A 69,034-nucleotide genomic window follows, 5' to 3' on the forward strand; every position below is an offset into this window, starting at 1 on the left:
GCAAACAGGACAGACAGGTGTCCCCTAGTGCAGAACTTGGCTCGATTCACCCCAGAAAGTTATAGATTTGAGAGGTGTGTTTCCTTCTACCTGTTTTTTATTTTCTATTCAGATGCTGGGCACTGTTCACCCCCACTGGAAGCCGCAGTCCCTGCCTCAAAAGACTGATTGACTTTTATTGCCTTTAACATCCGAGACTGTAATTTAAAGACATAAGAGGAAATAATGGAATATTTTGCAGGCAACTGCCTATACACACTTTGAATTGTTCTAGTATTTTATTGTTGGAGAGGTTTGAATGTCCTCTGAGAAGGTAAGACTTTCAGTCACAAAAGTCGTCCAACAAAACCATATCTGACACAACTCCCAGGTCACGTTAAATCTCTGGAGAACATTCGGGAGATCCCCTTGCGAATCTCCTTTGTCTTCATGCTGTAAACAATTGGGTTTAACACAGGAGGGATAAAGAGATAGGCATAGGACATAAGAATTTGCACAAGACGAGGGGCATTTCCTCCAAACCTGTGCATAACAGAGACTGCAATTATTGGGATATAAAAGAGTAAGATGGCACAGATGTGCGAGACGCAGGTGTTTAGGGCCGTGAGGTGCTGTTCATGGGATGCAGTATTAAAAACAGTCCTTAGAATCTTAACATAAGATAGGATGATGAACACTGAGTCTAAGCAGTAAGTGATGAGAATGGTAAATAATCCGTAGATGTTATTGACTGTTGTGTTCGCACACGCCAGTCTCATGATGTCTGGGTGCAAGCAGTAGGCGTGGGAGAGGACATTGCCTTTGCAGATTGGCAGCCGTTTAATCAGAAAGGGGAAAGGGAGGAGCATGCTGGTACTTCTAATCACAAGGGCCAGCCCGATCCTCACAATCCTGGGGTTGGTCAAGATGGCTGCATAGCGCAGCGGGTCACAGATGGCAACAAAGCGATCGAACGACATGGCCAGTAAAATCCCCGACTCCGTGAAGGAAAAGGAGTGAATGAAAAACATCTGGGCCAGGCAGGCATCGAACGCGACGTCTGTAACTTCGAAGCAGAAGATGCTGAGCACCGTGGGCAGGGTCGACAGAGACATACCAACATCGTTGACTGACAACATGCAAAGCAACAAATACATGGGCTGGTGGAGACGCCGGTCTGCCCAGATAATGCAGAGAACAGTGCAATTCCCTACAATGGCAGTGATGTAGACCACACAGAAAGGGATCGAGATCCAGTGGCGAACAGCTTCCAGGCCTGGGAACCCGGTCAGTTGGAATGTGGCAGGATGGAAGCTGGTGCTATTGAAATTCACCATGATGAGCAGTTGCTGTCCTGGTCAGCTCCAACCCCCTGTGTAAATGCAAAATGAACCTGAGAGTTACCTGGAGACCAGGTGACTGGGAAGGGACCTGCAGTTCAGCATTGACTTGCAGAATCCCAATGCATAAGGGCCCTGTCCTGCAAGCCTGGGGCTGCTCTCCCCAGTGAAATCAATGAGGAGTTGTTCTGAATCAAGCCTGAAGAGCCAGGTTCCAAGAATTCATTTCCAGCCCTAGCTCATTAGAAGGAACTAAGAGTTTCTGCTCCCACAGTTCCACTGTGCACAGCTCAAGAACGTTCCTCAGGGAGGAGGTTGATGAATTGGCCCCCCCGCTAGTCACATTCAGAGTAGAAGTAAGGTGCACATTGTTAACAGCAAGGGAAATAAACCCTTTGCAAGGGCAGCTGTGAATTCCCCAGCACTGGCAGCTGAGACAGCTCTAGTTCACACAGGAATGAATTCATGGCAGGCCTCTGGCCTGTGCGATGCAGTTGATCAGAGTGGTCCCTTCTGGGCTTAAATCTATGAAGCTCTGCCAGCCTGGAATGATGCACCTCGCTCCTCTCCACCACCTGCCACTCTCCTGCCGCCCTCTCCCATACAGCAGCGGGAAGGCTGGAGACCCACCTGCCGGCTCTGACTCTGGCACAGTGCAAAGTGTGGCAAGCCCCATGACCCCTCAGTGCGTCTGAGCCCTGCCTCCCAGCTGGGTGGTGGGTCTTCCCGCCTCGGACAGGGATGCCGCTAAAAGCAGAATCAGGCCCCGTGTTTAACTGTGCTCTGCATTATGCCATATGATCTCCAGCCCTCTTAGACTCTTTGAAGGCAGGAAAAGGACAGATTTATTCTTGCTTATTAATGTTAATATGATTCTGCAGCCACAGGTGCACATCAGCGCTTTACAAATGATTAAAGGAACAGGCCCCAGCCATGAGAACTCACAGGTTGCAGGCTGGCCTCCGTCCTCCCCTACACAGTGGCTGTGCAATGCTGTGGAGTTCAGTAGGGCTGGACAGCCTGTAAACCTGGGCAGGATTTGTCCCTAAGGCTACATCTGTGCTGCAAGCACGGGGGGTGATTCTCCTGCTCATGGACCCCAGCCCGTGCTAGCTTTTATCGAGGTGGAATGTGGGGGGGAGGCACAGGCAGGGCTGAGCTGTGCCGAGGAAAAACTGACCTGCAACCGTGTGTATGTGTCTGGCTGTGAGACTGTGTGTGTGTGCATGTCAGTGTGAGTGTGTCTGTGTCTGAGTGTGTGACTGTCTATCTATGTGTTTTGTGAATGTACCTGTGTGTGTCTGTGTCTGTCTGCCTCTCTGGTGATTGTATGTGTGTCTTTGTGTGTGTGTGTGTGTATGTGTGTGTGTGTGAGAGAGAGAGAGAGAGAGAGAGAAATGTGTGTGTCTGTGTTTGAGTATATGTGTGTGTGTGTCTGTGTGTGTGTCAATGTGTCTGTGTGTGTGTCTTTGTGGTGAGTGTATGTGTCTTTCTATGTGTGTATATGTGAGAAAAAGAGACATCGTGTGTGCGTGTGTCTCTGTGTGAGTGTATGTGTGTGTCTGTGTCCCTGTGAGTGTCTGTCTCTGCGTGTGAGTGTATGTGTGTGTGTGCGTGTATGTCTGTGTGTCTGGGTGTGAGATGGTTTGTGTGCCTGTCTGAGTGTGTCTGAGTGTGAGTGCGTGTGTCCATGTAAGTGTGTGTATCTCTGTATGTTTCTATCTGTCTGTCTGTGTGTTTGTGTGAACGTGTCTGTCTGTCTCTGTGGTGAGTGTATGTCTGTCTTTCTATGTGTGTGTATTATGAGAGAGAGCTATTGCATGTGAGTGTGTCTGTGTGTGAGTGTATGTCTCTGTGTGTTTCTGTCTGTCTGTGCATGTGAGCGTGTGTGTGTGTGTTTCTGTGTCAAATATGCTGAAAAGTTCTTTCTCGTTAAGGATTGAGGAAACCAAGTCAGGCCAGAAGGCAGAGGTGCCAGGCTGGGGTTTAGGAAGGGATGAGTGAGAAGAGCTTGATGAGGTTTAACATTCCTGCAATGTTCAGGTGCATCACAGACCCACCCAGCTCCTGCATGTCCCTCCAGGAGGCAGAGGAACATTGGCCAGAGGCAATGGGGCAAATCCCTCCTCTTATGATAGAGCCTTGGGGCAATTAACTCTCACGCAGAGCTGAGGACATCTCAGGCTTTAAACTCCTCTAAAAAATCCACCCTGCCCCTTCCTCCGCTGCCTGCTGTTCTGTCTCAACGCGCCAAGGGGCTTTGCTGACTGTGCTGGCTTTGATCCCATCTGTCCAGGAGGAAAATCATCCAGAGCCAACTAACAAGTAAGGGTAGAATTCAAAGCAGAGATAGATTAGGGTCTAAGTTATCTCTGTAAATGGTTGAAATTCAATTTTTAAAATGCTGAATATAAACTTTTTTAAAGCTTATTTAACTCATATCTCGCCCGTAAAAACTCACTAGATGTGTCATGGTAATCAACCCCTTTCCCCTCACATGCAGTGACTCACCAGGTGGACATGACGAAAATTCTTCGACCATGGAGGGAAAAGCCTTGAGACCGCAGACGCTCCTAGGTATAGCCCCGAGACTGCAGCCGGGAGATATTTCCGTACTTGCAGCAGCTCTGGGTCACACAGTCCACTGGAAACTAAGCGGAGCTGATGTCTTAACATGGGTCTATCAGGAAGGAGCGTAGTGGTAGCAGGAGCCTGTGACTTTGCTGCTTGTATCATTCTACATGGAGAACGCCATAAATAAGAAAATAGATCCGTCGGCACTTGAAGACTACAGATTTAGACAGATTTAGCCGTTAGAGGCCGCCTGGACTCCTCGTGGTTTTTGTGGCTACAGCAACATGGCCCACCTCGGATAGTACAATAAAACAGCACATTGAGTCGACCAATTCGATCTAGCCCAGATCCGATTGTGACAGTGGCCAGGGCCCCAAGCGCGTCAGCAGGGTTCTCTATACATTAACCTGCGTACCCTGGTCGTTGCTATAGAAGTGAGTAAATGAACTACTTCCAATTCAACTCCCACACCATCATGATTGTTTAGACCATCGATCACATCCCCCCCGCTTACGTGTCTTTTCAGGTCTGAAAAGTCCCATCTTTTAGTCTCTCTTCATACGAACTGTGCAGGCCCTCATTCATTTTTGTTGCCCTGTCTATGGGCAGATCTTAATATCTCTTTTTTGAGATGAGGCAACCTGAACTGCAGCAATATTCAAGGTGTGGACTATGGTGCGTGTTATAGTAGAGAGGCAACTATGGATATTTGTCGTCTGACATTTATCCCTTTCAATGATTCCCACATTCTGTTGCTTTGGACTGCTGCTACTGCAGGGTGTGTTCCAGAACTATCCACAAATGACTCCAAGCTATCTCTTGTCTATGTAATCAGCTAATTTAGACCCCATCATTTTATATGTAGGTTGAATAAATTTTCCATGTGCATTACTTGCATTTATCAACACTGAATTTCATCTCCATTGCCCAGTCACTCAGTGTTGAGAGATCCTTTGTAATCTTCACAGTAAGCTTTGCGCTTAACATCTTGAGTAATTTGTACATCCACAAACTTGCCATATCATTGTAGTTTCCCTCTTCTTCATATCACTTATGAATCATAAACAGTAGTTGTCCCAACATAGACCCCTGAGGACTCCACTTTTAACCTCTCTCCTTCTGAAAATTGACCATTTTTCCTACCTTTTATTTCTGTTTTCTTAACCATACAATCCATGAGAGACCATCCTTCTTGGACCTTGCTTTTATCCCATGACAGTTACTTTGCTTAAGAGCTTTTGATGAAGGACCTTGTCACAGGCTTTTCGAAAGGCCATAGGCCAATATATCCATGATTACCCTGCCCACATTGTGTGATGCCCGCAAAGATTCTAGTAGATTGGGAGCATGATTCCTTACAAAAGAGCCATGGTTACACACTCCTCAACAAATCATGTTCATGCTATGTGTTTGAGAATTTGTTCTTACATGGTCAACCAATTTCCAGTACTGAAGTAGCCTTAACACCTGTAATCCCAGAATCGCTTCTGAAGCCTCTTGAAAATTTGGCATCACACTACGCCTCCCAGTCATTGGTACAGAAGCTGAAAATGTGATAGGTTACAGACTACAGTAGCCCATTTGACTGTTGTTACGGATCTCGGGTCCCAGCTGCACCCCTCTTCGCGACCACATGACTTTTCCAGCCAGTAAAACAGAAGTTATTGGACAACAGGAACAACAGTTACAGCAGAGCTTGCAGGCACAGTCAGGACCCCCCACGATCCTTCTGGGGTCAGGTGCTCGATCCCAGTCAGGATCCCTAATTCCGCCCACAGCCCAAACCCAACCTGTCCGCCTTTCCTCCTCCGGCCGAATCCTTTGTCCTCTTCCCTCCGCCCAGTGCCCCCCCTCCTCCTGCGGTCGGGTCTCAGCTGAGCACTGCCATCACCAAAGTCCTCCCCGCTTTCCGTCCACACAGACAAGTCCCTACTCATCACAACCTGTGACCCAACTATCTCTAGAGAGACACAGTACCTCAGATCACACCATAACTACGTGGCTGGCTACCCACATGAACCATTGGATACTCAGGTGAGAGCAAAGGGCAGGGGATCCACGGTGCCTAGAGACAAACAATGCAGATGACACAATGGCCTTGCGGATCATGGGTCACAGAGGCGGAAATACAAGTCTGGCTACTGGATGAAGAAGTCACGAATAACAGCCAACATGCACGCACACACACACAACAAGGACACAAGGCAGGTGGAACGGGATTGACCCGGAGTGCCTTGGATTGTGCAGAGGGAATCGGAGAGGCCATAAGCAGCTTAGCACCTGCATGTGTGTGAGCGCCTGTGGATACTGACCTGGCACTGTGGAGGGTGTGCCCCTCTATAGCCTTCCAAAGCCACCTTGAGAACAAGTGTGAGATTTGGCGTCTAGATGCACGCATCTGAGAATGGTCCCTCACCCTAGCACCTGAGCTCTGGTGCATGGGATTAGAAACATCCAGCTCTGCACCCTTTGCGTGCACAGCTCCAAAACTCATTGAAGATGAGGTTGGACCATCGGCTCACCCCTGCGGCACTCCTGATGGTCTCTCAGGGATATCTCGCTTTCCAGCCCGGATGCCCTCTCGCTGGTGATCCACTACCGCTGGCCCGTGCCCTCCGGACTCAGTGCCCTGTTCTGGAGTGCTGCCCCTGGCAGTACCCCATCCGAACATGGTTATCCTCTCCCTGGGGAACCCCCAACCCACTATCCCCACCTCGCCTCAGTTTTGGCTACTGCCCAGTCTCCATCTAGCCCCTGTTCATTGGGGCAGACTGTGGTATCAGCCACTCATCACCGGCAAAGGAGTCTGGACTGGCTGCCTTTACCCCCCCTCAGGCTGCCCCCCTGCAACCCCAATACATAGGTGGGCCTAGAACTAGGCCTTGCAGCCTGGGGAGTTGCTGACCTATTGCTTCCCAGCTCCTAAGGCCTTTCCCCAGCCCTGCCTCACTCTAGGTCCCCTGGATGAGTTCCCCAGCAGCAGGCCTGTCTCCATCTCCAGTCAGAGAGAGATGACTGGGCTTCTGGCTCCCAGCCTCTTACAGGGGCCAGCTCGGCCTGATTGGAGCATGGCCATAGCTGAGCCTGCTTTCCCCAATCAACCCAGGCTTCTTGCCCCAACCACAGCCCTCTCCTGGGCTGTTTTAAGCCCTTCAGAGCAGGAGCAGGGGACCACCCTGCTACAGAGGGTTTAAAGTCTTCTTGTTTATTTATCGTTCCTGATCCCCCCATACACTCCGTGCCCAAGTCCTGGACAGTGAGAGACACAGACACACAGTAATAGGCAGACCTTGCCCTAACACACAAAAATGAGGGGAGGTGAAAGCGAGACAGACTAGGGAAGAGATGCACCCAAGGTCACAAAGCCAGTCACTGGTAGGGCTGTGATCTAGAACCCAGATCTTCGGGCTCCCAGTCCAGTGCCTTGCATCTGCCGCAAAACAGCCTCCCAAAACGATCACTTTCCCCAGGTCTCCATAGGCACCACTAGCTCACAGGTTAAACCTTTCTATCTCCATCCGATGACAAGGTAGCGAGGGACTAGCATAGAGGGTTGCTGCCAATGCACCCCGCACAGGTCTGAGGCTCTCACCGTCATTGAGCCAGGCTGGACAGGTTTACTGGTTAGTTCTTCCAGCCCTTCCTTGGATCTGCACCAGAGCAGTGTCCGGAGGGGCTCTCAGTCCTCGTCACCGGCTTATCAGCGCTCCAGCATACTATCACTGCCTCCGACCAGGGAGCACTAGATTGAAAACCATCAAACCCACAGAGAGGGCCCTGAATGTGTTAACACCAGGCGGGGAGATTACACCAAAGGGCAGCATCTTTCAACTTAAATACCTGTGGGGGCTAAAAGAGGACAGCCTAGGTCATTGGGCAGAGTGCTGCACACCGGATATTCATTTATTTGTGTAATACATGGTCCTGATGTCTTTAATGTTAACAGCCCGGCCCATGTTAGATTGAAAGTCCTGGAGAAGCACCTATGCACTCCGGTACTGCCAGGGGAAAGAACATGTAAGGATCTGCTGCTGGAACTGCTACTGTGGTCTTGTCATATTGTTACTGTATTTGCATTGCTTTTATTTATGACATTTGCAATATCCCCCAGCTCCAAATGTGAAAGAGTCTAGAACAATCATACGTTGTCAATTCAAGCTTAACATCACCTGCATCATACTAAGAATTGTGCATAATGAACGAATAAAGTAGAGAACAAACATCCTCCCGAAAGGCCACAATTCACCTACTTAATCTCACTCTTTGTGGCATCTCTTTTTTCATGGTCAGCCAATCACCCGATACAGAAATCATGGCCTAACGTTTCAAATGAGATATGAAATTTTTGTTCCTTCAGTTTTTAGGTGCCCAATCAGAGATGTCTTCAAAGTGTTAATTTTCAGAGAACAAGTGCCGAACCCTGTTTGAAAATCAGGCCTTTTGCCATGTCTCCAGTTGGGTACCACATGACTGAAGACCCCCAAATCACTAGCCACTTCTGAAACTTTAAGTCACCCATCCATCCATCCATCCACTTACAAACGAAAAAGATAGACATCAGAAACCAACTCACACTCAGGTTGGGTTAGTTACCTAGAGAACATTTTGAGGATGCTCTTTCGAATCGCCTTGGTTTTTATACAGTAAACGATGGGGTTTATTACAGGGGGCACAAAGAGGTAAGCACTGGACATCAGAATGTGGACCAGTGGTGGGACGTTCTCGCCATACCTGTGTATGACAGAGACTGTGATAATTGGAATGTAGAATATTAAGACAGCGCAGACATGGGAGACGCAGGTGTTCAGGGCCTTGAGACGCTGCCCACCAGAGGCGATACTGAAGATGGTTGTCATAATCAGAATGTAGGAGATGACAATAATCAGCAAGTCTATTCCGAAGACAAAGAGAACAGCACATAAGCCGTAGATGTTATTGACTGTGATGTCCGCACACGCCAGCCTCATCACGTCAGGGTGCAGACAGTAGGCGTGTGACAGGGCTTCAGTGCGGCAGAAAGGCAAGCATTTAATAAGAATGGGTAATGGTAAAATCACACTGAAGCTTCTAATCACAATGGCCAGCCCGATTCTCACAATCCTGGGGTTGGTCAAGATGGCTGCATAGCGCAGCGGGTTGCAGATGGCGATAAAGCGATCGAACGACATGGCCAGTAAAATCCCCGACCCCATGTTGGAAAAGAAGTGAATGAAAAACATCTGGGTCAGGCAGGCATCGAATGCGACGTCTGTGACATGGAAGCAGAAGATGCTGAGCACCGTGGGCAGGGTTGACAGCATGACACCCAGGTCATTGATGGACAACATGCAAAGGAACAAATACATGGGCTGGTGGAGATGCCGGTCTGCCCAGATAATGCAGAGAACAGTGCAATTCCCTACAATGGCAGTGATATAAAACACGCAGAAAGGGATCGAGACCCAGTGATTAGCAGCTTCCAGGCCCGGGAACCCAGCCAGCTGGAACGTTGCGGGCTGGAAGTTAGTGCTATTGAAATCCGTCATGATGAGCAGTCTCTGTCCTGGTCAGCTCTAAACCCCTGTGAAAATGCAAAATGAACCTGTGAGTCGCCTTGTGATCAAAAAAGAGGAAAGGTCAGCGCAGGGCCACTGGATCACAAATCCTTAGTCAAACTAACAGCTCTTACCTCTTCTCAGTTGTGCCCAGGTGCCACCATGATACATCTAATAATACTGGGGTGATAATTGTTACTTCCAGGGACAGCTTCACCTAAAGGACAGGTTGCAGTTCTCAGCACTGTGTCAAATGTGATTTATTGAGAAGTATTGCATGTGGCATCATACGTTCCCATAGCGGTTATCACCTACGGGCCTCTGAGGCACACCTGACACGACATGTTCGTTATATGTATGCAGCCCTGCTGTAGCCATGGCGATCCCAGGACAGTGGGGAGACAAGGCGAGGGAGTAGGGACAGTCCTGATTTTTGAGTCTTTTTCTGTTCCTTATGCAGCACCTGAGACCTGACTTCATCCCTCACCATGCCAGTTCCTCTCCTGGCCTTCAGTAACCTCCCTTCATCATGAGAGCAACAATCCCAGGCCTTGCTAGGCACAAGGGAGGGCAGAGTCACTGGGCACTCAGTCCAGCAATGTGCTCCCCTCCAGTGGGGCTACTCCTGTGCTTCATTGCTCTGCTGGCTTGGGGCCTGCGTGCTCAGCACCAGGCAGGATGGAGCCCTGGCTGAGCAGCAGGAATCCCGGCAGGGCAATTCCCACCCCCAAACTGTGCACAACCGAAGATTTTTTCAAGTGACATTTGAGATGAAAAATTTGCAGGCAACCAGGTAAAATACCAGGTACCTGCACTGTGTGAGTCCATTTTCATACCCACCTATTGCACCTCCAGCAAGTGAAACAAGATAGTACATATCCCATGTGTGCACCAGGGCATGTGCATCCCACACACATGGTACATCCCTTCCCATATGTGCCTTGCTGCACGTCTCCAGCTTCCTGCTGGGCACATGGATAAAGGCAGTTTTCCAGCCTGAAATTCCTGGTTAGATTGCAGCCTTGCCTGAAATAAGTTTGGGCCACTGCAGATTCCACATGCAGGGGGCCAGGTTCACTCAGTGCTCAGACTCCAGGGTGCCAAAGGGTTGCACAAGGGCCAGGAGAACAAGGACTCATTTTAAGCCCCCTCTATCCTATTTTCTTTGCTGTTCAGGACAATAAACTGTAAGACGATTCCAGCTGTGAACGCTCCTGCTCTGACTCCCTGCATCACAGACACCCCCATGATCTCTCACGTAACTAACATGCTTGGAGGAATGTCTGAAGCTGCAACAACGTCAGATGCATCTTGGGAGCAGAATGTTTTTTGAAAGCTCACCTGCCCCACAGACTTGCCTGGCAATGACATTTTTGCTGAGTACAACCAGCTGCCCCCCTAGCCCTTCGCCTAGTACCCCGTCTAATCAGCCTACTCACCAGCAACGCACAGGGCCGCAGGAGTGGGAAGACCTTCTCTTTACCCCAGAGGCATAAAGCTGCACTGGTCGATGGCGTGTGCCTGCTAGGCTTGCAGCACGAGGATAATTATAATGTACCACTAATGAAAGCCATTTGGGGACCGTTCCATTAGTGGGGAATGTCTACAAGTATTTAAAGACGAGAATAAAATGTGGGAGAAGTTAAAGATTAACCCAGGAGCGTGTGGAACTTACTCTCGGGCCAGCCTTACCCAACGTGACTCACAAGGAGACAGCAGAGCTGTGGGTTTAGTGCTCATGCCGGGGGTGTGGATGTCCGCTCAAGCCCCTGGCGCTCACAGACATTCTTGCTTCTTGGAAAGAGCTGGGAACCTGGCCATGAATGTATCAACTGCCATGAATAAAGATTCAATTAAACATCTTTGAGTTTGATTACAGGGTCCTCTTTACTCTGCCTGCCAGGAGGTCCACGCCATCATCATCAGGTGTGGCTGCAGCTTCATGGACATACCCCAGCTAGATTCAACCTGGTTAGTGCTGGGTCTGGAAGCAGTGACACTACAGTAATGTGCACCTCTGTGCAGGCAAGCCCTGAGCGTCAGGGCTACCTGACTATTACCCAGTGTGCCAGGCACCGAGTCAGAGAGTCTCAGCCCAGTCTGACCTCCCATCCAACACGGCCCACAAGCCCCAGCCAGCCCCGCACGCTCAACTCAACCACAGAAACGAGACCAAAGTGTTCCAGCCTTCAGGAGACTGGGCCCCAGACAGTGCACAGCAAAACCAATGGCAGGGAACTGATCAAGTGAGAGATACCCTGTCAAGATTCCTCCCCCACTCTAAACTTTAGGGTACAGATATGGAGACCTGCATGGACACTTCTAAGCTTAATTACTAGCTTAGATCTGGTAATACTGCCACCATCCAGAAATTTCAGTGTCTGGAACACTTCCTGTTGCCCCAAAACCTTCCCCTCCCTGGGCAGCCTTGAGAGGCTTTTTCACCAAGTTCCTGGTGAGCACCGATCCAACCCCTTGGATCTTAACACAAGGAGAATTTAACCATCCCTCCCTCCTTTCCCTCACCAATTCCTGGTGAGTCCAGATCCAATCCCCTTGGATCTTAAAACAAGGAAAAATCAATCAGATTCTTAAAAAGAAAGTTTTTAATTAAAGAAAGTGTAAAGATCAGCTCTGTGGATGGAATCTTTACAGGCTATCAGATTATATAGCCAGAGAACCTCCTCTGCCTTAGGTCAACGTTCGCACAGAGGGTAAAATTCCTCTCAGCCAAAAAGACATTTACAGTTGAGAACAAATAGACTACCGCTTCTGGTGTTATTACAGTTTAGATGAGGACTTGGTGCAGAAAGTTTGGGAGGCTGGCACTTAGCGTTGGTCCCTCTTCTTAGTCCCAGAGCAAACAACTCCCAACCAAAGAGAAATAAAGATTCAGCCCACAGATTTTGAAAGTATCTTGTCCCCTTATTGGTCCTCTGGTCAGGTGTCAGCCAGGTTTACAGAGCTTCTTAACCCTTTACAGGTAAAAGAGGCATTAACCCTTAACGATCTGTTTATGACATACCCAGATAACCCTGGCAAGTGACCCGACCTGTACAGGAGCTGGCCAGGGCTCCACCCTCTCTGGGGCGGAGGGGAGCCACACCGGCTCACTGCAGACTGCTGAGGTTTGGGGAATTAGTCTGGCCACAGGAGTCTTCCCTGGCGGCCCTTGTGGAGGCAGACATGAGTACAGTCATGTCAGGGACCTCGGTCAGGGCGGGGCAGCAATGACTCAGGCCCTCGGGCAGGGGCTGAGCTGTCACCGTAGACCCAAACCTCCAAAAGGCCTGGGAGAGAGGGAGACTGACACCCGCAAGTTGGGTGGCAGGGGGGAACGCAGGCCCTCCCACCCCACTGCTTCCCAGCCTGGTAGCAGCAGTAGATGTCCCGCTGCTGTGTCAGTGGGGATCCTGACCGCAACATACTGACATGGGCTCTGGCAGTGCTGCAGCCACAGTGGGGTCGGCTGCCCCCGGGCTACTTCCAGACTCCCCCTCATGTGATACCTGAGTCTGGACAATGTCTTCTGGGGGATCCAGAAGCAGGGGTTCCTCCAGGCAGCTCCTCCGGGTAGTGGGCATGGGACAGGTTCGGCGGCTCCCCCGGGTGGCGGGCACGGGGCAGGTCTGGCAGCTCCTCCAGTTGGTGGGTGCTGGGCGGTCCGGCATCTTATTTGGGTAGTGTGCGCGGGGCAAGTCGGCGGCTCCTCCAGGTGGCGGGCACAGGAAGTGAGCCCCATGGTTGCTGAGCTCTGTCCCCTATCACCACAAAATAGCTAGATTAAAGCTAGCCCGAGCTTCCATCTCACCCTGTGACTGCAATATAGACAAACCCAAAGGCAGAACACTGTCCAGTCACTGGAAATTGAAGCTAGTCAATTTCAAGGTGGAAGTAAGATCTGCTGCAGTTCTAGTTACTGGCTGTGACAGTGTCACATTCGTAGCAGAGAACAACAACATCCACTAGTGCAGGAATCACAAGATCCAGTCCTATAACATGTGCTATGCGAGAGGTCAAAGTGGCTGATCACACTGCTCCCTTTGGCCTTAGAATCAACGAGGTTGTGGTACAAAATGAGAAACCTGGATGAAATTTTTCCTGAATCCTTCTGGATCCGGGTCCTAACAGATACAACACAAGATGCACTATTAGTTGGTGTCTGCTAGCCCCCCAAATCCCACTACATACAGGATGGCCTTATGCACCTATCTACAATGTTTAGGAAAAAAAGCTACTTGATCATAGGGGACTTTCATCTGGGTGACATATCCGGGATGTCTCGTCCTGGCAGTGCTAAAACATCCTTGGGATTTCTAAATATTATAAATGAAAGGTTCCTAACTCAAAAAGTGTTGCATCCAACATGGGAGAATTCTATATTAGACCATGTCCTAGCCAATAAAGAGGAACTGATCAACAGAACTGAAAATGAATGGTAGCTTAGGTACATGTGCTCATGACTTGATCACATTTATGATATGAAAACAGAACAAAGCCCAGCCCCATAATAAATATATATATATACACACTTGGTGCTTTAAAAGGGCCAGTTTCAAAAAGGTGAAAACAATTATCAGCCAAATCAGCTAGAAGGAAGAATTGAATTAGAGAAATGTGAATGATCATTGGGAATCACTTAAGAACACCAAATTAGCCACAATCGCACAAGTGAGAAAGAAGGCTATATATGTTTAAAAAAAAACAAAAAAAACCCTAGATTTAGAAGAGAAGTGAAGGCAGCAATATAGATATACATATATAACAATCCAGAAGCTAGGAATTATAGAAATTTGATAAAGGAAGCCAAAGGACACAAAGCAAAAGTGTTCAATAAATATTTTTGTTCAGTATTTAGGAAACAACATATGATGTAGTCATATCATATAGTGATGCTAACACTCTTTCCATTCTACTAGTATCTCAGGAGGATGCTAGAAGCAGCTACTAAAGTTGGATATTTTTAAATCAGCAGGTCTGGATAACTTTCTCCCAAGAGTTTTAAAAGAGCTGGTTGAGGAGCCCACTGGCCTAAGTTCTTTGTTCCCAGATATATATATTTACATGTAGCCATATGAGCATACATATTTCTTGCTTTGCGCAGTTTTTCAAGTGACCCAGAACTGTCTACAGCAGTGACCTGTCCTCTTCATTAATTACCACTCCCCCAATTTTTTATGTGATCTGCAAATTTTGTGTGTACTTGCAAGATTGGAGCTTAGATTCTCGATGAGCACTTGTCATAACAAATTGATTAATCATCTGTGTTCACCACCTCAACTCACTTTATAAGCTGGGAGATATGTAATCAATAAAACTGATCTGTTTACATTTATGTTTCTTCTGGGTATATTTAATTTAATTGTGTCATTGAAATTCCTTCTTCCTGACTGGATAGACAAAAGCTTTATGATCTATAAAGTCAAATCCTCAGGTGGCATAAACTGGCATGGCCCAAATGATCTAACTTGACATTAATAATGATTAAATATGAATGGTCACCAATAATATCCGCACCCATCCAGAAGATGCACAATATAAGGAATCTCAAGTGCATATTCAATCTTCTGCCTTGGCCTATAGATCATATTTGCTATAGCATATGGAACCTTCCCACGTCTGCTGAATCTGTGAACCGTAAACAAGCCAATCACTGGAGATGGATCCAGCCAATGGTTGGAACTGAAGCTAGACAAATTCAGACAAGAAATAAGGTCCCAGCCGCTGGAGCAACTTATTGAGAGACGTGGAGAATTCTCCAGCACTTGGAATCTTTACTCTCAGACTGGGATTCTTCGTAAGCATGGGCTATACTTCACAGAGGAGTTAGGGACTTGACACAGGAACTACAAGGAGAGATTCCAAGTCTTGCGCTACATAGGAGGGGGGCTAGATGTTCTGGGAATTGATGAACCATCGGAAAAAACACAGTTAACACCGGGAACTAGTGAAGCAGCGGTTCCCAAACTGGGGTTCGTGAACCCCTGGGGGTTCATGAAATTTTACAGGGGGTTCTCGGGAAAAAAATCCCTAATGGAGGACAAAGCTGTCCCTAGAGACCCTGGGCAGCATGGAGCCAGCAGCCTAGAGCTCCTGGACTTCCAAGAGCTAAGCAGATCAAAGCAAGCATCTCTGTCACACTGAGGAGATTTAAACTTCAAGATTCCTTATAAGAAATAGAAAGGGAGGGGGATATTTTGTCTGTTTTTTAAATTAAATTGGCGGCTAATATTGTTTTTTAAATTATTATGAAGAACAAGTTTAAGCTTTGTTATAATGTGCACTGTTTGCCTGGACTGTTCAAGCCCTGAATGCTTGTGTATGAGAAACTCTTTGAGTTGGCTTCTTAAAACCCTTCTGCTGTTTCACATCTGATTCTCCTTGCTGAAACCTAGGAACCTTGTCTTATAACAGGCTTATTCAAAGTGATACAAGCTACGAAAGAGAGATCTTGGAAGAGTGTTGCCGTTTTCATAATGTAATTAAAATACTGTCATAATTAATAATTAATAATAAATAGTGGGTAATAAGCATGTCATAAAAACAAATTTTATATTTCTAAGATCACTGTTTTTATAATTTACACTCAGGTAAAGGAGAAAATCCCTGGAAATATTCATTTTTAGGAGGAAATTTGCGAGACTTGACATTTTAGTGAAAGTAGTTCACAGGTTGTTAAGGTTTGGGAAATACAGAAGTAAAGGAAACAAAAATGGGGTAAAAGTTCCTATGTAATCTCGATTCCTCAGCTGCTTTCGGATTAGCAGGTAGCCAAAACACTGAGCTTCAGGATCGGGCCCTGAAAGAGCTGTACCGATATGAATGACTCCTCCCCAGGGAATTGTCTCTGCTGCATTCCGGAAGCATACCGGCTCCCTGGCAGAGAGCTTAGCTTCCCCCTGAGAAGCAAAAGCCAGGTCCAGTTGTACCCAGCCCCCAGCCAGAGCAGAGCAGTTTATACTGTGAAATCTCCCAGGACGTCTCTGGGCAATGAGATGAATGAGGTAAGCAGGCTCAGACAAGTCGCACGCAGGAGGAAAATTCTCATCCTGCTTGCAACTGGCCAAACACAGAAGTGGGAGAGTCCCTGGTCCATGCCCTGCAGCCCAGGGATCGAAAACAAGTGACAGCCTGTCATGCTCTGGCTTTGTACAGGTCTGTGTGAGACAAACATTGGCCTCCAGTGGCTGGGCCCATGCAAAGGATAAGGGACCTGATACTACAGGTGAGTGAGATCTTTTGCTTTGGAGGCTGAAAAGCCAAATTCTGCAGGTTTCCAGAATTCCTTCAGCGTTTTCACGGCCAGAAGGGCCAGGTGTCACCATCTAAATCTGATCGCCTGTGCGACCCTGGTGTCCATGTGCTGCACACAGGTTTGCTACAGGCCCGGGGAGTTCAGGGCTTCAGTGTGAGCCACAGAGCAGATCGGACACGGACAGTGGCAATGCAAGCACCTCCGCTACCCGTCACCCACACTCGATGCCTGCATTTCTTATCCCTTTCCTGGCCACGTAGGTGACGTTCCAGCCTTTGGCCCCTCTGCGGGGCTACATGGTAACAGCACTGTTGTGTGACCAGAGCTTTCCACGAGCGGGACTGAGCCCTCTGCTCCCGGTGCCATGGCTTTCAATGTCCAGTGACTGCTTGCACCACAGCCATTCTACTGCCAAGCAAGGCTCTGCTAACCCCAGTGTTTGCCAGCAGCCGTGAGAGGCCCTGACCCCAGTGGAAGTGGGGGGAAAGAGAGGGGGCAGGATGGGCAAGTGCATGGCTCCACGAGCCAGTTCACCCTGATGGTGTCCCAGGCCTCTGTTTGCCAGAGGCTGGGAACAGGCAAGAGGGGATGAATCGCTTGATGATTCCCTGCTCTGTTCATTCCCTCTGGGGTATCTGGCACTAGGCACTGTCGGCAGGCAGGATATTGGGCTAGATGAACCATTGGTCTGAACCAGTCTGGCCGTTCTTATGTTCTCACTCTCATGCAGGGACAGGAAGGACCCAGCAGCCAGCTACGGGGCTGCAGGAAAGGCTGCAGAATGGCCTCGGAGGGAAGGACTCCATCCCCTCAATTTCTGAGCATGGTGCAACATCTGTGTCCCCCCGAGCTGAGCTCAGCATTTGTTTGCAGATGGAGCCCTGATTGGTTCATGGCCTCCTTGAGGGGCAGTGTTTTCTGGGCTGGAGAGGTCCCAAGGCGAAAAGAGCTGGGAAGCGGTTTGGGGGCCCTCCTCCTTCTGGGCAGAACAGGCTGAGGAGGCAACCTGGACTGGAGAGACCACCCCACACTTGCTGCTGAGCCAATGGGTAATGCTGCCCCATAAGGAGGAGCTCAGAGAACACCTCGTAGCTGAGAGGCAGCATGGTACAATGGACCAGGACCTCAGCTGCAAGTCAGGAGACTTCAGTGCTATTCCTGGTTATGCCAATGACAGCCTGTGTGACCTTGGTGAAGTCCTCTATCTCTCTGTGCCTCAGTTTCCCTCCATGTTTCTTTTCCATGCAATAAGCTCTTGGGAGGCAGAGACATTTTCTCCCTATGCCTGGGGCCACACCGCAGCAGGGAGGGGGCTTCCCTGCATCCAGAGCCAGCCATGCACCAGCTCCACTCCAGCCAACACACAGAAAATGGCGGCTTGGGTCAGTACAGCCCCACCTGACCTCCTGGGTGCATACACGGGTGGCCAGCCTGCATTGCTGCCTGTGCCGCTGCGGCCGTGCTGCTCTTTTTAACCCCTTTGGCTTGTGCAGAAATAGTATGTGTCTGTCCAGCCTCCCAGACATTGCCCGTGTGGGTGTTCACAAGGGGGTCCTGCTCTTTGTTGAAGCTTCCAGAGCTAAGAACTAAGGCCGAGGGGAGGAAAGGGCACATTGTTACTGACTAAAGGAGGGAGGCAAAGATCCTGGGGAGACCTTGCCGGGCAGAACCCATCTCAACAGACAGACGGCTGCCGCGGGTGGGGTGTGTGTGTGTGTGTTTGTACATGGTAGGTGCAATCTAAGTGTGACACACGGAGGAGTGCATCCAAGAGACAAATCTCTATTGCCTTGCCTTGGTCACATCCTGGTCCGGCCACCTGGCACGGTCAATGTCTATTGACTCCAGCGCCTGCTGCAGCTCCCCAGCCCCCTTTATGAGTTAAATCAAATACTAATGCTGCATAACAAGAAGCCTAAGCAGCAACCGCAGAGTAGCACAGTCAGGTCCTAGCCACACCACCAGTGACAGCAGGGCACCGGCGGGTCCTAGCCGCACCACCAGCGACAGCAGGGCACCGGCGGGTCCTAGCCCTCACCACCAGCGACAGCAGGGCACCGGCAGGTCCTAGCCCTCACCACCAGCGACAGCAGGGCACCGGCGGGTCCTAGCCGCACCACCAGCGACAGCAGGGCAGGGAGGAGGGGAAACAAACCGACCCCTTTGCATTGCTCGGAGGGCTGTCACTGGACATCCGGCAGCCCAGGGCCACTTCCCTTTCCCCACACAGTGCCTTCCGCAGGGGCTTGTCCAGCCGCTACAGCGGATCCGTGCCCCGGGGGCTGGGTTTGCTGCACAGGGGGCTTCCCATGCTCAGTGACTCAGCACTCTCAGTGAGGTCCTGGATGCCATCCAGGACAGGGCCAGGGGCCTTTGCCTCCTCAGGGCACGTGTGACAGCTGGACTCCTTCCAGGGTGCCCAGGGCGACCGAGAGCTCTCTGAGTCCAGCCCAGCTCCCCCATGTCACCCTGTCCCCCAGCAGGATCCGTACACGCTGGCATCAGGACAGGAGCAGGCAGAGCCGGAGGGGGCAGAGGGGAGGGCAGAGGGCAGGAGCTGTGGCCCCAAGACCAGGAGGAAAACAGGTGAAACCAAGCATGGCAGAAGCAAAGGAGCTTTGGGGTGGTTACCAGAACCCCTGGCATGCGTGTGAGGTAAATACTGATCGCAAAAGTACCTGTGTTAATGCAGCTGCCTTATCCCACCATCTTGCCTGTATTTACCCCTCCTCCTCCAAGAAACCCTTCATTGGCACCAAGCAGTTTTCCTGCCCCGATGGGCACAGTCACGGTGCCTGCACGACCCAGAGTGTGTGCACTCTATGGATACAGCGTCCCCAGCCACCCCGAAATAGAGGGGATGCTACCCCGTCTGGTTCCCTGCTCCCCGAGGCCATGCTGAGCTGCAGTGCCCCACACACCAGCCCTCACTCGCTGCACAACATAAAGGGTGCGAGGAAACCACATGGACAGCTGGCTTCCAAATCCCCATATTTATTGACTATGTCCGAATACAGCAGCCCAGCTATCTCTGGGCCCCACTGCCCCAGCAGGGTTCTGCTGGCTTTTGACATGGAAAACACTAGAGGGCACAGCAACTATTGAAAGGGATGTTACCCAGGTCCCATCCACTCCAGCCACAATCAACCTCTCCAGGAGAAATCCCGCCCTGTGCAGGGACCCGGCATATGTGATTGTCATGCACTGTTCGCTGTGGTGTCCCCCGTCACTGAGGAAAGGAGTTTTCTTTGGCCTTTGTTTTCTACCCTCTTCTAGCACACAAAGAGGTTACTAACCCTGGCAGGGGAGCACAGTAAAACAGGGTGATCTTCCAAACATAGACCAGAAGACACATTCGTAGCAGGGAATGTGATTCACTATTGGAACAAACTGCCAGGGAAAGTGGTGGATTTGCCATCTCTTGCTGTTTACAGATCAAGACTGGATCCTTTCTCAAAACGATTAATGAAACTCAGGTTATTGGGCTTAACACAGGGGTAAATGTAAGGGCCTGTGATAGCCAGAAGGTTACCCTTAGATCTTTCCTTCATCTTAAATCCATGAATATTCCCATCACCTTGAACTCAGCATTTCTGTCTGTGATCCTAACGGCCTGACCCACTGAAACCCAACACTTCAACAGGCTTCAGACCAGGGCCCAGGTATTAGCAGCTCTGAGCAGACAGCTGAGAATTCTAGGAGAGTGTTCAGGGGCTGCGCCTTTGAGGATTGAATGTTTTCAGCACCCTGGCCCTGATCAGCTGTGTTTTCACCCTGTAAATGATGGGGTTCGGTGTGGGTGGAACCAGCATGTACAGGTTGGCGAGAAGAATGTGGATGTGGAGTGGGACATTGTGCCCAAAGCAATGGCTTAAGAAGGAGAAAAAGGCTGGTGTGTAGAATATCAGCATGAGACAGAGGTGGGAGCTGCAGGTGCGGAGATCCTTGAGCCGGGCGTCCTTGGAGGGGAGCCGGAAGGCGGCCCTGAGGATCAGAGCGTAGGACACAGTGATAAAGATAACATCTAACCCTACGGCTAAGAAAGTGACGATCGAACCATACACAGTAGTGACTGTGATGTCGGCACAGGCCAGCCGGGCTATGCCCATGTGCTCGCAGTAGGTGTGATGGACGATGTGGTGGCCACAGTATGGCAACCTTTTAAGAAACCAGAGAAGTGGGAGGCCTACACACAAGCTCCTGAGAGTGCTTGCTACCCCTATTCTCCCTGCCACGGCCTGTGTTACTACAGCTGTGTATCTCAGGGGGTGACAGACGGCAACATACCGATCAGACGCCATGGCCAGCAGGATGGCCGACTCCAGAGCGAAAACAGCCTGGACAAAGAACATCTGAGTGAGACAGGCAGTAAAGGAGATTTCCCTGGCCTTGAACCAGAGCAGGAGCAACATTTTAGGAACTGTAGTGGAACTGAGAATGAGATCAGAGATAGCCAACATGGAGAGGAAAAGGTTCAGGGGCTGCTGCAGGCTTCGCTCCAGCAATGTCCCTACTAGCTCTGGTGTTCCCGCACAGAGCAATGAGGTACATGGAGCACAAGGGGATTGAGATCCAGAAGTGAGCAGCTTCCAGTCCTGGGATGCCCAGCAGGATGAAGACGTCTGAGCTGGCATCAGTGCCGTTGATAGTTGATCCAACGGGCATCCTGAATCCTAGGCCACTTCTGAAAATTTTGCTTCCTGCAAGATCAAGATGAGGAGAAATTTTGCAGTTAGCTGGTAGCTGAAGACAATTTTATTGCCAAGGTACCTCTCTGGTCTCCTGCTATCTGTGCTCTTTCTGTTTGCTTATGGCTTTATCTTCCCCACCCCTCTGCGAGGCCAGTCAGTATCACCATCCCCATTTCATGATGTACTAGAGATTAACACCCTAACTAAACTCCCAGAGACCAGTGACTTTGTACCTGAGTGCACTTCCACTGAGTTCAATGGGAATTGAGAAAGTTACTTAGATGGGTGATTTCAGGGGCAGGGCCTTAATTCATAAAGGAAGATTAAAAACATAAAATTCCCCTCCCGTTATTTGGTGTTAAACCCCTGTCATGACCTCAATCTATCTATCTAAGCTATAGCAAAGCCCTGCCTGTTCTGTTGGTTAGATTCATATTTCTATATTTCCAGTCTTCCACCTCCTGCGTATAGCTCCTTCTATCTAAGGATCTCAAAGCACTTTACCAAACAGTAGCAAAATGTCTAGTTAAGTCTCTGGTGAACACTCGATCTGAGTATCTCCTGCTCTGAGCCGAGTAATAGTAAATACCTGCGCTTGGTTTAAGTAAGCGGTGCTTTCCGGCAGGTCACGGGCTGCTGTATTTTCCTCTGACAAGTGCAGCAAAATGCAGACACAGCCCAGGCACCATTCAGGCTCTGTAGCTGTTGGAGATCAGGGAGGATTTATACATTCTCCTTTAAGTCCATTGGGCTTGAGATTGGTCCCCTGAGTCTTGCCCTAAGAGCAACAACAAGGCAAATTAACCTTCTCGCTCCTAGCTCCCTCTCCCCTTTGACTGTCCTGTTCTCAGGCATGGTATCTACCTATGCATGCAAATACCAGGGGCCTCTTCCGATTTAGGTTCCAGTGCTGAGCGTGTGCCGGGCCTGGACATGGCAGCCCTCCTGGACTGAGAAGGGGATGGCCTGGGCCCCTGAAGGGATAAAACGTTAACAAAGCCCCTGTTTACTATTTCATCATTCAACAGTTCAGCACATCAGAGTGTAACAGCCACCATTACAAATCTTCGAAGCCTTCTGTTAAGGACAGACAGGCACCAAGGAAATCAGTTAAAGCCCTTGAAATATAAAGTATTAAGAAAAGTTCTGAGTGTAGCAACAGTCCTTGTCCCATTTGCAGTCCCAGATCTGGGGAAGGGATTTGAAACTGAGTCTCCCGTTCGCCAGGTGAGAGCCCTGACCGCTGGGGGTCACTTTCTAAAGGTCTCACTTTTGTTCTGCACCAGAATGAAACCACATTTCAAACCCCTGACCTATTTTGCCATTGGAATTGTTGATTTCCGGACAGTCCTGCTAATGTCATGGGCATCTCTCTCTCTGGCCCCGTCTCTGATAGGACGTCTCTCAGGATGAGCACGATACGGTTGTGGTCTCAGGAGACCAGTGTGGTGGTAGCAGCTGCAATGGGAAAGTTTGTCTCTTCCAGTTGATGCATCCCCCTGACTCTAACTCGCTGCCCCCTGACCAAAGCCCAAGAAGGGGCAGCCCCCTCCCCCCACTGACAGTCCCCAATCACCTGTCGCTGATTTCAGCCCAGAACATTACCTCCTCATTCTAGACTCTTGCCACTCGTTGTCGTGCCAGCCCAGGACTTTACCAGCAGCCTTGATGACTCCTTGTGCCCAAGTCCTTTAACTTCAACCCTCCGGCTTGGACCTGTTTATTTCTCCCCAGACCATGGTCTGGCAGAGGCTGAGCTGGACTTTTTGCCAGCTTAGAGAGCAGCTTTCCACAGGAGAGCGCCGGCCCCTGAATATCTGCAAAGCAATAACCTGTCAGCCCCACATGGTACCTCAGCAGTAGGAGGGACAGGAATCTGCCTTGCACTTCCCATCAGGCATCGTGGTGGCTGTAGTAGGGTGACCAGATGTCCCGATTTTATAGGTACAGTCTCGATTTTTGGTCTTTTTCTTATATAGGTTCCTATTACCCCCCATCCTCTGTCCCGATTTTTCACGTTTGCGGTCTGGTCACCCTAGGCTGTGGGCACCTGAAGGTCTGGCCACACCCACAGTCCAGCTGCCCGAAACCCCACTCCGAAGGCAACTGGCTATGATGCTGGTCCATCTTACCCTTGGGTGCTGATGTGCCTGAAACCAGCAGCCCGATGATCCTGTGTCGGGGGCCCCGGGACACGGCTGCGTGTCTAGCCACTCTCATACACTCATCGATTTTAAAGGCAGAAGGCTTGGGGTCTCTTACAGGAGCAGGTGGGGGAGGTTCTGTGGCCTGTGAGGTACAGGAGGTCAGACTAGATGATCTGACAATGGATTGAGAAGCAGGAAGCATGAACTGGGACCCCAGTACAGGATAGTCAAGTTCCCAGTTATCCGCATACGTCTTATGGTGGGAGTCTGGAGCCAGCTGCCTTCGGAGTGAGCCCCCGTTGTGTGGCTGAGGAAACCAGAGGGAGCCTTTTAGTGTAAGATGAAGGGAGACCGAAAGACACACCTGAGGATCAGAGACACACTTGAGGATCAGAGCTGAGCACCTGAACCCTCCAGGCACTGCACAGTCACCTGCCCAGGTGCTTGCAGAGAGCTGGGTCCCCACACAGTTAGTGAGCATTCTGCCACTGACTTCCATGGAACCAGGACTCTGGTTCTGCACTTCATTCAGACCTTAGTCGAGGTCTGAGCCAGAGTCAGGGACAAGGCTCTCAGTGACTTCGATGGCTTTGGGTCAACGTCTATCTCCCCCTACTACCGTCGTAGCGGGAAGCACTGAAGTAAAGCATCTCAAAGCCCTTCACAAACAGGGCTGGATTGAACCTCTCAAGTCGCAGCACCTTTGTGAGGTGGGCACTGTCTCTGTTCTGAGGAGCAGCGCACCATGACAGGAGGCAGTAACAGCCCAGTTACAAAAGTGTGCTTAACTGCAAAGAGTCAGGGGGCTGCCTGCTGAGCAGGAGGCTGACGGTCTGGTTATGGGGCTGCTGGAGTGACGCAGGATGCCTGGGTTCAATTCCTAGCTCTGCCACAGACCTCCGCGCAAGTCATTTCATCTGTTCATGCCTCAGTTTCCCTTCCGTACAGTGGGAATAATAGTCACTCTAAACCCTTTTGGTCAGAGACTGTCTCTGCAAAGCCTACACAATGGGGCCTTGATCTGAGCTGGAGCCTTTAGGGGCTACTAGAATCATATAGCTGCTGACATACCAACAGCCAGGACCCAGTGGCAGTCGGGTGTCTGTGGACGATTCACGGATGATGTTAGGCTGTGCTCACCCTGACGTCTCCCTCCCCCCCGCACCCCTAATTCTACTTTGAATTTGCCTGGCTTTTTCTTCCAGCTGCCAGCTCTCCTGATATGCTGATCCTGCCATGTGCTGCACTACAAGACAGCTCCAGGACGACTACCCAGAAGACAAACGTGAATAAAATGTCATTTTAAAAACATGTTCACTTCATGAAAGAAGCATAAACCAGGACATCGTGCATGATAAAATTGCAGAGGGACTTTTATAAACAAACCATTTAAAAATGCAAAGATCCTTCTTGATTTCATTGCATGGAACAACCTACTGCAGACGTACTGCAGATTTATAAGCCATCTCGCTGACCAATATTGTCTCATGGTTTCTTTGTACTCCCCCATCTGTCTGTATCCATCTGTTGTCTCTCATCCTATGCTTACCCTGTCAGTTTTTCAGGGCAGAGACCAGCTTTCCGTTCTGGGTTTGTGCAGCTCCTAGCACTGTGAGGGCCTGGCACAGGGATGGGGCTCTCAGGCACTATGGCAAGACGAAATAGAAAGAATGATAATTTTTCAACATGGTTTAATCATCCCCAACAAACAAGCTAGCGGCGAATAACTGAGGCATAAGGCACCAGAAAAAAGCAGGGAGCTGCATGAAATGGAAGCTTTTGCTGGGCCCCAAACACAAGCTGAGAAAGTCAAATGCCTTAACCAGCTACGCTTTCTTAATACAAACTGAACAACTCAGCAGCCCCCAGGATGGATCCAGCCCAGGGCGTGGGGCTTGACTTGCCTTCCCTGACACTCCTTATCTTGCATAACAGCCCTGGCAATCTCTACAGCCCAGCAGGGGCTCTGGCCTGGCTATCACTGGGAACCAAAGGCCAGCTGGGGGGGACTGAGCCTGGGGAGGGACCCCTGGAGGACAAAAGACACAGTATGCAGGCTGAAAAGCAAACAGCCTGGCAGGCAATACAGCAAATGGGACAGAATTATGATGACTGTAAGCCCTGATTTTGGAAAATACTTAAGCTCAGGTTTAAACCCAGTTCTTTTCAGGAAACACAGGAGCACTCGGCTTATATGGGATGCTAAAGTTATGCACATACTGGTCTCTCTCACCAACAGAAGTTGGTCCAGTGAAAGATATCCCCTCCCCCACCTTGTGTCGCTAATGTCCTGGGACCCACACGGCTACAGCAACACAGCACGGACCTGCGCCCATCCCTCGGCAGGGTTGCTTTCTTGCCATGAGGCTGCTATTCATTATTATTATTATTTATTATTAATTTCCAAAGTGGGGGTCCTTTGTGCCTAACTCCCAGACATAGGCACCCGAGTCCTATTTTGAAGTGCCACTGTGGTTCCCAAAGTGCCTGTCTGGCTGCCGTCTGTCCCAGCTGGTGCCCAAAGTAGCTCAGGGTTTGCATGGCAAGTTCCTTGGTGCCCATGTATCTGCCTCAGTACAGGCCTGCTGCTGCCTCCCTCTGGGTGCCCAGGCACCTAACTCCCGGCACAATCCGTGAACGGGGAAGAGCTGACATGCCTCTGCCTAAGTCGATCCGGTAGGTGTGCCCTGAGGCCGCCAGGGAGATGGGGAGGCACCTTCCAGGGCTGGTGCAACAATTTAGGCGAACTAGGTGGTTGCCTAGGGCACCAAGATTTGGGGGTGCCAAAAAGCGGTGCCCTCCCAAAATTTTTTAAATTGTTGAGCAGCCACTGCTGCTGGAGAGGTAGTCTGAGCTGCCGGCGGCAGCAGCTGCCTGCAGCCGGCAGCCCAGGGTGCCCCCGGGGTCAGCGCCCTGCCGCCACAGCCCAGAAATTCGGGCTGCCCACGGCGCGCTGACCCAGGGGAATCCCTGGGCTGCAGGCAGAGGCTCAGAGTCCCTCCCCCTCCCAGAGCAGGGGCTCCAGCCTCTGCAATTTTTCTGGTTGCCAGCTGGGCAGAGCTGCGCAGCTCTGCTTAGGGTACGTGGCAGGGGCCCTGCGACAGTGGCACAAAACCAGGGCTTCGCTTCTGGAGGAAAGCGGCAGCTGCCCCCTGGCTCAGCCTCCACGTCAGCCCCAGCGAGGGGCACGGAGAAGAAAAGAGCCTCAGCGGTGGTCTGGTGGAGCGGAGGAAGAAAGAGGACCCCGATGCTCATGCGTTGGGCAAGGTAAGCAAGTGCCTCCCCGCAGGTCGGCCTCAGGTGCTGTGCTCCTGCCCCCTTGGTCCTTGCTGGTTCCTGCTCCTGCTCCCCTTGTGCCTGGATGGCTGGAGAGAATTGCGCAGCCTGCAGAGCTGAGCTGCCCCAGTGCCCCCAGGCATCCCCCTGACCCATCCCCCCACAGCCCTGACCCCCAGCTCCGAGCCCAGTCCCTCAGGAAACCCCTGACCCCAAGCAGCCCTTGACCCCCAGATCCAGCCCAGTGCGTCTGAGCTGGATACCCCTGACCCCCATCCCCACAGCCCCCCCTGACCCAGGTACCTGAGCCCCCACCCCATCCTCAGGCCCTGAGCTCCGAGCAGTCCCTCTGAGCTGGAAACCCCCTGACCCCATCCCCCCCACAGCCCTGACCCCCAGCTCCGAGCCCAGTCCCTCTGAGCTGGAAACCCTCGACCCCATCCCCCTACAGGCCCTGACCCCAGCTCCGAAGCCCAGTCCCTCTGAGCTGGAAACCCCTCATCCCATCCCCCCCACAGCCCTGACCCCCAGCTCTCGAGCCCAGTCCCTCTGAGCTGGAACCCCGTGACCCCATCCTCCCCACAGCCATAGCCCTGACCCCCTGCTGACAGATAGTGTCCCTAACACAGTTATTGCTCTTCGCATCCTCTTGTCTCTCCCAGTTTCTGTGGCCAGTGGTGAGCGAAGCTTCTCGAAGCTCAAATTGATAAAAACATACACGTGAACATCAATGTTGCAACAAAGATTTGTTGGGCTATCTACCTAGTCACTAGAACATGACATTGCTCACAGCATTGACTTGGAGGAACTTGTTTCTAAATTTGCTAAACTTAAAGCGTGGAAACATAAATTCTAAATTATAACATGTTACTCTGTGACCGTGTATTGTGTATAATGTATGTGATTTTGGGGGAGGGGGGGCGCAAGATGGAAGTTTCGCCCAGGGCGCAAAATATCCTTGCACCGGCCCTGGCACCTTCCCCTATAACCGTTAGCCCAGTGGGTCCAGCACTCAGTCAGCTTTCAGGAGACCCCTCCCTCAAGTTTTATCCTCCCTATTCCTGACGGAGAGAAAGGATTTTACTGGGGATCTGCCACCTCTCAGGTGAATGCCCCAGCCACCGGGAGGTGGCATCATTCTAACTCGGTCTCTGGTCCAATTAATATTCAGTTATTGAATTCAAGCAGAACAGTTTCAAGAGGAGAGCCTGTGGGTGCCGACATCAGATCCCCCATAGCTCTGTGGTCTGGGCACGCACATGATAGGTGGCGGACCTCGGTCAGGGATCAGAAGCCCGCTGGGTTAGGCACTGTACTCACATGAAATAGGAAGACAACACATAAGTTGACTGGCCCTTTAAGAGGTAATGGGTCCAGTCCCACTTGGGCCTTCTTCAACTCACCTCCCCAGGTGGCAAAAGTGATTGCTGCCCCAGGACTGGTAGCTCATGTGCCCAAGTCAATCCCCAGCCTAGGGATCCAAGAGACGCCCCCTGACAGCCCGAGGAGGATCCGGTCTGTGGGGAGGGCAAGGGGACCCTGAGGGGATCATGTTTAACCTAGTGAGCCATGGTGTCTGTGCCCCCGTGGCAAGTGTTACACTCCCGAGGTCTGTTCGTCTCAAAGCTATTACAACGTGATGGCCGCTATGGGACAAGGCACACCTCCATGTTGGCAGGATTTGCAGAAGGTGACAAAGAAGTGAGCAGGCCCGGAGTCCTGTCCACTTTCTGCCACCTCGTGGTGGTCTCTCCAGTGCAGGACTGACCCACACGAGCAGCGGAATCACTGTGGGTAGGAGAGGCAGGAGGGCTGGCTCCAGCACACCCCATGCAACGTTCTGCCTTTTCCTTGAACAGGGCATGTTCAGTCCAGCCCCAAATTAAAGCCCAGATCTATTCCACAGAGACAGATTGTGATCTCAGCTACTCTGGTGCCAATCCAGACACCGTTATAGTCAATGACAAACGTCCAGAGCTTCAAGCCAGTTTTTTCCTGTTACACACTAGACCAGCAGAAAGCCCCATGCGACCCTGTCGCCCCAATGGGGTTCCATATGCCTGCATGATAAATGCACCATCCCTGGGAGGAGCTATCTTCACTGCCTTCTAGAAAGGTCTTAATTGGCTCCAGGTGCCTTGATTAACCTGGAGCAACTGCCATTTAGTTACCATGGTCCTAGGGATTTGTTTAGCCTGGGGCTAACATACCTGTTTCTCAGTAAAAGCAGCAGAGAATCCTGTGGCACCTTATAGACTAACAGATGTTTTGGAGCATGAGCTTTCGTGGGTGAATACCCACTTCGTCAGACGCAGGTAGTGGAAATTTCCAGGGGCAGTATATATAGCACAGCAAGCAGAGATATCAGTTAGTTCACATCAGGAGGATAGGCCCTGTTCTAAAATGTGCTGTACTGCAGCCACTGGCCTTGCCCCATCAAGCTCCTATGTATTTGTTCACGCAGGAAGAAATCGTTTATATCACTATGGGTACCACAGTCGTCAGAACCATCATGCCAGTGTTCAGAGAAGGTAGAAACAGGGATTGAAGGACCTCAGGAGGTCTAGTCCAACCCGCAGCTCAAAGCAGGACCAATCCAACTAAATTCATCCCAGCCAGGGCTTGTCAAGCCTGACCATTAAAAACCCTAAGAAAAAGATTCCACCACCGTCCCTGTAAACCCATCCAGTGCTGTCACCATCCCACTACGTGAAATAGTGTTCTAATATCCAACCTAAAACCTCCCTCACACTGGCATCTTGAAGACCATTGCCCTTGTCTCATCTGGTACCCACTGAGAACAGCCGAGCTCCTCCCCTTGAGCCCCAACTCAGTAATTGAAGGCTCCTATCAAATCCCACCCTGCCAAATCGTCTCTTCCTGCAGACTAAATAACCCCAGTCCCCACCTCCTTCCTTTACAGTTGTAAACACAGTAGACAAGAACCATAGCTCCTACCTGAAACAAGGCCCAAATGACTGGGGCAGAAAATAACAAGGATCATCCGATATGCCAGAAATAATGGTTTCCTAATACACAGAGCAAATGGGATCTCACACTAACGTCTGGGTCAGTGCCAGCCTCCAGGCCACAGCTGCCAGCGCGTGCTTGGGGGCATGCCAATGGGGCAGCTCTGGCTGGTTGCTGGAGGGGCGGCAGGTGGGCTCCGAGGAGCTGCGCATAGGCATCTTGTGAGGGTCCACTGTCCCACGGATTCGTAAAGAACCTGCATCACAGCTTCCTGCGGAGGTCTGCTGTCCCAGCTCCGGTGGGAGAACCTCCCCACAGACACGCCTGCACAGCTTCACCAGAGCCCAGACCAAATTGGACCCTCTCACAAGAGCCTGCAGCGAGGTCCATCGAGCCGCGAGACCGTGAGTGCAAGAGCACCCCCAAGGGCATGCCGCCGTGCTTGGGGTGGCGAAATTGCTAGAGCCAGCCCTGGTTCTGGTGGCTAATTAACTGCAAGAGCCTTCCTCTCTCACCAGGGCTGAGTAATTGGCTATTGAGTGGGGAGCGAAGTATAATTAGTTTGCTCATTTTGATGTATCATTGTGACCAAAGCAGGTGAGCAGATTTTGTGCACTGGCTGGGACCTTTATGCGACACTTCTACAAGGCTGGATCCAGGGGAAACTTGGTGGTTTTGGTTTGAGCTTATTTAACATCTAAACTTGAAGCAAGATACAGGAGGCGAGAATCAGCCTGGGCTGAAACCAAGAAAACATGGCTGGAAGCAGCAGAGTGTCACACAGTATAAATAGGGACCCCTCTGCATCTGACTGATGGAGCCTCCTGCCTTCCCCGTCTCCCACAGCACTAGGGCTGCACCTTGGAATAAGAGAACTGACCTCCCGGTCCCACCTGAGTGACATCCATGCTCTTGCTGGATCCTGCCAAAAGCTGTTCCACTGACCTGGCTCCTCAGCTGTGCACAAATCTCTGTGCTGCAGCTAGCCCCAAGTGCAAGGATGCAACCAGCAAGGTCCCCTGTTCTTCACTTTTCACAGCTGAGGCTTTTCAGGGAAGGGAAAATGCACCAGAGTCTTTCTGTTCTGTTTGTACAGCACCGAGCACAGGATGGGCCTGGTCCATGGCCCAGGCACTACAGCAAAGGTGAGCAAAGTTTTTGGCCCGAGGGCCAAATTTGGATGTGGAAATTGTATGGCGGGCCATGGATGCTCATGAAATTGGGGGTTGGGGTGTGGGCTCTGGGTGTGGCCAGAAATGAGGAGTTTAGGGTGTGGGAAGGAGATCTCGGCTGGGGAAGGCTGTTGGGATGTGAGGAAGGGAGGGGATGAGGGCTCCAGCTGGAGGTGTGGTCTCTGGGGCGGGGCTGGGGATGAGGGGCTTGGAGTGCAGGAGGGTGCTCCAGGCTTGGACTGAGGAATTCGGAGGGTTGGAGGGGGATCAGGGCTAGGGCAGGGGGTTGGGGTATGGGATGGGGTCAGGGGTGCAGACTCCAGGTGGTGCTTACCTCAAGCAGCTCCCAGAAGAAGCGGGATGTCCTCACTCCAGCTCCTACGCAGAGGCATGGCCAGGAAGCTCTGCACACTGCCCTGTCCACAGGCGCCGCCCCTGCAGCTATCATTGGAGCCAGAGAGGGGACATGCCGCTGCTTCCAGGAGCCATGCAGAGCAGGGCAAGCCCCGGACCCCACTCCCCAGTTGGAGCGCCAGAGCGGGCCAAGCCTTGGACCCCACTCCCTGGCAGGAGCTCGAGAGCCAGATTAAATTGTCTGGTGGGCTGGATGTGGCCCCATTTTGTTTGTACTAATTCAGTCTTTCTGTCTCCCTGTTATACCTTTTCCCATCAACAATTGTTATTATGGGTCACTGTGACGCCTTGTGAACTGCCACGTATGGTGTATGGCTGAGCTCACATTTCCCACCTGGCCTGTGGGAGACTCAGGGTCTGGTCCTCCAGCGTTAGCGACTGTTTCATTACTGATACACCGTGGAACAGCGTCACTGGGAGAGAGACTGAGTGAGCCCCTTGCAGATTATCCCAGAGCCCAGTAGTTGGGAGACCCCAGAAGCGGAAACTGAACCTGGGTCTCCTGCATCTATGTGGGTCCTCTAATCAGTGAGCACTGGCAGCATCTCTGTACAGATTTCGAATGGGACCCAGTCCGGTAGGTGGCCTCTGAGCCAACAAACTGGATTGAGCCCTGCGGGTGAGCTAGGCAGAGGAGCACCCATCTGCCCCTGCTTGTTGGAGTGCACTGGGGTATAAGTGGGAGAGGAAGGTGGCCAGCTGCTTGAGGGGGGAGGGGAATTTCCGTGTCCAGAGACAGAAACAGAGGCTCCTAGGGAACGTTCATGGCATAAATGTAGGCATGGAGGGATTTTAGGAGCCTATACGGTTCAGTGGCAGCTGAGCGGGTGTTTGTGGATCCCAGTGGGGCCTAAAACTGGGACCAAGGTGCCTGAATGTGGGATTTAGGCGTGTGCGTATCTCTGAGGATCTGGCCTATAACTCATTGTCTTGGCTCAGTGTGCGAATATGATATGAACAGAGAATGAAAGATTGTCTTGTCTTGTCTTGTCTTTCTTTCTCCATCTGTGCTATGGCATTTATTTCTTTGAATTCCTTCCTCACTCTCTTTTCGGACTCAAAGGAGCATCGGCGTTTCCTGACACCTGGGAAACAGTGAGGTTGCCTTAACCACTAGCTGGCAGAAAAGACAGCGGGTAACTGCCCTGGGTTAACCTCAACATGACCCAGCTCGCTTCTGAAAAGAGCAGAGTCAGACCTGACCAGGACCGCAGTGGGAGCGGATGAAAGGAGCCCTCCTGGCTTTGGGGAAGGGAATTCAAACTGGAAGCTGCTGGCTGCCTGATCCCAAATGCTGGGGCAGTTAAGCTTCGTCTTTTGGAGCTAATGCCGTGCAGGAGGCAGCTGGGGAGCATGAACGGTGACTTAAGGGTGTTCTAGTTTTGGTGCATGTCGTCTGCCAGCTCAGGGGCCAGCAGATAAAACAGCTCTTCCATCTTTGAGAGGGAGAGGGAAAGCGGCTCTTGTTATTTCCCTTTCCTTTCTGGCAGCCAGAGCCAACACTTGGGGTGTCCCTGTGCTGCTCTCACTGACAGGAAGTGACCCTCTTTGAGGGTAGGGAGCTGGTGGGATCTGACTCCGTCGCAGTGCACACACTGACATGCATTCTGTCTGAGACACGTCAGCCCTGGGTCTCAGCCCCTGCCTTACCCCAGTGCGAGGCTGACATGACCCCATGGATACTGGCATAAAACTGGGCTAAGAGAGAGGACAATTGGGCCTGCATATTTACAAAGCCTATGGGTCTGATTGTCTGCAAAGAGTCACTTCATTAACTGGTTTAAAAAAATCCAACAAATGTTTAATAATTAAACAAGCAATACGTTGTGCCAGGAAGCCATGGGCAAGAAATCACATCGATGGTAAGGGTGAGACCCACAGATGAGCTGGGAGTTTCAAATGCCTTAACAGTGCCTGGTGTGGTTTGTTAACACAAACTAAACAAGCAGTCGTCCCCTTTCTTGGCTAAGGAGCAGGGCCATGGGCTTGACTTGCCTTTCCCTCTGCTCCTTATCGGGAGCAACAGCCCTGCCAATCTCTGCAGCCCACACAGGGTTTCCGGGCTCTGCTATGGCTCTGTGAGCCACCCCAGAGCTGCGGGCGGGGGGGGGAGGGGGAAGAAAAGGGGGCTCCTGGGAGTATTATGCCTGCACAAAGGAGGAGGAGAGTGTGTGGAGGCAGCAATTGCTACACCTGCTCTGAAACTGCCTGCTGGTGAGGAGCAGCACGACAATAGCACCTTGCCCTATGCTGCATAATCCTACAAGTGCCTGGAAACTGAAGTCAGTAGCTGAGGGAAATAGCACTTCATATTTTAAGCAACAGCTCTGGCTTTTAATCAGTCACATGAAGCATAAAAATCAAGGGAGTGTATAAGAATGTATACTTGCTACCATACAGGGGAAGTTCTCTTAGATCTGTCTCTCTCTCTCTCTCTCTCTCCCTCCCCCATACACCCTATCTATCTATCTAACTATCTATCTCCTTCCCCATTTCTCTATCTATCTTAAGATAGATCATAAGATATATTGGAATTGGAAAAGGTTAAAAAAGGGCAACAAAAATGATGAGGGCTATGGAACAGCTTCCATATGAGGAAAGATTAATAAGACTGGGACTTTTCAGCTTGGAAAAGAGATGACTAAGGGGGATATGATACAGGTCTATACAATCATGACTGGTGTGGAGAAAGTAAATAAGGAAGTGTTATTTACTCCTTCTCATAAGACTGGAACTAAGGCTCACTCAATGAAATTAACAGGCAGCAAGTTTAAAACAAACAAACAAAAAAACCAAAAAGGAAGTATTTCTTCACACAACGCACAGTCAAGCTGTAGCACTCTTTGCCAGAAGAAGTTGTGAAGGCCAAGACACAGGGTTCAAAATGAACTAGATTAGTTCATGGAGGCTAGGTCCATCAATGGTTTTTAGCCAGGTTGGGTAGGATGGTGTCTCTAGCCTCTGTTTGCCAGAAGCTGGGACTGGGTGACAGGGGATGGATCACCTGATGATTACCTGTTCTGTTCATTCCTCCTGGGGCACCTGGCATTGACCACTGTCGGATGACAGGATGGTGGGCTAGATGGACCTGTGGTTTGATCCAGTATGGCTGATCTTATGTTCTTATGTTCATTCTATCTATCTATCTATCTATCACCCAGTCTCACTATTCTGTGAAGACTTAGGACACATCCTAGAATAACACCTAAGCCAGTGGCTATGCCCAGATCAGGGCTTTTTTTGACACAAGATCCTTTGGATCCCTTCCTTAATCTGTTTGGTTTTCATGCTGTAGATGACAGGGTTGAGCACCGGGGGTACAAAAAGGTAGATGTTGGCCATGAGAACGTGGATGATGGGGGCGGCATTTTCCCCAAACCTGCGAATGATCAGCAAGCCAACCATGGGGATGTAGAAGATCAGGACGGCACAGATGTGGGAGACGCAGGTGTTCCGGACCTTCATGCGCTCTTACTTGGACTTGACGCTTAAGACCCTCTGATTGATCATAACATAAGACAGGGTAATCAGCAGCAGATCTAGTACCACTATGAGCAGGATTAGAGTTAAGCCACCGATACTATTGAAGGTGGTATCTGAGCAGGCCAGTTGTACTATATCCTGATGCAAGCAATAGGAATAGGAGAGCACATGAGACCTGCAGAATGGCAGAAGTGTAAGAAAACAGATTAACGGGGCCAGCACCAACCTACATCTACAGACAATTGCCAGTCCTATTTTAGCAATCCTGGGGCTGGTCAAGATGGAGGTGTATCTCAGAGAGTTGCAAATGGCCACGTAGCGGTCAAAGGCCATGGCCAGGAGCACCGAGGACTCCATGAAGGAAAATGAGTGGATGCAGATCATCTGGAGGAGGCAGGCGCTGATGCTGATTTCTCGGGAGTTGAACCAAAGCACAAGCAGCACCGTTGGCAGCATGGGCAGAGTCACACCCAGGTCCGTGGAGGCCAGCATAGAAAGGAAATAGTACATGGGCTCCGCTTTTGTAACAAACAGCATGGTGCCGTTTCCCAAAATTGCAGTAGCATACATGAAAGATAAAGGAGCAGCAAACCAGTGGTGTACATGCTCCAGTCTCGGTACGCCTGTCAGAAGGAACACTGAGGTTGGTACCATCTGCTGCTGACATGCTGTGCTATGGACTCTGTCCCATTTGGGTTCAAATCTCCCTTGCCTGAAATAGTAATGGAGAAATATACAATTAAAGCTACAGTTAGATGCAACAGAGCAGGATAAAGAATCAGAGACTTTTTCTTTTGCTGGGGAAAACAGATCGTTTTGCAATCAAGGCATTGGCAGGAACACAAGAGATCTGGATTCAGTTCCCATCTCTTCCACAGGTTTCCTGTATGAATGTGAGCAAATCACTTAATCTGTCTGTGCCCCAGTTTCCCATGCGAAAGTGGAGCTAATAATCCCGATTTACTTCACAGAGGTGGGCAAGCAAACATCCATTAGTACCGGGAGCTGATCAGATTCACCATATACATTCCTATATAGACTGTGGGAAATTAAAATGTCTGGTGTGAACATGTACCAACCTTCTGTTTCCTCCGTGAGCCTCTAAGCTCTGTTTTTCCACAGAGAGAGAGAGATTTGCCTGGTTTAATTGCAGTTGTTATTAAAAAGCCAACATTTACCAACCATTACCATACAAGGAGTTAATTATTGTGCCAGGACCAGCACTCAAGGCATGCTGGATCACTCCAGAGTGCTGTTCCAACACTTCTGGGGAGAGCCAGAACAACCACTTGCAATACATCCAGGACATGTGTTCTCGAGCTTCTCACACTCTGCAGTCACCCTTTGGTCTGGACGTATAAGAATGGCAAAGTGGCATTGTTTGTCCTCAGGGCATGTGACTGCATTGGCTTACTTGGGATGGAGAAGGAATTAATCAATTTACTCCTGCACCACTTCTGAAAAAACTCCACTCGGCTGTGCCCCGATCCAAGCTTAGGCAGCTTGATGTCCAGGGCATGCTGAGCAGCTCCCACTGACTTCTCAATAGCAGCAACTCTGAAGATCAGGCTACTTATTTCAGTGCCAAAATATGGATTTCGCTGTCTTGATGTTTGGTACCCAGGCTGGAAAATCCTGTGAGATGCTCAGCTCCCCTACCTGTCAATGCCCTTCTGTGCCTCAAGGAGGTCACTGGTTCTGATCTCAGTGAATATGTGTGAAACTGAGACAGAGACTAGGTTAGTTTTCAGATGTCCACTAAGAAACACAGACACGAATACACTGCCACAGCCCAGTGGTCTAGCTCATCCCTGATCCTGTGCCAGTGCTGATTATTCCAGTGCTGGAACACTGGAAGGGGGATGGAGGAGATAGTACACGTCTCTCCCCTCGTGCTCACTTCTTCCTGACAGTCGTGAGATGCATAAGCAGTGCATCCCAGCCCAGCTAAAGTGTGTAATTGCATAGTGCTGCACCACAAGAGAGGAGCAGTATTTCTTCCTGGACTTCACCAGAAACCAGCATATGCCCAGATGCATGAAGATCGAGAACCCTTAGTCACAATAATTTCATCCTTGTTTGTTTGTGCTTTGCAGCGTAACCTGCTAGAATCAGAATGAACCTAGAAATTGTCAGACTAGGTCAGACCTGTGTGTGACGTTATTAATATAAACTGGAACCATATAGAACATGGGTTGCAACCAAGGTCCTGTAGTGGCACCAAATCCTGCCATGTAAGGGGATCATAAGGATAGTCTAAGACCAGAGTTATGGGTTACGGTTATAGATTATGCTGTTCTGTATGTCTGTATCATTTTTGTATTGAAGTATGAATATTGGCTCTGTACTGTCTGTATTTTAATTGGTGCTGCAGTTCTGCGTGAACACCCCAGACTAGTTGGTGTCAGCTCAGTTAGCCGGCTTGATGGCCCATTAAGACCATCACCTACACAATTGACCCATTGAGAGAAGCGATACGCCCTGTGACTCAGCGGAGTATGCAGAAACTGGCCCATGTGACTGCGAACTCCATTTTGCTGTAACTTTCCACAGTAGGAACAAAGGAGTGTTCTTACACTGGGAAAGGCATATAAGGCGAAGGCCTATCTCCATTTGGTCTTCAATCCTGCTTCTATCTCTGGAGGGACTTTGCTACAAACTGAAGCTCTGCAACAAGGACCTGATGACTCATCCCAGGGGGAGTTCTCCAGAGCCTGATTGAACCTGCAGTTTATTCATCACTGCTACAAGCCTGAACTAAGAACTTTGCCATTACTGATAATAATTGGTTCCATTTAACCATTCTACTCACACCTCTATCTTTCCTTTTATGAATAAACCTTTAGATTTAGATTCTAAAAGGATTTGGCAAAGTATGATTGTGGGTAAGATCTGATGTGTATATTGACCTGGGTCCTGGGGCTTGGTCCTTTGGGATCGAAGATCCTTTTTTTTACTGGGTGTTGTTTTCATAACCATTCATCCCCAGGAACGGGTGCACTGGTGTGATACTGGAGACTGGAGTGTCTAAGGAAATTGCTTGAGTGACTTGTGGTTAGCCAGTGGGGATGACACCGAAGTCATTTTTGTCTGGCTGGTTTGGTGCTTAGAGGTTGGATTAAACCCCAGCCTTGGTGTGACTGCCCTGTTTAAGCAATTGGTCCCTGATTTGGCATCTCAGTTGGGTCCCGCCAGAACCACATCGTCACAACCGGTTCCATCAGTCCCCTTCTCTGACATGGCCAACAGCTGATACTCCAAAGGACAAGTGCAACAAATGCTCAACAGATTGGAGATAAGATTTTTTCCCTCCCTGCCCTTGAAGGTCCAGCTAATCCCTAATAGTAAGATACTGATTGAAGACCTGAACCACGAGGTTTTACATTCCTTACCAAAATAAATTTCTGGTTCTAGATATTCTTGTTTTGTTGTCCATAGAGCTATCCATTCCCTCGTCATGGATCTCCACTCATTGTTGATTGATAGCGATCTTTTACTTCTTGAGACAATAGTGAATTTCAAAGTCAAACTTTGCTGGGTCTAGGTCGGAACTTGAGTCTCACACTGGGGTTTTACAATTGATTCAGGCTCGAAGAGGTCTGCTATCTTTTGTCCTTGCCTCACAACAACGTCTCTACTTGTTCATTAGCATTAGTACAGTCACCTTTTCCTGGGCTTCAGCAGGTAAGGTTATGACTCCACTGGGGCCAAGCACTCCTTCGCGGAGCTCTCCTTCAACCAGCTGCTCTAATATTATTAATGCTCTTTACTGCTTTTAGCCTGGTACTCAATGACAAGACCGCTTCTTGCTCCATCCTTGCAGGCACTACTAGGAGGTTGTACCACATGTACTTCAGTGCCCCAATTGGTAGCTCAGATGTCTCCTTTTAGCGCTCTCATTTCCTATAGGCTTCAGCACAAAGTGTATGGATCTCAGGGTGCTCAGGTACTGGTCCCCAGCCCGTCGTCTGCAGTAACTGCGCAGCACCTTGAAGAGAGTGGAGTTGGTCCGTAGCAGCAACAGATACATCAGAGGTCCCTTTAGGGTCAGGGCATATTAAAGCAGCGTGTCTACCTCTGCTTACTCCAGCAACCTCCTCTGGGAATTCCAGGTGCACCGTGACATACCCTTGAAAGGGGTAATCATCATGCTGAGGCCACACAGACCAATGCAGTCAAGTGCTGTATAGAGGGCCTAAGCATACTGTTGAAGAAGACTGAATATAATAGTCACTTGAAGATCCAGTGTCCAGCACGGCTTTACACTCCGTCCGTTCGATCCTCACCATGACCTCTGCTCGAGGCCCTATCAGTCCTGCAGGGATCCCAGCTGGATGGTCTCTTCTGGGGAATCTTCAATCCTGTATGCCTAGGTGTCTCTGTCCCTGGACTTCTGGTGCAGCTACTGGGTCTCTCCCAACTGATCCTCAGCTTTTCATCACAAGGAGGGTTCTCTCCTTATGGCAGTTAGCAGCACTGTGCCCAGCCTGACAACCCGTAGCAAAGAATGTTCTTTCCCCCTTCTCCGAATGGGACGGTGGCTCTAGAATACTGACTTCTCCTTGTCACAGTCTGAGGCTCCTTGTTCCTGGAAGTCTTAGCTCGGTCAATGTGCTTTGCAGCTTAGCTATCCGTTCATCATCAGGACCTGCATTTGGTGGGCAAGTTCCCGTGGTGCTCACCATCAGTACACTGGCCAATTGGCAGTGGCGTTGTCTGGCTAGTTCCAATTTTTGGGCTTCTCAACACTCGCTGCCACCTGCCTTTCTTCCTGTTTCCTGACGTCCTTTATCAGACTGGGAGTAACTTGGGGGATGTCCTGCCGTTCTCTTAGTTGGAGATGAAGTAGGATGTCGGGTTCTGTTTAGTGATACGAGTCCTTCTTACAACTTGAGCCAGTGTGGTCTGATCCATCTGCTCAGCAGTCACTGCTCCCCTTGCTCCCTCTAACACTCTCTGAAGTAGTCTCTCAGTCTCTGTGTATGGCTGAAATTTTCTCACCCTTGCTGTTCGGAATTAAGGATTTACAGTAACTGTCTTCGGGCTTCTAAGCTCCAAAGGTTTATCAAGGGCCTCAAGACAGTCCTTCCACTGACCCCAGGGTCATGAGCTTCAGGGTGCGAATTATGTCTAATGCTGGTCACTAAGGTTGTCTATTAGACATCGCCACTTTTCACATGGGTAGGCCACTCCTGCAGCATTTCAGTAGTATGCTCCAACCAGGGTCAAACTCCTCTTCCAGCAAATAACTTAACTTACACAACAAGAGTTTGACGTAGCATAGGCAACACAATCTTTTCCAATATAGGCCCAGTGCTTTTGCCAATCATTGCTGAGGCGCTGCCCTGAGCTAGAGGCTGCAGGATGGGCCCAACACACTGACATATAGCCATTATACAACAGTAATTCCTCAAATATAAACACATTATTCCAATACGTGGAACACTCAACAGTGCTTGCAAGAGATACTGACCAGGATCCGAACGAGCCCCCAAATGTAATCTTCTGCCCTGATTGTAGCAAAAGGCGGTCAGTATCCAGGAATTCCATTTCAATAACACGCGCATAACGGCTCAAGCCCCACCCTGGACACTTACATCAACCCCCCGGGCGCTCTAGGAGGCAATACTTCCCCTTTCACAAGCATGGAGTCTGAGTGTAGCAAAATCCTCTTAGTAAAGAGGGAAACAATAACGCATCCCATTGAGAAACACAACAAACAGGATTATACACAAACCATAGGCAAAACCACCTCCAAGTATGTTTGGCAATGTCCTTTCCCCTTAGGTTTTAAGCCCAATCACCCAAAGTCCAACACCGAAAGTCTCTGGTCAGTGCCACCTAGAATTCAAAAGTTTATCTGCAGTGTTTACCCCCCCCGAGCCGGATGAAATGCGGGGAGTCACACAAGGTATTAAGGGGCACCTTACGTGGGCAGGCAAGCTCTGCCTCCATGAAGTCCTGCTGCGCCTGCACATGACCAGCTCCACTACACGAGCTGTGCGCTCCTCCGCTGTCCCTGGAAACCCTTCATCCTCACTGTTCCATGGGCTGCTCCAACATGCTGCAAATTCCTCGCTTGCCAGCCGCTTAGCAATAGGTCTTCAGCTCCCACAGTTAACACAGCACTCGTGATTTCAGCTCTTAGAAGGGAGCCTGGTGCTGGTGCACATTGGCCCACATGAACTAGCTCAGTAATCTCTAGATGACTCCTAATGGAACCAAAATAAGCTCGCTCTTTAACAGTGGGAGAGAGGCTTGCAAGTGGTGTCCAGACCTGAAAGGGGCCATACCATATAAACACACACCAATCCCAACCTCTCTCCTTCACTGAGTATGGAACGCATGTCCTTGTTAGCAAGTGTCACTTAAGTTATATTGATCATTCTGTAATGAAGCAGCTCTCTTCTCGTTCAAACACGAGTGACAACACTTTATTATCCTGCCCAATAACAAGAAATTGGGGATCCCAGAGCTGTCAAAATAACAACCCAGGTGTCATTGGGTTATGCTGGGCGTGCCCATGCAAATACCTAGATTCCACTTTCTGAAATTCTTTCCGCACTCCCATAATTCACCACGATGTCAGGGTAGAGCTCATCCTGACTCGCTTAAGATAGATAGATAGATAGATAGATATGAGGAGTGTATGGAGTAGATAGATAGGCAGATAGATATAGATAGATAGATAGATAGGTGGAATAGAAGTAGAGGGCATATGGAGATAGATAGATAGATAAGTAGATGTAGATAGAAGAGTAGGATATGAGAGATCGTAGATAGATAGGAGGGGTTTATGGGGATAATAGATGGAGGGGTGTATGGGGATAGATAGATAAGTAGTAGAGGGGGCAATGGAGATAGATAGATGAGATAGATAGAGAGAGGGGCATAATGGAGATAGATAGATAGATAGAGGGCATATGGGGATAGATAGATAGATAGATAGGATGGGTGTATGGAGATAGTAGTGCTAGATTGATAGATAGAGGGGGCGTATGGAGATAGATAGAGTGAGTGAGTGTCAGAGATGGTGTACAGAGTGTTACAGTGTGTACAGAGTGTACGAGATAGATAGATAGATAGGATAGATAGATATGGTGAGGTAGGTAGTCTAACCCAAACCTCCTCATTACAAACTTCAGACAATGACATTTTTATAATTAAAACTTTGAAGGTGGTGGAACGGAACTGAAACATGTTGCCTGCTAGAAGCTTGTCCCCAAGTGCCAAAGAGAAGAATCAAACCGATAAAACACCTTGTACCTGCCTGTGCGTTCCTACGTGCAGGGCAGACAGTCAGTGTTAAAATGCCTGCTCAAATTCCCAGCCCCAGTCACCGAGTCACATGGGAATCTATGCTGGGGTGATGTTGCGAATGGCAAAACCAGCTGTAAGGTCCGGGGAATTACATTGGCTTGTGAGCATTAATTATAAGAGCTGAGAGAAAGAGGCTTCCTGGCACAGCCTTACTGAGCCCAGTGACTTGGGCTAGACTAAAGCATTTCAGTCCCTCACTGTAGTGTGCCCCAAACCAAGAACAGGATGGACCAAGGAACCCCCCAATGCCCAAGAACCCCTATAATGGCAGCAAATTGGTTGGGCAAGATATACTCAGATGATCCCAGCAGGTGACCCCGCTCTCCAGGCCCTGGCAGGGCCTCCTAGAGGATTCTGGGGCCCCCGCTTCGGCGGCAGGGAGTCCTTCCGCTCCAACACACACAGACAAATTACCGCCGAAGCGAGACCCGCTGCCGAAGTGCAGCCTGGTCTTCAGCGGTAATTCGGCGGCAGGAGGTTCCCGATGTTCCCGCAGCGGGTCTTAGGGGCCATTAAGCGGCGGTCCTGGAAAGGAAGGAACCCCCGCCGTCGAATTATCGCTGAAGACCGGGCTGCACTTCGGTGGCGGGTCCCACTTTGGCAGTAATTTGGTGGCAGGGGGTCCTTCAACCCTGGAGCAGAAGGTCCCCCTGCCGCCGAAGACCCGGAGCGGAAGAAGCTCTGGGGACCCAGGCCCAATGAGAGTTTTCTGGGGCCTCCGGAGCGAGTGAAGGACCCCGCTCCAGGGGCCCCAAAAAACTCTCCTGGGGGCCCCTGCAGGGCCCGAGGCCTGGGGCAAATTGCCCCACTTGCCCCTCCTCCCCCCATCGGCAACCCTGGGCCCTGGGAAAGGTCTTTCCCCAAGGTCCCTGCCAAAATGACCTAGGTACAAATTCCTTCTTTGTCCCTCCCTGTCCCCACTCAGCCTCCCTCGAGAGGAGGGAGCCGGTTTGCCTTTCCCGAAGAGGGATCAGGGCAGAAGTGGGTGACAGAGGCTCTTAGGATGGCATGCTTGAGGGAGACAGACCAGGGGGAGGCTGCTGGGTGATGCCGTTTACAGAAATGGCCTCTTGGCTTTGCTTTGCTCTCTGCAGGACACTGCTGAGCACTAAGCTGAAATCTTGGGCGGGATCAACAGTCGTGTTAGTGCCTGCTGTGGATTTGGACAACATACACCGTCGAGGAGCTGGCCCTGCCCATCCCATCAAGACAGGCCCAGATGGACATCAAGGAAACCAACCAGCGGCTCACTGGGTGCTCTCTGGATGTAGCCAGCCCCTCAGCCAGCAGCTGTGACTGTGGAGGCTGGTCCCTCATCCTCTGAAGACACAGGGCTCTGAGACTCTGGGATCTTGTAGGTCACTGTCACCAGACAATCCCACCACGTCGCCCTCCAGCCCAGCGGGGACCTCCGCCCTCTCACTGGGCAGCAGGCATAGCCCTGCTGCTGCCCTCCATCTGCTTGGGAGCCACATGGTGGCTGCTGAACCAGCGGCCTGTCCACTCACTGCGTCCCTGCTGGGCCTGGGCCAGGAAGGAGCAGCCACGAGGAACGACAGTAGGGGAGGTGGCAAAGAGAGAATGTGGGGTGGGCTAAGTACAGGCCCCAGATCTCTCAGATCCCTACCCCAGGTCCCCCAGAGTCCCTCCCCAGAAAGTCCCAGCTCCCTCACACTACTCCCAGGGCCGGTGCAACCATTTAGGTGACCTAGGCAGTTGCCTAGGGTGCTAGGATTTGGGGGCGCCATTTTCTTAGGCAGTGACCATGGCGGCCAGATCTTTGGCCGCCCTGGACACCCCCGGAATTAAGCAGAGGGAGCTGGGGCAAGGGAGAGCCAGGAGGGACACCTGCAGCAAGTAAGGGGGGCATCACGCAGGGGAACTCCCCGCCCCAGCTCACCCCTGCCCCGCCTCCTCCCAAAACACGCCGTGACCGCTTCACTTCTCCCGCCTCCCATACTTGCGGCGCCAATCAGCTTAGGCGCGGCAAACCTGGGAGGCAGGAGAAGTGAAGCAGCCACGGTGTGCTCAAGGAGGAGGAGGGGCAGGGCTGAGCTGAGGCGGGGGGGGCGCCTCAGGGCAAAAAGTGGGGGGTGAGGAGCTGCCGCAAGGGGAGGCACCTCAGGGCGGAGGGGGGAGCTGCCTTGAGGGGGAAGGCACAAGGTGGAAGTTTCGCCTAGGGCATGAAACATCCCTGCACCGGCCCTGACTACTCCCCATGCCTCTGTCCCTGCCACCCACTCAGTCAGCTTCCTGCCCCCTCCTGCCATTCTTGCCCTCTTCCTCCTCCTTTTGTAAAGGGAAATCATGCATCACCAATCTACTAGAATTCTTTGAGGGGGTCAACAATTACCAGGGCAAGGGGGATCCAGTGGCTATAGTGCTCTTAGACTTTCAGAAAGCCTTTGATAGGGTCCCTCACTAAAGGCTCTTAAGCAAAGTAAGCAGTCATGGGATAAAAGGGAAGGTAATTTTGTGCATCAGTAACTGGTTAAAAGACAGGAGACAAAGGTAGGAATAAATGGTCAGTTTTCATGGTGGAGAGAGGTAAATAGTGGTGTCCCCCAGGGGTCTGTACTGGGACCAGTCTTATTCAACAAATGATCTGGAAAAAGGGGTTAACAGTAAGGGAAAAAAATTGCAGATGATACAAAATTACTCTGGATACTTAAATCCAAAGAAGACCACGAAGAGTTACAAAGGAATCTCACAAAACTGGGTGACAAAATGGCAGACGAAATGCAAAGTAGTGCACATTGGCAAACATAATCCTAACTATACACACAAAATGCTGGGGTCTAAATTAGCTGTTACCACTCAGAAAAGAGATCTTGGAATCATAGTGGACACATCTCTGAAAACATCTACTCAGTGTGCAGCGTCAGTCAAAAAAGCGAACAGAAAGTTAGGAAAGAAGGCTTCATTGAGGGTTTTTTCCCTCTTCTGCTCTCCAGGGGAGAACCCCTCTGCTTCCAGCCAGGTCCTGGTGACATGGGATAGCCTGGGACTCCCCCAGCCCCTCTGCCAGGCCTGAGGGGAAGGAGCAAAGGGTAGCTGGGGGAAAGCAGCTGCAAATGTCCTCCAGGCTGCCTGAGGGGCTGGAGCTGCCCAGATCCAAAGTCTCACGCCCTCTTCGGAGCAGGAGAGAAGCGGGTTAGCATACCCACCCCGGCCCTGCCCAACGCAGCACCCCTGCCCTGGAAGCAGATCCTGGGGGCCAAGCAGCAGCCAGCAGCGTGCAGGCTAAGAATCAGGGGAACCAGTGCCGTTCACAGCAGCTCTCTCCTTCCATGCAGACAGCGAGGGCCAGCTGCTAACAGCCCGGCCACCTCCAGTGCTAGCCAGACCACTGGACGCAGCCAAGACCTGGCATTCTCCCCATCTCCAAGGGCTGTCCGGCTGACCCTTCTCCCTGCCTGGCAGGTGCGGTGACAGGCAGCTGCTGGCCCTTTAGCCACTCTGTTATGTCCACACGCTGGGCAGTTTTGCAAGGTCATTTTTTCAAACAAAAATCCTAAAAGCTCTAAAACAATGGAGGGGAGACAAAATAAAACCTGGCCCCAGCATCCCAGAGAAGGAAGCTCACAGACGCGCCTGTGGTAGGTCCCAGCCAGCCTGGCCCCAGCAAAATTTCCTGGTTTGGATACATGACCCACAGAGCACAGCAGGGGACATCCCTTGGCTGGAGGATGTCCTGGGCCCTACACAATTTGTAGGGGGTTAGCCTGGCAGAGTGTAGTGGGGGAGGTGACTGCCCCTCAGGACAGCTGGAGAGCAAAGGTACCTGGAGAGAAGGGAGGGTGAGGTGCTAACTGCCTCAGGAGTGGGGAGGAGGACGCCTGCTGTCCCTGAGTCCTGGATGGTGCAGGACGCTCATCAGTGAGATACTGGGGTGAGTTGGTTTGAGGGGTGGGGGAGCAGCTGAGAGCCCTTTGGCTGGGTTTTTAGAGTGCATCGCTTGAACTGCTGGCTTTCCTTGCAGTTCAGCTGTAAAGTAACCGGCATCCCTAGTGATCTGTTGATGAACCCCAGGGAAAGGGGAAACTGGGTTTGTTTCTGTGTCAGTCCTGTTGATTTGCAGCATGTGCCAGGTCGTTTGCTGGCCTGTCCTAAGCAAACGACCTGGCCTGCCATGTTTTAGCATGGAGGGAGAGGGTCAGTGGGGCTCGGTGCTGTGGGGCCTCGAGGATTATTTTCAGGGGGCAGCAAATTCTGGCTGCACCAACCCTTAGAGAACAAGAAGCAAACCCATCAGTGGGCAACAGCAGCTGTCCCCAGACCTCCCGTGTGTGTCCCCCCCACCCCGGTGCACTCAGAGACGCAGACACATGGGGAAGGCTGCAGTGCAAGGCTTTTATTTGACTGTTACAGCCTGCCAGCCTCCAGGGTGCGGAGGGGCCTGGAACGAAGCAAGCTCTCTCCATCCTGCGGGTCCCTGCCGAGGGCTCAGTTGTACTGGTGGGCCAGAGCATGGGCCACCACGCCGGCCAGCTTCTGCCAGGCAGCCTGGCAGGCAGGGGTGAACTCCTTCGCAAAGTGGGTGGCCAGGACAATGATGAGGATGTCACCCAGGAGCTGCAGGGGAGAAGGAAGAAAATATCCCCTTGAATCTCCACACACCTGTGTGCCACAGTTCCCAACCCCCCTCCCAACTCTTCTCCTCGGTCATTTCTGCTCATCTCCAGTCTCTTTTCAAACACACCAGGGCAGCCCGGGCCATAGCCTAGGGGTACAGGAGCCTGTCAGACATTTGCAGGCCCAGCCAGAGTCCTTCTCTAGGGCATATAGACCGCGGACATTGTTTGCAGTAGTCAGTTTCCTGTCTCTGTCACTGTGTCTAAGTCTCACGTGAGCCCCGGAGGGGTTCCCTCCAGAGACGTGTGTTCTCTTCACATGCCTCGTTCCACCCCTTGCTTCTCTGCATCCCCCACCCCCACCAGCCCTAGTTCATCTGCTGCCCACCACCCCATACCTGCCTTTCTCCCCTGGTTCTCTGCACCCACCCGGGCTTCCCCGCCTTCAATGATTCTATTCCATAGACCCTCCTCCCACAGTCCCCCGCTTCCCCAGCCGACCCGACTGGGCCCCTGTCTGCAGCTTGGTTATGGGGACCCATTATGGTGCCGCTTCCTGGCGCCGGTCCAAACAAATACCACCCACATGTCTTTTTTCAGGAGACAAGCCAGACATTTCTGGAGGGGGAAAAAACCTGGGTTGGCTGAAAATATTTTTGTTTTGTTTTGTTTTTCAAAGATTTTCAAAGGACCAAACTGAAGACAGTCCTTTTTTAACAAACAATCTGGTTTGAGGTTTTTGGGTTTTTTGATGGAAACCTGGCAAATTTAGAACTAAGTTAACATGAAAAAGAACCAGAAATGGCCATTTCACAGCCAAATTGCCTGGTGTGCAGCTGGGATAAGCAGAGATCTGCTCTGGATCATGCAGGGTGCGAGGAAGAGGGGTTGGGGCAGAGCCCGTTAAGCTGTCGCAATCCATGTCTTCCTCAAAGGATCCCCTCTGCCCTCTCTCACCAGAGACCTACCCCACTGCCTCTCCCCCTAACCCTCTGCTCCCCCTAGCCTTTAGCCCTCCCCAAATACCTGACCTCTTCTATGCATGATTACTAACCATGGGGCCCTGCAAACTCCCCCTCTTCGGGGGATACGCCGTTCATGGCAGGCTGGCATCTCTCTGCCATATTATTTACTCACTGCATCTAAGTGTCGTCCCCCCACCCTGCCCCGGAGCTTCTCCCAAGTGATGCCTCCCTGCCCCAAAGGCGAGCCCCGTGTCCCCAGGGGGCTGGGCAGAGGGGTCGGCCCAGAGCCCGACTCACCCTGAAGTTCTCGGGATCCACATGCAGCTTGTTGCAGTGCAGCTCGCTCAGCTTGGCGTACGTGGCCTTGATGTTGTCCAGGTTCTTCACAGCGTCCCCAAAGGAGGTCAGCACCTTCTTGCCGTGGGCACGCACCTTGGGGTTGCCCATAATGGCGGTGGGGCTGGAGAGGTTCCCGAAGTCAGAGAAAAACCTCTGGGTCCAGGGGTAGACGATCAGCAGCCTAGAGAGAGGGAGACAGGAGCAGAGACAGACACAGGGTTCCTGCAGCCTCCCTGCAAAAGCAGCAGGTTTGCCAGCCTGGGGGAAGGGAGGGGACAGTGGGGCAGATGCCGTGGGGCTCGGCCTACCTGGCCAGGGCTTCGCCGCCACATTCAGGCACGTTGACCTTGCCCCACAGGCTGGTAATGAACTGCTTCTCTTCGGCTGTCCAGTGCACCATGGTGAGGAGCGAGGGGTCCTTTGCAGATGCAGCTGAAGGAGAAACCTGTAGCTGAGCAGCAGACCCCCAGCGGGGCCTTTATCCTCCAGCCTTCGCTCCTCCCCCTCTCTGTGGACACGGCCATTGGTCAGCCCTGGGGAGGGGTCTGCGCTGGCTGGGGTGGGGACAGTCTGGGCAGGGTGTGATCTCCTAGGAAGGGGCCTCAGGCCAGCTGGGGGCAGGGCTCAGCGCTAGTCCCCACTCTCTATATCTGCAGCCCACTGCTCTCGAAGGGGGGCTGTGGCCCCGGACAGGGAGCTGGCCCGAGGGATAGGTACCAATTCAGTCCCTCTTAGCCCTTCAGAACTGGGTTGGCTGGTGCCCAGTCTTGCGCTCGGGCTGGGCCAGGGCTGAATGCCCAAGGAGCCAGGCGCAGCCTGTGTCAGAAGAACCCCGAAGCGAGCAGCAAAACCTGCTCTCCTGCAATAATCATTTACACAAGTCGTGGCTGCTGGGACGACAGTTTCCCTAGGGCCCTTGGGGAACCCTTTACCGTGAGGCTATATGGCTTTGTGGCAGCCCATCAGCTGCCCATGCCACCGTCTACCAGGGCCTTTCCGTCAGTCCTGCTCTGCCCTCTGCAAAGTGCCGCTTACACCAACCCTTTCACCAGCCTGCTCAAAATTCAGGAGCCCACAAGGTCCATCGCACAAGCTGGGTTCCCACGGGCACTGCCGTGTGATTCTGGGGAGCACTGATTTGGAACAAAGGCTGTCTTGGAAGGTTATGTCTTACCCAGTCAGCTTGGGGTTCATCCTGGCCTATTCACACAAGGAATCCCCCAGCCACAACCACTCTGTTCCAAGCACCTGGCCTCTGGGGAGACATTTGCCTTGGCTAATATCGCCTGATCGTGTCAATGTGTCCACTGCGGATCTCGGCATGATGTGTGGAGTGTGTGGCACAGAGGAGGGACTGATTGCCTCCTACTGGGGAAGCCAGGGAACTCGATAACCTTCACTGCTATAGGGGGCTGGTTGGTGGCGAACACCCCTTAGTCTATTCCCTGTGTTTGACCAGAGGGGCATCGGTAGTGGGAAGGAGGTTGGCGGGAGGTGGGGGTGGGGAGGGTAGTATCCATTGCATGTTGCTGCAGTGGGATTCCATTTTCCTCTGTTCTTTCCAGTTCTCCTTGACAATAAAGAATGTCTCTGTTACTCTCATGGTTGTTCACCTGAAAGCAGCCAGGAAGGAAAGTGCTGTCCTGCTCCCATGCCAGGTTACATAAGAAAGGCCATACTGGGTCAGACTAATTCCCTCTAGCCCAGTGTCCTATTTTCTGACAGTGGCCAGTGCCAGGTGCCACAGAGGGAATGAGCAGAACAGGGAATCATCAAGTGATCCATCCCCTGTAGCCCATCCCCAGGTTCTGGCAAACAAAGGCTAGGGACACCATCCCTGCCCATCCTGACTAACAGCCATCAATGGACCTGTCCTCCATGAATTTATGTAGTTCTCTTTTAAAGACTGTTATAGTCTTGGCCTTAGCAACTTCCTCTGGCAAGGAGTTCCACAGGTTGACTGTGTGTTATGGGAAGAAATACTTCCTTTTGTGTGTTTTAAACGTGCAGCCTATTAATTTCATTGGATGACCCCTAGTTCTTCTGTTATGAGAAGGAGTAAATAACACTTCCTGATTTACTTTTCCCACATCCATCATGATTTTATAGACCTCTATTATATCCCCCCTTAGTCATCGTTTTTCCAAGCTGAACAGTCCAAGTCTTATGAATCTCTCCTCATATGGAAGCCATTCCATACCCCTAATCATTTTTTTTGCTCTTTTTGGAACCTTTTCCAATTCCAATACATCTTTTTTTTTAAATGGGGCAACCACATCTGCACGCAATGTTCAAGGTTTTGAAAATCCCATGGATTTATCCAGAGGCAATATGATATTTTGTGTCTTATTATCTATCCCTTCCCGAATGGTACTAAAACTTTGTTCACTTTTTTGACTGTTGTTACACATAGAGCTGATGTTTTCAGAGAACTATCTGCCATAACTCTGAGATCTCTTTCTTGCATGGTAACAGCTAATTTGGACCCCATCGTTTTATATGCACAGTGGAGATTATGTTTTTCAAAGTGCATTACTTTGCATTTATTTACAGCCTACAGGTCCCATCCTGCGAACGCTTATATATGTGAATAACTTCACACACAAGCGGAGAGCGGGGGAACCTGATGGCAGCTACTCCCCTGCATTAGTACTCGTATGCTGGCAGGATCAGGCCCCAGGAGGCCACACAGTGGCCAAAGGGTGTTGGCAAGGGATATACTGAACCAAGTCTGGTCAGGCCTTGATAGCTCCCTTTAAACCATTTATCTAAAAACTGCCCCCACCCATGCCTGGACTGAGCCGGTGTGAGTCAGCAAACTGCTCCGGGGCAGCATGTCAGCAGAGAGCCTGGGCTGATAAAAACCTTCCGGGGGGTTGGGGGGGTGTTATTTGCTCCTACTGCTAGAAATACAATAAATCAAGAAATAAATAGCACACTGAAATACAACAGGGGGGTCCACTCACCCAGGGCTTTCTGCTTTGGGCACCTTATGCGACTTCTCATTCAAGGTGCTCCTTAGTGAGACATGTGTCTGTGTGTGACCCTCTCTCTTAGTGTGCTCACTTGTGGCAGGCCTGTAGGTCCCCTGGCCCTGAGGATTTGTGAGGCTAATTTTCAGAGGGCAGGGCACTTGCCCTCAGAAGTGCAGACAGACAAACCAGCGAAGGTGCTGACCCATGGCCGCTCTGTGAAACCTACAAGCACTCCCCAGTTCTCGCCACCCGAAGCCCTCCCCCACCCTCCCCACACGCGCGCAGACACAGGGACTCAGGGAGGCTTCAGCAGAAGGTTTTTATTTGCTTGTTACAGCCTGTCACTCTCAGGAGGGGATTCCCATAGGTGCAGAGGAGCCTGGGAGGTAGCTGGAGACCTCCTGCTGGTGGGTCCCTCCAGATGATTCAGTGGTACCCGAGGGCCAGAGCATGGGCCACTGCATTGACGAGCTTTGTCCAGGCGGCCTGACTGGCAGGAGTGAACTCCTTTGGGAAGCGGGTGGCCAGGACGATGATGAGGATATTGCCCAGGAGCTGGAGGAGAAGGAAGAAGATTCCCTCTGGGTCAGCACCGCTCTGAACTCCCACCCCTCTCTATTCTGGGGGTTTGTAAAACTAGCTGGAGACTGCGCTCCCTTCAACTCTGCAATATAAACTCACTTGCCTCCCTCCCCAGAAGAGCCCATTAAAGAAAATTAACCAGCAACCTGGTTTTGTAGCTCAAGGGCACTCCTGGGGCCCTATATAGAGTATACAGACTGTTGGCCTGAGCATCACGCTGGCCTCATCCCAGCGTGACCATCCTCTTTTGCTGGTGTTACAAACGCCAGAGGGACTCTGGCGCTCGGGTGTTTGGGCCAGTGGAATTTCTCACTGCCCTTCCTTGCTCAGATGAGCCTGCGTGTCTCTGCAGAATGACATGAAACTGGGCACCTGGCGCCTTCCAAAATGCTCCGTGAGGTTCTTAGCCTCAGGACGCCCGCCGAGCCAGGAGGCTCACCTCCCACACCCACCCCAGAGCACAAAGCCAAACAGCAAGCCCTCAGTTACTGCAATATCAGGATTCAGGGAAGTGGGGATTTGTGCTACCAGAGACCAAAGCTTGCCCCAAAATGCGCCTCACCCAGAAAGCTCCAGCCACTCACCGTCATGCCTGGGTTGTCTCTTCCCCAAATCCCACTCTTCTTTCCTCCTGCATCTCTCCTGTCTCTGACTCCTACACTGTCCTTCTGTCTCCTCCAGACGGATGGTCTCTCTCCTGACATCCCCTGGCTCAGATCCCCTCCTGCTCCCACAACTGCTTTAACTTTTCCTTCTCCTTCCTCCTGGTTGCTCTCACTTTATCCACCTCCTCGCCATCCCTCGCTGCCTTTCCCTTCCCCTCCTGCCTGCATACCTCCTCTTCCTCCAGTCGCCTGCCTGCACCTCGAACCCTTTAACCCGGTTTGACTTCTTCCCCCTCCCATATTGTTGCTTCTTTCCCCCTCGTCTTTCTCCTTCCCACCTCGTGGTTTCCTCACGCCGTCCCTTGAGGCTTTTGCTGCCACTCCCCCAATGCGCATGAACCTCCTGCCCGTAGAAGTGCTAAGTAGGGAGCCGTGCAGAGCTCTGGTAGCATGATGACACAGCAGTTCTCACCCACCACAGATACTCCACCCAGCAAGGATCCAGGCAGGCTGCGCACGCTCTGACCACAGAGATTTCACTCCCAAGGGCGCGTTCCCTCACCTGCTGACCACCTTTCTACGTTTTCCCCACTCAGAACTTTCCCATCCCAATCTGAATCCCTCTCACGTTTAGTCCCTTCCCACATGTGGCATCCATGGATTTGTCACAGAGGTCCCTGAACCTGAGATGACTCAGAGTTTCCCCTTGAGCCCTCCCTGGTGAAGACCCTGATCATCCAAACCTGGTGTCACTTCCCTGGATGGTATGGAGCTGCTGACACCACTGCCCAGAGGGCCACCTTTGATCCTGCTCTCCTGGGAGCTTGCCTGCGAGTAGCTGACCCAGAACCAAGGATGGCCACGGTTGTTCCTGCTGGACATGCTCCGGGGATGGAAAGAGGGCTGGGAAGAGGGGTCAACCCAGAGCCGGACTCACCTTGAAGTTCTCAGGATCCACATGCAGCTTCTCGCAGTGCAGCTCGCTCAGCTGTGCAAAGGTTTTCTTGATGTTGTCCAGGTTCTTCACAGCGTCCCCAAACGAAGTCAGCACCTTCTTGCCATGGGCAAGGACCTTGGCGTTGTGGAGGATGGCGCTGGCGCTGGAGAGGTTCCCAAAGGAGGAGAAAAACCTCTGGGTCCAGGGGTAGACGATCAGCAGCCTAGAGAGAGGGAGACACAAGCAGAGACAGGCACCAGGTTAGCACAGCCTCCCTGCAGAAGCAGCGGCTTCTCCAGCCCAGGAAGCAACCATGCAGATGCCGTGGGGCTCGGCCTACCTGGCCAGGGCTTCGCCACCAACCTCCTCCACATTGACCTTGGCCCACAGGCTGGTAATGTACTGCTTCTCTTCGGGTGTCCAGTGCACCATGGTGGCGAGAGTGGTTCTGCTCGGCACGTCAGCTGCGTGAGGAATCAGTAGCTGAGCTGGAGTCCCCTTTGGGGACTTTTATACTCTAACCAAGGCTCCTCCTCATCTTAACCCACACGGCCATTGGCTGGGCCCGGGGCCAACGCTGCCCGGGCAACCTGGAGGAGGAGGCACTGTGTGTCGGGGTGTGGTCTGCGGGGCAAAGTGCCCAGGGATAACGCAACGGGAGAGCTCAGGCCCCCTTCCTTCTGTTCTCCCGGCTACGACCAGGCAGCTCCCATACCCAGCTGCCAAAGGGTGGTGCAGAGGTCTAGGCCAAGACCAAAGGACCACGCCCGCGCCGCTCACCCCCTCGAAGGAAGGCTCACCCTGAGCAACAAGTCCCGGGGGAAGGCTGGATGAAAACGTTTGCTTTCTCCCTTGATTTGAACCCGGTTGGCTCCAGGCATGCCTCACTCTCATATTAGTATGATCGCCAGTCAGATGAGTTATGATTTATTGCCAAGTCCCAGGGCCTGTCCTGCCAGGCAGAGTAGGAGCGAGCCCCTCCAGCTAGACAGGGCAGAGCAGGCCCTGCACTCTAAACACAAATGAAGGGTGCGAGACAGGAAGGATCGGCGCTTCCATTGCACAGGGAAGGGAAGGAACATGGCCACGGCAACCCAGAAAGTCTGTAGCAGAACTGAAAACAACCCTGTCTCTCCACAGCCAGGGGCAGGGCTGCTCTGGTCCCGGGGCCTGCTCACTGGGACCTGGGTCTGACCTCTGGAGTGGAGTCGTCCAGGGACCATGCAGTGAGAGCCCAGCTCTGGGTGGCCCCGGCCACACTGGTAAAGAGCTTTAGAGAGCAGGACAATGACCTTGTGTGCTGCCCTGAGCCATTGACGGGGCAGGGCACAGGGTGGACATGCTTGTGGTAAACTAGGCACCCAGCTGTGGGCTGCGTCTGCTTCCACCTCCATCCAGCCCCAGGCATGGGCCTTGGGTCACCCGAGACACAGTGACTGTGAGCTGATCCAGAGCCAGCGAGAGTCTATGGGAATCTCTCCTGTGGCTGCCCTACTCTTTAGGTCAGGCTCCGAAGGAGAGGCTGGGCTGTGGGGCAGCCCAGGCAGGGACCAGGCTCTCTGGGGAGATGGCAGCACAGGATCCATTGTGATTCACTTATTTAAACATGTGCAGCTACTTTCAGGGCCTGCTTTTGGGCCAGGTCCACTGTCCCTTCACCCGATTACCGTGTGTCTGCGCTGGAGTGGAGAAGAGCGTCCATAATACAAGGGTACGGACACTACCCCGTCCCTCCTTACCATAGCCTAGCAAGCGCTGAGTGGGGGGCTGCAGACTGGCGATCGCCCCATTGCCTGTCTCTGTGCTACGTTAGCAGGCAGGCACCTGCAGGGGCGAGGGGGAGGGGGCATCTGTCACGAGTGGGTGCAGTGAACTTCCCCCAGGTGTTTTCGTGGGTAGTAAATTGAACATTCAGAGATGTCTTTCTCCAGCTGACCATGCTGGGGCACACATGAAAGAAGGAGCACTCCCCTCCCAGTCTCAGGGCCTGCTTCCCCCAACACTCTTGCATGCGAGTAACTTCACACAGGAGAGCAGCCCCCTGATGCCTGCGGAAGCAGCAGCAGAGTCTTGCAGCATGACACCTGTGTGGTCTTTTGCACTGTCTCATTAAAACATCTCAGTATGTGTGTGTGTGTGTGAGAGAGAGAGCGAGAGAGTATTTCTCTTTGTGTGTGTATTTCTGTGTGTGTATCTCCCTGTGTGTGAGAGAGACAGAGAGTGTATGTGTTTATGTATTTCAGTGTGTGTGTGAGAGAGAGAGTGTATTTCTGTATGTGTCTCTTTGTGTATGTATTTTTCTGTGTGTATATTTCTGTGTGTGTGTGAGAGAGAGAGAGAGTGAGGAGAGAGAATTTCTGTGTGTGTGTACTTCTCTGTGTGTGTATTTCCGTGTGTGTGTATTTCTCTGTGTGAGTGTATTTCTGTATGTGTGTGTGTATTTCTGTGTGTTTATGTGTGTGAGTGTATTTCTGTGTGTGTTTAGTTGTGTCAGGCCTGACTACTCTCTGGTAATGCTGCGCTGGATGTTTGCCTTTCAGAGTGCAGGAAATTCTCATTTCCCTCAGCCCTTAGAAAAGAAGCCATGAGCTAACTCATTTCCTGGTTATGAAATGTCTAAGCACCCCTGTGCCTGCCCTTCCCCGGCCCTAAGCTCCACAGCACACACAGACTAGGGGACAGCAGGGAGACTGCTGTGGATGGTTTTTATTTGACTGTTCAGCCATCGTTATTTCCCTGCAGTTGAGCTGTGCCCGGCAGGTGCAGGCTGTCGTCCTCTTGTGGGTCCCTCCCTGCGGATAGTTTAGTAGCACTTGTGGGTCACCACACGGACCAGTCTTCACCAGGCTGCCTGGCACACAGGAGCGGATACCATCAGGGTGACGATGAGGAGTCAGCCGGGAGCTGGAGGGGAGAAAGATGAAAATACCTCCCCTTTAAATCCCTCTCTGTCTCCTCGACTTCGCCCCCCCTCCAGGCAGGGAAAGGCAAAAATCGCACAAGCGCTCAAGAACCTTCTAGACTTGTTCAGGAGGGTGGTAACTCCCCCCTCCATGGAGCTAGCACAAGAATTAGCCTCTAGTTATCCAAGTATTTGGTGGATGCTGGCAATGGTTTTGTCACAGCCCTGGGGTCTGCCATCACCCTTCCTGTGGGGCACTCACCGGGATCCTGAAATTCCTCAGTTTCCCTTAGCTCTCTGCCTCGGATCCCACTCACTTCTCCTTTGGGGCTTCTGCTGTCCTTCCCTCTCCAGCGCCGGATGCGTGAGTCCCTCCTCGCTTCTTCCTTTGCCAGCACAGGCTTTCATTTTTCATCCCCCTCCTCTTTCGCCGCCCTGGCACTTAACCACCTCCTGGCCCTCGTTTTCCACCTATTCTTCTCCTCCTGCCGCCTTTCCTCCTCCACTCGTGATTTCTCCCACTCGTGCAACTCCCTCCACTGGCCCCGCCATGCTGCAGGTTCTCACAGTCAGCCTGTCGGCACCCCTTTCCCCACAGATTCCTTCTGCATCCTCTGGCACTGCCCATGACCCCTTTCATGGGTGGCACTGACAGCCTGTCTTTGGAAGTTCCCCTGAGCCATATCTTATGATTACGCTGTTCATCATGCACTGGCATAGATACAGGAACTGAGCACCTTTGTGCCGGCTGGCGGTAGGGCTGGAGCAGTTCCTGAAGGAAGTCAAAAACCTCTGGGCCTAGGGGTAGATGGTGAACGGCCTAGGTGGGGAGACACGAGCAGAGACAGACCCATAGTTAAGCACCCTTCCTGCAGAAACGACTGCTTCTCCAGAGAAGGAGGCAGCTGGGCGGTGTCGGTGGGAACTGAACATTGAACTGGTGGGAAATCCAGGCCTGGGCATCTGAATGATTTGCCCAGGATTCTGCAGCAGAACTTGAGGCCTCTCTCCGGAGCCCCAGGCTGGTGCATTATCAGGACCTGAGAACGGGAACCTGGATCTGTCTGGGGAGCCAGCGGGGCACGTGAGGGGCAGGAGCCATGTGTTTGTGTCAGTATCTGTTGTTAATGGCATGGTAAGTTAGTCACTTAAGGCAGCGGCACAATAGGCCTCCTCCAAACCAAATTTCTTAACCCTCCCCTGCCTGTAAAGCAGGTCAGAATCCTTCATCCCCCTGTACTATTGGGGAAACTGAGGCACAGAGCAGGGACAGGAGTTGCCCAAGTCCACAGTGGGAGAGTATGTCAGAGTTGGAACTGGAACTCGGGAGAGCCTGCACTACAGACCAGAGCCAGGAACTGGAGCCAGATGTAGTCTGAATCCCAAAATGCACCTGTGACCTAACCTTCTTCTGTAGCCCTTTGTGGGGAAGGGTGTGTGCAGAGATCCTCGGGCAGGGTACCAACTGTGCTTCCGAACCCCGGGGCTTCGAGCTGTGGCAATTAACATCACCCCTCCCACCCCCACATATGCTGGAGGGAACGGGCAGGGGTCTTTCAACTGCCCCTTGGTAACTGGCCTCGTGGCTGGGGAGAAGCAGTAGAGATCTCAATTACGGTGAGGCTTTTGAAACACTCCTACATGATTTTCTCCTACGCCAACTAGGACTGTGCGGTCACATGGCATTACTGTATGGTGGGTGCACAACCCGTTGGAGACTGTACTCAAAGAGTCGTTGTCACTGCTTCATTTTCCAGCCGGGAGGGCGTATCTAGTGGGGTCCTGCCAGAGTCAGTCGTGGATCCGGTGCTGTTCTACATTTCATAAATGACTTGGCTAAGAGAGTGGAGAGCGCAGCACAGAGCACTGGGGCAGGCCAGGCTCTGCAGCTGCGCTGCCGCAGGAGCTCGCAGCCCTGCCACCCAGAGCGTTGCGCCAGCGGTGGAGTGAGTGAGCTGAGGCTGCGAGGGAGAGAGGGCAGCAGGGGAGGGGCCGGGGGTGAGCCTCCCAGGGCAGGAGCTCAGGGGTCAGGCAGGAGGGTCCTGCAGGCCGGATGTGGCTCGCGTAGGGTGACCAGATGACGCAAACAAAATATCGGGACACATTGAGGGGCAGGTCTGGAGCGCTGCCAAAACAACAGCAACGAAAAAGCCGAGCTGGAGCCCCACCAAAGCAAAAAAAAAAAAGCCCCAAGCCAGAATATCAGGACAAATGGTGTCCCGGCCGCACATCTGTTGGGACTCAGGACAAATGACTGAATATCATGACGGTCCTGATTTTATTGGGACATCTTGTCACCCTAGGCCCATGGGCTGTAGTTTGCCCACCTCTGGGCTAGATGGTCGTACTGCTGAAAATGATCTGGGGCTAGAGTGGATCACAAATTAAACATGAGTTAACAGTGTGATGCTGTTGTGAAAAAGGCAAATCTCATTCTGGGGTGGATTAACAAGGGCGTTGCCTGTAGGCCAAGGCAGATAATTGGGAGGCTTCCGCTGCATGCTGTGTCCTACTGCGGGCCCCAAGCTGTAGAGAAAACGGGGATTGTTGGAGAGAGTCCAGAGGAGAGCAACAAAACTGCTCAGAGGTTTGGAAAACCTGACCCGTGCGGAAAGGTTGAAGGAACTGGCCCTGTTTAGCTGGGAGAAGAGAGGGCTGAGGGGGACAGGATAACAATTCTCAGCTTGTTCTAAAGAGGACCGATCTCTGTGGCCGCTGAAGGCAGGAGTAGAGCGATCTTGTCACCTGCCGTGACTCGCATGTTATGCCTCTGTCAGTGCAACCTAACATTGCGTTTGCCCTGTTTGCAGCAGCATCGCATTGCTGACTCCTGTTGACATTGTGATCCACCCCGACTCCCAGACCCTTCTCAGCAGCGCTGCTGCCAACCCCCCTAACGAGCAGCATGTTAATTATGTATTACATTGGCTACTAGGGCCCACAGCCAAGAGCAGGGCTGAGCCAGCCCCTGTCCAGAGGTAGAGCAAGGCCTTGTCTGCACTAGAAAGCCTTTGCCAGTAAAAATCCCCTTCTCTGGCTGCATCGGCAACCCCCCCAATAGAGACACAGCTTATACCAGCCAAAGACAACCTTAGCCAGCATTGCTTGTGCCACTTCCCCCACAAAACAAGCTGCCCCGGGGAAAGCGCTCTTTCACCAGTGTGACGAACTGGGAATGTTCTTAATGTTTGCTCTGAATACTGTGTTGGTGCCTCTGTGTCCCCTAGGCAGTTCTTAATATCTAGGTGGTGGGATAAGGGTGTGTGATTGCTGCAGAGCGGGGGGCCAGTGACCTGAATGCCTGGCACTCTGTCTCCTGGCGGCTGGTGGCCTGGGCCCCTCCTCTGCAGGGGTGCCCGCTGGAGGTGTTGGAGACGGGATCGGGTACCTCCTGCCCGGGGGGGGCTGGGTGGGGGGAGGAGCTGGAGGGTTGTTAGTCTGGAGCTTGCTGGGATGAGGAGTGAAGTGCAGGACCTGGGGTCTGGCTCACTCCCCCCAGAATGGACCTGGCGAGGGGTCTGGTTCGCTGTATCTGCAAGCTCTGTTTTAGATCCTGTTCCTGTCATCGAATAAACCTCTGTTTTGCTGGCTAAGAGTCACGTCTGACTGCAAAGTGGGGGTGCAGGACCCTGTGGCTTCCCCAGGACCCCGCCTGGGCGGGCTCGCTGTGGGAAGCACACGGAGGGGCAGAGGATGCTGAATGCTCCAAGGAAAGACCCCGGAGGTGAAGACCTGTGAGCTTCTTGCCCTGAACAAGTCTGCTCCAAGGGAGAAGAGGCTCCCCAAAGTCCTGCCTGGCTTTGTGGGGAGCAGTTCCACAGCATCGCCCGGTGACTCCGTGACAACCAGCCTAAATGTGTCTACACTGGGACTTCAGCTGTCATGACTCTGTCGGTTGGAGTATGATTCTTTTGCTCGTCTAACTGACACAGAACAGGCCGGGCGACAGCCCCTGCTCCAAGGAGCTTGGCCTCTAGCTGAGTGGGACCAGGAGGAGGAGAAAAGATGCACAGTTTGCAGAGAGAGCCCTATGGCCCAGTGAGATGAAATGGGCTGCCCAATGTCCTGGTTAGAGCTGAGGCCAGGCAAGCACCTTCCCCATGAGTGCAGCCTTCCGCTCTGTGCCAATGACCATTCTGACTGGGAGCACCCTGTGTTCCCTCAGCCCTGCATTCTGCTTCGCGGGTAAGGCTAGAAGGGATTGGTAAAAGCAGGGAAACTGAGGCTAGTGCCAGACTTGTGTGGCATGTAGGGGCACTGGGGATCCCTCAAAACGCAGGCCAGCTGCGAGGTGTGAAGCAGGGCGCTGGACTGGGGTTGCTGAGTCTCTTCGCTTTATTGCCCAGTTTGTTGATTTTTGGTGTTTTTCTTTAAGTCCCAGCTCCCAGCATCATTTTGGACGGCGAGGTGGGGGAGCTGTTGAACATTTCAATTGTTATTTAAAAGGAAAATGAGAAATTCCCAGTCTGGCCATGTTACAGAGAAAACCTGGAGACAGCCAAGCCCCTGAAGGCAAAGGGAAAGAATCCAAAATAGATATTTAAAATCTCGTGATTTCGAAGCCAATCCTGTAACTTTGGAGGGCCTGACTCATGATTCTGGCATGTCAGTGCCAGGCCTGTCTCTCAGCCTGGGAAGTGGGGGAGGAGAACATTTGTCATAAACTGCCCAAACCAAAGTCCTTTGGCTGTTTGCCTTCCAGCTCCGCGATTCAGAGGGAGAGACTGTCCCGTTTGCTGCAGCCCCCGTATGTCCCTCCAGTCTTATTCAGGGGCTGTAAAATCCCCACCCCCACCCAGGGACAGCCAGGCCCCCTGCTACTTCCAGTGCAGAAGGAGGCTAGAGTCAGGGGCTGCTATAGCCACTCTGGGGTGCACAGCTGCTCAGAGACCCCCCGGCAAGGGCTGGTGTAACGTAGAACTCCCTAGAGGGCCTTAGATATTCCAGGTGAGGGATCATCTCAGTCTCTTACCACCTCGGAGTCCCATGGGCACAACGGTGGCTGAAAGCCAGGCGCACCTCGCAATCCCAGCCATCAATTTCCCGGCAGAGGGGCCCATCTGGCCCGCAGTTCTCTGTTGGAGGGAGTGGCATCCGTATTCATGTGGGGGTTAGTCCTTATGTTTAGCACCCAAAAGGTGCAGGACACCGTGAACCCATAAAGGAAGTGGCCATCCCACGGGGACAACCCACCCTGTGTTGTCGCACCTCAGCGCAGGGCAGAGCCCTGAAGGTCTGAGCCTGCGGATGCAGACACAGCTGTGTAATGTGAAGCATGTGCCCGGCACCCGCTCTCACCAGGAGATGGTTTCATAGTGTTGCAAGGCTTACGGCCAGATGGGGCCAGGAGATCAACCTGCACACACAGAGAATTCCACCATTACCCCTCTACTGAGCCCAGTGACTTGGCCTAGACTAAAGCATTTCAGTCCCTCACTGTAGTGTGCCCCAAACTAAGAACAGGATGGACCAAGGAACCCCCCAGTGCCCGAGGCCCCCTGTAATGGCAGTGAATTAATTGGGTGAGTGATACTGAGATGATCCCAGCATGTGACCCCATTCCCCAGGCCTTGGCAAAAGTCTCTCCCCCAAGGTCCCTGCCAAAATGACCTAGGTGAAAATTCCTTCCTGACCCCAAATCTGGCATCAGTTGGCCCCTGAGCAGGGGAGCCAGACCCACCAGCTAGGCATCTAGAAAGGATTTTCCAGGCCACCGGTCCACCCCGTCCAGCTGTGGCTGATCACTGATGCTTCAGAGAGGGGAATCTCCCCCCAAAATGTATCTGGCAAATAGAGTATGGGGGAAGGAGAGGAGATTCCTTCCTGACCTCTTCAGGTGACAGGCTGAAACCCTGAAGCATGAGAATTATAGTCATTGTCTTAGTGCAGAGCTGCAAGTGTTATCAGTTGTTGAGGGAAATGCAAACCACCCTGTTTTCCCCGTGGCCCATGGAGGGAGGCAATGAACCAGGGGACTCACACATCCACAGCTTCCAAGACCAGATGCCTAGAGCTAATTGTGTGTGGACGTGTTGGCTGGCTTGGAATCCAAAGAGGCAAAGGAACAGACAAAGGGCGAGGAACTGGGAACGGTACATGAGGTCGACTGGCTAAATCTGGAAATGGACATTTTTTAAGAAGTTACAGGTGACTAGAACTGTCCAGAGAGAGACAACTCCATTTTACAGCCAGTTCAGAGGTTTCTGGTATGACAACGTAATAGCTGGAATGCCAGGAAATGCCAGAAGCAGCACTCTTTAGAGAACAAGAAAGACAAACCAGCAACTGAGCTAAACTCTTTCCCATTTATAAAATCTCCCAGTCCCCGTCCCCCAGGATCCCACACCATGAGCACAGACACACGGACCATAAGCAACTGCAGTGGACGGGTTTTATTTGACTGTTACAGCCACTGGTACCCAAAGGGCATTTCCACGCACATGGGTGCGCCTGGAACAGAGCAGAGTCCCTGCCAAGAGCTCAGCGGTACTTGGATGAGAGCGCGTGGGCCACCACGAGCACCAGCTTCTGCCAGGCAGCCTGGCAGGCAGGGGTGAACTCCCTCCCAAAGTGGGTGGCCAAGACGATGATGAGGATGTCACCCAGGAGCTGCAGGGAAGAAGGAGGAAAATCCCGCTCTGGTCAGTGGGGTTCTAAACCCCTCCACGTCTCTCTAGCCGCTAAGGGCTGCTGCTCAGCGACCATGGCGGTCAGGGAGAGATATAGGGAGATACATGGTGGAGGGCTAGAGAGGGAGAAAGGGTGATGGATTGATGAATGGATGATGGAGTTTCAGGCTCTGAGATTTTATCTGCATTGGCACTGCCAGAAAACTTTCTCCCCAGCCCAGAACTTGTTTCATCCATGTGTTCTGCTCTCTTTGCCTCCCCCAGCTCCTGCTCTCTCCCTTCTGTGTCTTTCTGATCTTAACTCCTCACATCTTCTCCTTTATTCCTGTGGGGTGACCCCCCTCCCGGCCCCCCAAACCCCTGAGTGCAGGGCTAGGCCAGCAAAAGGCCTATATGCTACTTAAATCCTCACAATAGGGCTTGAGTGGGACCTACGGGGTGTGCCCTGCAGCAGGGAATGTCACTCTGACCAGCTCTCTCCTCCCTGGCTCGGACTCCTTTCCTCTCCCACAAACCCTTCCCCTCTTCTGGCCCCCACTCCTTGCCATCCTTTTCCTTGCTCCTACCACCTCCCTCCGGCTGCTGTTGCTACGCTGAGCCCGCCACCCCCTGCCCTCTATGCTGTATCCGTCTGTCGCTGGCATCTTTCCACATTTCTAATGCCACCCCGGTGATCTCCCCTCTCTAGCGCCTCTTTAGCTTCGCTCCTGGCCTGCCCCGTGGTTTCCTCTCGCTGGCCCTTAGCACCTTCCCTCCTCCCTCCCATCAGCTCTCTACCCAAAGGGGTGGGAAGAGGGGTTGTGCACACAGCGCTGTGGGGCTGGGATCATCATGGGGGAGCAGCACTTTCACTTCCTGGACATCCCACTTAGCACCCACCAAAGGGGCTGGTCCGCCCAAGGGTACCTTTCTCCCCACAGCTCCCTCCCCCTAGCCTCCCGCTCACTTCCCTTGGACCAAACCCATATCACGCCCCCCTCCCCCGTTCAGGGCATGCCACCCCCTCTCTGCATCCCTCCTGACACTGGATCCTGGGCCCAGGCGGTCTCAGCAGATTTCCACCTGCATTACTGGATCCTGCCATCTTCAGAATCTCCCCAGAGCCTGTTCCCCAGGGCTGGCACCTTGTACTGGATCATACAGTGTCACTTTCTCTCTCTCACCCATGGCCCAGTGCCCCTTTGGGAGTTTGCTCACTGGTGGCCTCCTCCATGCCCCAAAGGGAGAACCCCACTCAGCTCTGCCCTATCCTGGGGGATCGAAGAGGGGGACCTAGAGCCCGACTCACCCGGAAGTTCTCGGGATCCACATGCAGCTTGTTGCAGTGCAGCTCGCTCAGCTTGGCGTACGTGGCCTTGATGTTGTCCAGGTTCTTCACAGCGTCCCCAAAGGAGGTCAGCACCTTCTTGCCGTGGGCACGCACCTTGGGGTTGCCCATAATGGCGGTGGGGCTGGAGAGGTTCCCAAAGGCAGAGAAAAACCTCTGGGTCCAGGGGTAGACGATCAGCAGCCTAGAGAGAGGGAGACAGGAGCAGAGACAGACACAGGGTTACTGCAGCCTCCCTGCAAAAGCAGCAGGTTTGCCAGCCTGGGGGAAGGGAGGGGACAGTGGGGCAGATGCCGTGGGGCTCGGCCTACCTGGCCAGGGCTTCGCCACCACATTCAAACACGTTGACATTGCCCCACAGGCTGGTAATGAACTGCTTCTCTTCGGCTGTCCAGTGCACCATGGTGAGGAGCGAGGGGTCCTTTGCAGATGCAGCTGAAGGAGAAACCTGTAGCTGAGCAGCAGACCCCCAGCGGGGCCTTTATCCTCCAGCCTCTGCTCCTCCCCCTCTCTGTGGACATGGTCATTGGTCAGCCCTGGGGTGGGGTCTGCGCTGCCTGCGGAGAGGCCACTCTGTGTGCAGGGGGGGATCTGCTGAGTCTGGGTCCCAGGGCTGGCTCAATGGACATACTAAATTCAACCTGTGTGACTCTCCTGCCTTCAGCACGCACGCCCACCCCCACTCTTGGGCCCTGTCCCCAGGGGGATATTGACCCCTGCAGACGGTGCCAGACAGGACCTGTAAATTGGGGGCAAAGTTGCCGCTGCCCAGAAGGGCAACCCAAACCCCCCACATCCCTGAAGTGCCACTCAAAAGGGCCCAGTGAAGGATCTGGCCCTAGGTGCATTAGGGGGAATCCCAGGGGGCCAGCACTGATCCTGTGGAGGGTCTGCAGGTGCATATTGTACATGGGATGCTGCTGGCAGGGGGTTGGCTAAGGGATGCGCTTGCCCCTTGAGCAGGTTTCACAGGGTTGATTATCAGAGGGGTAGCCGTGTTAGTCTGCATCTGTAAAAGCAGCAAAGAGTCCTGTGGCACCTTATAGACTAACAGACGTATTGGAGCATGAGCTTTCGTGGGTGAATACTCACTTCATGCTCCAATACGTCTGTTAGTCTATAAGGTGCTACAGGACTCTCTGTTGCTTTTACGGAGTTGATTGTGTGCCATACTAGCAGCGCACACATGTGACTGGCCCTGACCCTCTGGCGGAGACAAAGGCCTGGTGTCGGCTCCCCTGCAGGGTCAATGGGTGCTAGTGAGGTCGATGGCGAAGCGCCCGTTCACACCAGCAGAGGATCTGGCCCATTGACACAGTTTCCAATACAGGGCTGGGGTCTCCATTCCCTTACACCGTGTGTAGTGAGAACGGGGTACAAAATCCAGACAGACCAGTGTGATCACGTTTTGCACCCATGGGACAAAGGTGCAAGTGACGGTCCAGGGGAGGAGAGGGTCAGGCCCATGATTTTGAGTGGTTCAATGTATTTTTAGGGGAGAGTGAAAATTTCAGGTGCCCTTCTGCTGCCAGACTGATTCCCAGGGTGTTTGTGGTGTTTCTCTGGCTTTTTCCCAGAGTCAATGAGTGCAGAATATGGTGCCCAGTGAAGACCTCAGGATCTGGCTCTTCATAGAGGTATTTTGGGGACTACATTTAAAAACACTGGCCCAGACCCTCCTCTGGCACAAATTGACCTAGCTCCACTGAGCTCAGCAGAGCTGCTGAGTCTGGAACCAGCTGAGCCCCTGGCTTGTTTTACCTGGTGTCTGACTTACATTCCTAATGAACAGGCTGGCACAGGGACCCCTCCATTTTATTTAGGCCCCATGAGCTGACTCAAGAGGCCCCTTTCAGAGAACAGCTCAGCCCTGTCCCATTGGGCTGATAACTCGCTAGGAGCCGCGGCTGCACACTGCAGATAAATCTACCAAACCACTGGCCAGAGCTTGCTGGAGTTTTGCAGCTCTGAGGTACACACACTCTTAACCCTCTAAATGGGCCTGCAGGCTTCAGAGGACTATGTTTTTTATATAAGACCTGGGAGACAGAGAGTTAAATCATATATAGGCCCTTCTCAGCACAACCCCGGACATGCACCCCCCCTCACCCCACACCCTCTAAAAGAACGCAGACAACACCCTGGGCAATGCACGGTGAGGGCCCACCCTTGGCTCGCCACAGGGACCAGACAGCATGACCGGGGGTTTCCATTTGTTATTTCTAGCATCCTGTGATTGCTGCCAGTTCCCACTGAAATCAAAGATCAGCCCAGACATTTGAATCTATCGTTTATTAGACATTTTCCTAACCTGAATTCGAGCTATAATAGCACTTTAAAGGGCTTCATATTGCCCCCCCCCCCCAAGCTGAATGTTAAAAGCTGCCAGGTAACAGTGTTTTCTCCTGTCTTTGGGTTCAAAAGTTCTAGGAGGGATATGAGGTGAGGGAGACAGAGGGGCGTTGAGGTTCGAATCAGGGCAGAAATGCCGTTTCTGCTCCCTGGCTTTTGCTTCTCTCATACACACACAAAGGAGATTAGCAACCATAATAATTGCTCTTATTACTGTCGCAGTGAACCTCTGCAGTGCTCTCAAAACGTCAGGCAAAGGCACGGCTCCTGTCCTGTCGTGCACAGAGCCTGAGCCGCAGAGCCCAAGTTTCGTTCCAGGAGGGGTCTGGTTCAGTTCTGGGAATGGGGACTCTATTCAGCATTCAAACCGTGGTCAGACAAGAACTTGGCTGGCTCAGGGAGGTCTTAGCTGACCGCTGGAAGCCGGGAAAGGGAGAAGGGGCAGATCGGTCCATGATCATCCTGCTCGGTACGTTCCCCTGACACCCTGGTACGGGCCACCATTGGAGACAGGCTTCTGAGCTAGATGGACCCTGGTCTGACTCAGCGTGGCAGCTCTTATGCTCTTAAGATGCAACAAGCGAGGGGCATGAGGGGGAAGGGAAGGATGAGGGGCAGCTGTAACATCCTCCAGTTGCTCAGTAAGGCTCTGTTCTATATTGCTGGGGTGGTAACGTGACCATTCCTCCCCTCCCCGTCTCATGAGCCAGGTGACATCCCGGAGGGGACCTGGGCAAACAGGGCTGGGGAGAGAACTGCACAAGCACCAGGGACCTACACACACACATTTCTCCCCACCCCTAATGCTCCCAGCCTGTGGCTACCACCATTAGCCATGTCTGCAGGATGGCCTGACTGGGCCCCGTGCTGGCCCTGGTGGAGGAAGGCACATGCTGGAAGATAAAAACACACTTAAGTGCTTTCCTGAATCGAGGCCCCTGTGAGTTGCTGGGTGCCCGGTAGAGATGGGAGCAGGGGGCACCTGCAGGGTCCAGCTGCTTGGCTCCGCGATACATGTGCAGCCTCGCTGACAATCTCCTTCCAAGAGTGCCTAGAGCCGGGCTGATTGTAGCTTGTTCATGGCTGTCTCTGGAGGAAATTCACCTGTATGCGGAGACCTGGCTCTACCTCCATAGCTACATAAGGCCTCTGTCCCTCTACGGGCTCCTTAACCTCTTAACTGAGTGACACTGGTAAAGCTGGGATAATGCAGGGGGGAACCAACCGGTCATGTCACAGGCATGTATAGCTCTGTGTATATAGCCAGAGTAGACTCACATCAAATCTTCTGTCCACTCTCACTGCCAGGGCTCTGTGGCTTTGTCTAGACCAGCGCTCATGTCCTGTTCTCATTCAGCTGCCAGTTAATCCGAGTTAACCAACACGACTGGAAGTGCTAGCCGTCTACACACTCTGCGTGACCCACACACCTCTGGGTGTGGTGTTCTGCCCAGCCAGCGGCACCGAGACCACGAGAGAGAGATTAATGAGTGTGCTCCACTGCCTTAGCTAACAATCAGGTGGCTTTTAGCTCATGTTGTAGAGGCTCATGCACTAAGCTCCAGAGGTCCTGGGTTCAATCCCACCTGCCAACGACCAGGGTCTGTCTGTGTTACATCTGCATGTAGCTGTTCCAGGACTCAGCTATAGCTCGCCCTGGCTTCATAGCAGAGCCCTGCAAAATGTGTGCAATGGAGTCTGCTGGTGGTCTCTCACCAGTCCAGTACAAAATGAAGCAACAGGCAACACAGAACAATTACAATTTCAATTAATTCTCTACTGCCAAGGCGTTTTCTTTTTAGTTACTAACTTGTGCCATTACAAAGAAGAGGCATTGTTCAGGGTGCAGTTTATATTGTTGGGAGGGGGGGATTACAGGGAAGCGGGACAGATAGAAAAGTGAAAGTCCTGTGGCAGAGTTGGAGCAGAACTGGCTCTGCCTTACAGCAAGTGTGCAGAGAGGTTTCATTCTCAGCCATTGCCCCAAGCCGCTGCTCTCTCCACTCGGCTGCTCACACCGTATTTATTGCTCAGCAATAAGGCAGGAGGAAGTATAAAGTTTGCAGTTAAAGTTCAGAACACACGGGACTCAATGTAACTCTCAGTCCCAGCCCTCTGCAGGCAGTGAGAGCAGAATACAGCCCACAGTTGTCGGTACCGATGCACGGCACGGGAGCGACATTCTTTCAGCACAAAGTCTGACTTGTCAAGTGATGCTTTTTCCTTGTTCTTCAAAGCGCCAGGCCAGCCCCGTGCTGTCACTGAAGCCCAGAGAGTCCTGAGGACTTTACTAATCCCACGGTCAGAGACGTTTGCTTGGCTGTTTTCACCCCAGGGGATACCAGAGCTATGAAACCGCCACTGTCCTCTGCGCTACATGTTAATAACCAATGGGCCGATCAGAGGACAATGAATCCTCAGATGAGCAATGCGCAGGCCCCATCCTGCACCCTCCTACCTACCACTGAAGGCAACAGAAGCCCTGGGTTGCTTCTATTTAGGTGCCTAACACAGGCACCCAACTTGGACAACTGTGGCCTGAGCCCCTATTCAGGCACCTAAACACATGGCTTGATTTTCACCCACAGCTCCCACTGACTATGAACCCGGGGGCCGCACGAGAAGCTCTGACTTGACCACATCTGTGAATTTCTGGGCCACAGGGGCTCCCCAGGCTGTGCTCAGACCTAAC

General features: G+C 52.0%; 6 protein-coding genes and 1 pseudogene across 7 annotated transcripts in view; all 7 read right to left on the minus strand.

The window, feature by feature from the left end:
- Positions 1–371: 371 nt before the first annotated feature.
- Positions 372–1,316, minus strand: LOC116839627 (olfactory receptor 51I1-like). The gene has a single exon (XM_032805738.1). It carries the CDS (start codon positions 1,314–1,316, stop codon positions 372–374), a length of 945 nt encoding a protein of 314 aa, XP_032661629.1.
- Positions 1,317–8,482: 7,166 nt separating this feature from the next.
- LOC116839620 (olfactory receptor 51I1-like) lies at positions 8,483–9,418 on the minus strand. Its single transcript, XM_032805728.1, has one exon. The coding sequence runs from the start codon at positions 9,416–9,418 to the stop codon at positions 8,483–8,485; it is 936 nt and encodes a 311-aa protein (XP_032661619.1).
- A 10,971-nt stretch (positions 9,419–20,389) lies between these two features.
- LOC116839608 (olfactory receptor 52D1-like) lies at positions 20,390–21,347 on the minus strand. The gene is given in 2 exon segments (XM_032805717.2): positions 20,390–21,202; positions 21,204–21,347. Coding segments are annotated over 2 exon segments (957 nt in total).
- A 13,233-nt stretch (positions 21,348–34,580) lies between these two features.
- LOC116839607 (olfactory receptor 51B5-like) lies at positions 34,581–35,502 on the minus strand (annotated as a pseudogene).
- A 10,992-nt stretch (positions 35,503–46,494) lies between these two features.
- Positions 46,495–48,465, minus strand: LOC116839622 (hemoglobin subunit beta). Its single transcript, XM_032805734.2, has 3 exons — positions 48,342–48,465; positions 47,992–48,214; positions 46,495–46,730 (listed from the first exon to the last, which is right to left on the minus strand). Exons 1-3 carry the CDS (start codon positions 48,431–48,433, stop codon positions 46,602–46,604), a joined length of 444 nt encoding a protein of 147 aa, XP_032661625.1. The 5' UTR covers positions 48,434–48,465; the 3' UTR covers positions 46,495–46,601.
- A 2,848-nt stretch (positions 48,466–51,313) lies between these two features.
- On the minus strand, positions 51,314–53,628 carry LOC116839625 (hemoglobin subunit beta). Its single transcript, XM_032805736.2, has 3 exons — positions 53,473–53,628; positions 53,133–53,355; positions 51,314–51,563 (listed from the first exon to the last, which is right to left on the minus strand). Exons 1-3 carry the CDS (start codon positions 53,562–53,564, stop codon positions 51,435–51,437), a joined length of 444 nt encoding a protein of 147 aa, XP_032661627.1. The 5' UTR covers positions 53,565–53,628; the 3' UTR covers positions 51,314–51,434.
- An 8,783-nt stretch (positions 53,629–62,411) lies between these two features.
- The window catches only part of LOC116839624 (hemoglobin subunit beta-like), a 9,313-nt gene continuing 2,690 nt past the window's right edge, over positions 62,412–69,034 (minus strand). The window contains exons 2-4 of one of the 2 annotated variants that reach the window (XM_032805735.2): positions 64,302–64,425; positions 63,952–64,174; positions 62,412–62,643 (exon numbers count right to left, since the gene is read on the minus strand). In XM_032805735.2, the coding sequence (XP_032661626.1) occupies positions 62,515–62,643; positions 63,952–64,174; positions 64,302–64,393 (444 nt within the window). In that variant the 5' untranslated portion in view covers positions 64,394–64,425 and the 3' untranslated portion in view covers positions 62,412–62,514. Of the gene's footprint in view, positions 62,644–63,951; positions 64,175–64,301; positions 64,445–69,034 lie in introns of both variants that reach the window. The other variant, XM_075061873.1, reaches the window with a different exon arrangement.

The sequence above is a fragment of the Chelonoidis abingdonii genome, chromosome 1 (genome assembly GCF_003597395.2).
Source record: "Chelonoidis abingdonii isolate Lonesome George chromosome 1, CheloAbing_2.0, whole genome shotgun sequence".
In the NCBI taxonomy this organism is placed as follows: Eukaryota; Metazoa; Chordata; order Testudines; family Testudinidae; genus Chelonoidis; species Chelonoidis abingdonii.

Excerpts from the sequence above, each read along its gene's own strand:
- LOC116839627 (XM_032805738.1), bottom strand. The coding sequence starts at position 1,316 with ATGGTGAATTTCAATAGCACCAGCTTCCATCCTGCCACATTCCAACTG.
- LOC116839620 (XM_032805728.1), bottom strand. The coding sequence starts at position 9,418 with ATGACGGATTTCAATAGCACTAACTTCCAGCCCGCAACGTTCCAGCTG.
- LOC116839622 (XM_032805734.2), bottom strand. The coding sequence starts at position 48,433 with ATGGTGCACTGGACAGCCGAAGAGAAGCAGTTCATTACCAGCCTGTGG. Across the intron at positions 48,215-48,341 it reads GGCGGCGAAGCCCTGGCCAG|GCTGCTGATCGTCTACCCCT; the intron begins GTAGGCCGAGCC and ends CCCTCTCTCTAG. Across the intron at positions 46,731-47,991 it reads TGGATCCCGAGAACTTCAGG|CTCCTGGGTGACATCCTCAT; the intron begins GTGAGTCGGGCT and ends TCTCCCCTGCAG.
- LOC116839625 (XM_032805736.2), bottom strand. The coding sequence starts at position 53,564 with ATGGTGCACTGGACACCCGAAGAGAAGCAGTACATTACCAGCCTGTGG. Across the intron at positions 53,356-53,472 it reads GGTGGCGAAGCCCTGGCCAG|GCTGCTGATCGTCTACCCCT; the intron begins GTAGGCCGAGCC and ends CCCTCTCTCTAG. Across the intron at positions 51,564-53,132 it reads TGGATCCTGAGAACTTCAAG|CTCCTGGGCAATATCCTCAT; the intron begins GTGAGTCCGGCT and ends CTTCTCCTCCAG.